This window comes from Oncorhynchus mykiss, chromosome 9 (genome assembly GCF_057628025.1).
Source record: "Oncorhynchus mykiss isolate SJ-2025 chromosome 9, ASM5762802v1, whole genome shotgun sequence".
Taxonomy (NCBI): domain Eukaryota; kingdom Metazoa; phylum Chordata; class Actinopteri; order Salmoniformes; family Salmonidae; genus Oncorhynchus; species Oncorhynchus mykiss.
The window spans coordinates 26,620,211-26,692,299 of NC_143030.1; the positions used below are offsets into that span (position 1 = coordinate 26,620,211).

The 72,089-nt window shown below is 42.5% G+C and overlaps 2 long non-coding RNA genes across 2 annotated transcripts; one reads left to right on the forward strand and one right to left on the reverse strand.

Moving 5' to 3' along the window:
* Positions 1 to 6,397: 6,397 nt before the first annotated feature.
* On the reverse strand, positions 6,398 to 7,934 carry LOC110533006 (uncharacterized). The gene is made up of 3 exons (XR_002474914.3): positions 7,601 to 7,934; positions 6,931 to 6,977; positions 6,398 to 6,796 (listed from the first exon to the last, which is right to left on the reverse strand). It is a non-coding gene; the product is annotated as an uncharacterized LOC110533006 (long non-coding RNA).
* A 23,074-nt stretch (positions 7,935 to 31,008) lies between these two features.
* On the forward strand, positions 31,009 to 36,131 carry LOC149980863 (uncharacterized). The gene is made up of 3 exons (XR_016483169.1): positions 31,009 to 31,124; positions 33,800 to 33,882; positions 36,021 to 36,131. It is a non-coding gene; the product is annotated as an uncharacterized LOC149980863 (long non-coding RNA).
* Positions 36,132 to 72,089: the final 35,958 nt, after the last annotated feature.

The following is a 72,089-nucleotide window of genomic DNA, read 5'->3' on the forward strand; positions in this document are numbered from 1 at the left end:
ATAAGGTATTTCTGTTTATTATTATTTTTAAATTTGCAAAAATTAATAAAAACCTGTTTCACTTTGTCAATATGGGGTATTGTGTGTAGATTGATGAGGGTAAATGTTAATTTAATCCATTTTAGAATCAGGCTGTAACGTAACAAAATGTGGAAAAAGTCAAGGGGTCTGAATACTTCTGAATGCAGTGTAAATGAAGGATAAAGGGGGGGGGGGACTAGGGGACGGTAAAAGAAAAAGAAGGACGTGGGGAAGAGTTTGCTCGGACAAATTGCGGTATTGTCTTGCTCCACAGGGTAGAGTTGGACAACACAGCACTTCATTTCCGAGCTGATTGCCGTGCTGCCCGGTGGCACTGTGACTGCCAGACAGACGCTGAAAGAAAAGCCCCTCTCCTTGTTATTTTTTTCCCGCATGGCGAATAAATCACCGGCAAAATCAGATGATCATCAGGAGAGATTTATGGGAATGATACAACGAAATGCGACTACCGCAAGAAAAACCACAAACGCTGAGGTTTGTTCAATCTGGGATCCTTGAGTAAACAAATCAGGCAGGCTTTCTGAGGGCATTTGTCTCAATTCAGGCCCGGAATGAGGAAGTGTGTTAATCAACACAATAGAGGAAAAGTGGAGGCACGTTTCAAAGGTCCTCCTCTATTGTGACCAAACAGAACAACACAAGCTCCCTTTCTTACTTCATCCAGTGAGCTTCAGGCGAGATGAGAGCTGAACTGACTGATCGTGTCTCTGGACTATATAGTATTTGATGGAGCGACCCCGACATCGAGGGGGAGGTGTGGCGGATATATTACATGATACTAGGAGACATAATGAATGTTCAGTGCCAGAATGACTTTGAAACAGGTTGTAAAAAAACGAATACCATTTTTACAGTCAAACGCAAATGTGGTCGTCCTGTACGGGACATCAAAATATTCATTTGCACAGGTAGACTTTGCACAGGCATCTCTCCCTTGGCACCCCATCCTCTCTGCTATCAGGGTGTCTCAAAGGGGGGATGAGTAATGCATTTCTATTATTGTACCATGCATGGTGTCACATTGGCGGCTTTATCAGGAAGTTGTTGTAGGGCGAGGGGATGTTATTCCGTGGGCCGGGCCGGCATTAATCTCTGTCACTTGTCCTCTCTGATTAATACTCCTTTCCAATGAGGCAGCCATGGCCCCCGCTTCAATTGTTACTTTGTGATAGTGCTTGTGTTTGCCGTAGTCGACAACCCGCACGCTTGACATTGAAGCCTTGCTAATCCAAATCAATGCAAGAAAATAAACACAGAAGAAGAACATTTTCCGTAACGAGAAACAAGAGCGACAAGATAATGGCGGGTCTTGGGGTTTTCTTTTTTGGCCTTTTTTGTCGAGGGGGGCGGGGTCCACCCTGTACGTTCCAAGTCCATTACGAGTAGAGCGGCAGGCGCAGCAACGACTTTGATCAAGAGCAATTCGTCTTTCACCAGGAGCAAGAAGAGGCACAGAGACCCAGGTTTGCCTGAGAGACAGTAGAAGTGGAATTCTAAAACATATAGAGAGAGACGTTTAAGGAGCCAAATGGGAAAGATCTATCATAACGAGCTTCTGAATAATGAATGCAGGGGCTTAGCCCAGGGGTATCTGATCAGAGGCTGCGTATTGCCCACGTCTTTAGCGTTCGGCGGTAGCGCTCGACTATGCCACTCTTTCCAATCAGCTCGGGCACGATCATTACTTTAACTAAGACCATCAAGATGGCCACCCCCGCTTTGGGTCCATAGTGTTTGATTACAGATGATTTATTACCAAACTGTCATTCACTAACTGGGTCCTGTTCTCTTTCTCTTTCTCCGTGTCACTCCTGCTGTGCCGAGGGATCCTCATGTCGTTATAAAGAGCTCATTTATATTAAAATGAGTATTACCTCTTAATTCTCTACATACATTTTAGACACAGCGTGCAGCACCACCGGGGCTTTCCAATCCCACCTGGCGTCCGCACGGCCTCTGGAATACATCAGATGCTTTATGGCGACGTGAGTTCATGAGCATTTCGTCTTGCTGTGATTCCCCATGAAGGCTAAAGAACAACGCGGCCCTGGAAACATACATTAAGAGTGGGCATTTCCACGTTTGCCATAATGGAAGTTTAATATACACGAAATAAAACAGACCCACAGCTATTTATGTAGAACCCAACCTGTCAATCATTCTGTTCAAGGGCGTCTATAATGTTCACTGGAGGCTAAAAAGGAAGCGATAGAAATCCACTTTGTAAAAACAGTGATATAAATATGGATGTAAAAACAGCAAATTAATGAAGGAAATTATTACTGTTTCCCCCACGTGCACTTCATTATCTTGCACATCTGTTGTGCCAATTGAGGTATGACTAACACACATAACTACCTCACCCCGATCTTCAAAGAGACCACTTACAATACAACCCCAATCCTGGCGGACCTCATTTCATTCCAAACCAACATAGATTCTCAGAAAGAGCTCAGTGATATCCATCATGTAGGAAACACACAAACACACCACAAGACACGAAAGACATGCAAATGAGGACAAGGTCCAGACAAAAGACATGTGGAGCCAGAGGGAACAGGGACCGAGGGAGGATCATTGGACCACTGAAGACCTGGAAGAGCTCTCCTCAATCAAGGAAGAGGAAATAATAATGGGGGTATTTAATACAGCCAGAAGATGAAAAATAATAACATATTGATTAGAGCAACGTAGCGCTTTCAAAGAGCGTAATGGCCTGATTCATGGTATTGATCACTCAGCTGGCTCAGGGGCTGATTGGAGGTTGGGAGGGACCCCGAGTGAGCTCTTTCTACATCTCTTCAGTACACAATTTATTTGGCCGGTGTGCCAGGATCTCTCAACACTGGGTCCAAGGGTCCAGGTTGGCAGCTCTAAACGTACTGTCTTGAACCTTTGATGGGGAATTAATATGTATCATGTTTCAGGTAAGACCCAAATGCAGACTGTGTTGAAGTAACAGTGTTTATTACAGCAACAGGGGCAGGCAAACGACAGGTAAAGGCAGGCAAGGGTTGATAATCCAGAGTAATGGCAAAGGCACAGGATGGCAGGCAGGGTCAGGGTCAGGGGCAGGCAGAATGGTCAGGCACGCGGGCTCAGAGTCAGGACAGGCAAAGGTCAAAACCAGGAAAGCGAGAAAAAGAGAGACTGTGAAAAAGCAAGAGCTGAGACAAAACGCTGGTTGACTTGACAAACAAGACGAACTGGCAACAGACAAACAGAGAACACAGGTATAAGTACCATAGGAACAATGGGGAAGATGGGCGACATCTGGAGGAGGGTGGAGTCAATCACAAGTGAAACAGATCAGGGCATGACAATATGACTACTTTCATTTCAGGTTGAGGATGTAATGGATCTCGTCCTCCTCTTCTGAGGAGGAGTAGCGAGAAGGATTGGAAGACCAATTTGCAGCGTGGTAAGTGTTCATGATGTAATATTTAATGAATCAAAACTGAACACTGAAATACAAAAAACAATAAAGTGAACGAGCGAAAACCGAAACAGTCTTGTCTGGCGACATACACAAAGACAGAAAATAAACACCCACGAAACACAGGTGGAAAAAGGCTACCTAAGTATGATTCTCAATCAGAGACAACTAACGACACCTGCCTCTGATTGAGAACCATACTAGGCCGAACACAGAAACCAACATAGAAAAACAAACATAGACTGCCCACCCCAACTCACGCCCTGAACATACTAAAATAAAGACAAAACAAAGGAACTAAGGTCAGAACGTGACAGAGGAGCCTTTTACATTTCCCGAAATAGTTTGTGTGGGGTATAGTCTGCATTATATATTTTAAAAAATAAAATAAATTGGGTTATATGCTTTCCCTTTTGGCATTGCAGTTTTTCACCTATCCAGTGTTTGTGTCTGTTGATGAGGTATCCAGTGTTTGTGTTGTTGAGGTTTCCAGTGTTTGTCTGTTGTTCAGGTATCCAGTGTTTATGTGTTGTTGAGGTATCCAGTGTTTATGTGTTGTTGAGATATCCAATGTTTATGTTGTTGAGGTATCCAGTGTTTGTGTCTGTTGTTGAGGTATCCAGTGTTTGTGTTGTTGAGGTATCCAGTGTTTATGTGTGTTGTTGAGTTATCCAGTGTTTGTGTTGTTGAGGTATCCAGTGTTTGTGTTGTTGAGTTATCCAGTGTTTATGTGTGTGTTGTTGAGGTATCCAGTGTTTGTGTTGTTGAAATATCCAGTGTTTGTGTGTGTTGTTGAGGTATCCAGTGTTTATGTGTGTGTTGTTGTGGTATCCAGTGTTTATGTGTGTGTTGTTGTGGTATCCAGTGTTTATGTGTGTGTTGTTGTGGTATCCAGTGTTTATGTGTGTGTTGTTGTGGTATCCAGTGTTTATGTGTGTGTTGTTGTGGTATCCAGTGTTTATGTGTGTGTTGTTGAGGTATCCAGTGTTTGTGTTGTTGAGGTATCCAGTGTTTGCGTGTGTTGTTGTGGTATCCAGTGTTTATGTGTGGGTTGTTGTGGTATCCAGTGTTTATATATGTGTTGTTGTGGTATCCAGTGTTTATGTGTGTGTTGTTGAGGTATCCAGTATTTATATATGTGTTGTTGAGGTATCTGGTATTTATATATGTGTTGTTGTGGTATCCAGTGTTTATGTGTGTGTTGTTGTGTTGTTGAGGGATCCAGTGTTTGTGTCCATTGTTGAGGTATCCAGTGTTTGTGTCTGTTGAGGTATCCAGTGTTTATGTGTGTTGTTGTGGTATCCAGTATTTATGTGTGTTGTTGTGGTATCCAGTGTTTATGTGTGTTGTTGTGGTATCCAGTGTTTATATGTGTTGTTGAGGTATCTGGTATTTATATATGTGTGTGTTGAGGTATCCAGTGTTTGTGTTGTTGAGGTATCCAGTGTTTGCGTGTGTTATTGTGGTATCCAGTGTTTATGTGTGTTGTTATGGTATCCAGTGTTTATATATGTGTTGTTGTGGTATCCAGTGATTATGTGTGTGTTGTTGAGGTATCCAGTATTTATATATGTGTTGTTGAGGTATCTGGTATTTATATATGTGTTGTTGTGGTATCCAGTGTTTATGTGTGTTGTTGTGGTATCCAGTGTGTATATGTGTTGTTGAGGTATCCAGTATTTATATATGTGTTGTTGAGGTATCTGGTATTTATATATGTGTTGTTGTGTTGTTGAGGGATCCAGTATTTGTGTCCATTGTTGAGGTATCCAGTGTGTGTGTGTGCCTGCTGTATCTCTTAGCCTCTCAAACACAGCGGTTCCCTCCCTAAAGGGGTTAACACACGTTGATTGGCCTGGACTCTTTATTTTGGCTCAAAGACAAGCTGCTTTACAATATGCATGGGATAATTGGGATTAGTAACAGTTTTATATGTAAAGTATATTCATTAAATGCATATTCATTTAGAGAATTGTTGGCAGGCTGGTAGGTGATTTCTCCATACACATATGTTCCGCTGTAAACATTTACGGTGAATGGCTTTGACTGTGAAAAAGACTTGAAACTGGCCAAAGTTGACTTTTTCAGTGTATAAACGCCAACGTCTGACCTGGGCCGTTTAGAAAACTCTTCAAATGATCTTATTCCCAGCTCAAAGAAACAGGAAAATCGATGCCTCAATTTATAGCACTTCAACACCACTCTAAATGTCCCTCAATATAACACAATTAAAGGGAGACAAGCTGATTCAACTGAATGATGCCTTTTACGACAGTCGTTTGTTGTGAATTTTATGTATTTGCTTTGTGAATTGTTGTGGTTTCTGAGAATGTACAATTGCTTCACACAGCTGCATTCTTCTACTCTCATACTCCAAAACCCATAACATTACATTTAAGTCATGTGTGACCCACCATCTCTTTTCAGTCTTATGTTCAACATTTAATGATTTTTTTATTTTTTACATTGGATAAAAGTACAGATGCTTCAAAATTGTATATCATACACTGCAATTGGAGGAAACATGGGTAAGTAATGCTGCTTTAAAAATTGATAAACTTCAAATCCCATTTAGGAGAAAAGGACATTCAAACATTTTGCTGTGATTTTCACACATCCTCTACATTAATACTTGGGAAACATATATTTAGAAAAGGAATACTTTTCTATAGGAATACTAATACCAAGTTACCCCATTAGGCAAACCATGTACAGTATTACATTGCCTATTGTTGTATAATAAAAATTACCTTTTACATTGAACAGCTACAGTGCTGTTCTTTGTTTACGCCCATTTAGCATCGTTCACACACTAACGGCTTAGACCTAGCCGTCTCTTTAAAAAAATCACATTGGAACACATGTGACCATGGCAATGTGCTAAAGCAGTGAGGTAGTGCTTAAAAAACAAAGACAATATTTCAACAATACTTTATTAACTTCAAGTGCTAAAGGTAGTAGCCTGCAATTACAAAAAACTTAAAAACACACAAACACAAAGGCTTAGGTAAAAACAATATATTGACCTAGGCCTATATCACAAGATCCTTAGAATAACTTTGGTTCAGGTCATGTTATGATATGAACAAAGGAATCTAGCCTGAGAGCATATATTCTATTCTGCCCTTTGGATCAGGACATATAATGTCCATGGCCTTTTCATTGCAAAAGTCCTGATCTTCTCAAAAATATGTTTGCCGGGTTGTGTCCAGTCCAGGGGATGCATTCACATGTCTGGGAGGAAGGACGTCAACGTTGCACAGCAGCTGTAACCTGGTTCCATCTGAGTGAAAGCTCCATGGCCACAACACCACCAGGCTCCAGACAACCAAAGTTGTATAGGAGGAAAACAGAGAAAAAAATAGACAAGACATGAATACCTTGCATACCAGCAATAACATTCATTGACCCCCAAATGCAACCTATAAACTTAAAGTACAAAAACAAAATACCTGATGTGTTGCATCTCCTTTTGCTGGTGGCGGAGAGCAGGTTTATGCTGAAAGACCACAAAAATGTGTTAAGAGATGAATGAATTAATGTCCTATAGCTTGTTATTGCTTGTCGACTGCTACAGCTGTACTTACACGCCCTGTAACTGCTTCCAGCCCAACAAAGCAGACACAAGATAACTAGCTAGATTTAGCAAACATTCATAATTACCAACTGGTAAATGGTAATGATCAAGTTAGCAAGCTAGTTGAACATTGCAAAAAAAAAATTACATCTATAATCCAATAGTTAGCTAGCTATTTAGCGATCATTTCATCGTGGCTAGCTAACTCGCCAATTTACAATGTGTCCCTATAACGTAACATGCGGTTTGATAAGCTTGTTAATCGATTAGTTTTTGTACCACAATGGCTATTTTCTGTAGCTAGCTAGTTAAAAACGGGCAAATATGAAAAATAGTATCATCATGTTAGCACATCACCATTCAACATTAACAGAAGAATGCAATTGGCCAGCTCAGCTAGCAGGGTTAGCTGGGTTAACAATGGATAAAGCAAGCTATAACGGTGCCTGTATGCAACTGTCTAGCTAGCTAGCTATATAGCTAACAATGAAAACAACTTTGATACAGTTGAGACGTTGGCATTTTAACAGTAGACTCTTTCTTACCAGTGTATGGATTATGATGATTCACGGCAGACTGAAACACTTTCAAAATAATCCTTCCCACTCTGCTTCAACCAGTCCAGACTGCTTTGGGCCGTTCGCGAACGAGTCTTGTAGGTGAACGTTAGGAGCCGGCTCGCATTTCAGAAAAGCCGAATCTATTTATAAAATTTGAAACGAAAATTAAGATATAAATATTCAAAATATTTAAATGAACATAATTAACTAATTAAAATAAGAAAAAAAAAATAGGCCTAAATGCTCAAGTGCAAATACATTCGTTCTGACTGTCTGCTCAGACAAACAGCCTCACCTGTTGTTCCTGTCAATCAGACACGCAGTGTCAACCAATGAACCAAAGATGCGTGAGGGAGGGCCGAGCCAACTCACTCACAGTCACACACTTAGCAGCGGAGGAGAAAGGAAGGACAGCTGTGAAAACAACAGCTGGAAAATGAGTCGGAAGCACAGGAGCATTTGGATGCATTTTAATAATGTAGACAATGTTAGAGCAGTGTAGTGTAGAATTTGCCAAAACAAATTCTCATATAAAGCCGGCTCTACGCACAACTTACACCGGCATATGCGAACTGTGCACCCAACTGTGAAGCTAGCTGTAGCGGAGCTTGAGAAACTAACGGGCCTGTTAGTGATAGTGGTGGAGCCAGCACCTCCACACGTGGAGATGTATCCACTCAGTCAAGTAGGTCTACTCCGTGACCCACAGCAACACAGTCTTCTATGTACCAGTTTATGCCAAAGTCCATGTCTGTAGTAAAACAAGGCCAAATTGATATTCCATAGGCTAAAACTATTGCCACCGATTTCCAACCATTTTAGATTGTGGAGGACAGAGGTTTTAGAAATTATAGCAAAAGTCTAAATCCAATGTACACAATTCCAAGCAGGAAACCCCTTTCAAAATCACTTATTCCACAACTGTATGAGAGCACACAGGCTTCAGTGGGGGAAAGAGTCCAAAAAGCGACTGCAGTTTGCCTTACCACTGACTGCTGGACATTAAGGGTAACCACTTCTTACATGTCGGTTACATGTCACTTCATTGAAAATTTTTCGATGTCTAGCTGTCTTCTGGACTGCTTTGAGTTCAGCGACAGACACACCTCAGAGAACTTGGCAGAGGAACTGTTGAGAGTGGCCAGAGAATGGCAAGTAGATGGAAAAGTGGTCTGTTGTGTTAGCAACAATGCAGCTAACATAACCAAAGCCATGATTATTTTTTTAAATGGACCCATCATTCATGTCTTGCCCACACAATCAACCTGATTGTAAGAGATGCTCTGAAGGTGATGAAGCCCACTGTAGACGAAGTGAAAGCAGCTGTGGACTACTACAATGCCAGATGGGGATGCCTGAGTTGAGGCCCAAACAAGACTGCACTACAAGGTGGAATTAAAAATGTTATATGTTGAAACGGTTTCTTGAGTCAAAGGATGCCATCATATCTACCCTGGCCATTTTCAATGCACCTGTTGATGCTCTGACCCTAGAGGAATGGGAGGTGGTGGAGGAGGTGTGGAGAGAGGTACAGTAAGCAGTTATTACTACATCATTATTTAATCCAGTATTATATATGTATATGAGCAGTAGATGAGAATGTAGTATCAGTAGACAAAACATGAACCTGAACTAATGGCTGTGTAACTAATGGCTACTGTTCTCTCTTTTCAGCTATATGACAGCCTCAAAAATGATGCTCCTGTGTAAGGGTCTGCAGCTAATCACAGCCAGCCGCCAGAGAGAAGCAAATGTAACCACAGGACATGTGACAGAGTTGTCGGACACCCTATGTCCATCAATAGACAGAAAGTTCCACAGAATGGAATATAATCACGTGCTATCAGAAACCACTGCACTTGAACCCAGGTTTAAGAAGTTAGCCTTCAATGATGCCAGAACGATTGATGAGGCTCTTCAAAGAATAACCTCAGCAGCAGGGAGGAACAGCCCCAGCAGTCAGCTGGCTCAGGCACCAGGGCAACAGGAAGAAGAGGGATCAGGTGGAGCAGAAGCACCAGCAGTAGTGCCACAAATGTCTGCTGTTTGGATGCTGTTTGACGAGAGAGCAACTGGGGATGCAGCACGAAGGAATCCCTCAGCAGATGCCATAATGGAGGTCCGATACTATTTGGAGGAGCCCCTCCTCCAAAGATCTGCATATCCTCTGAGCTGGTGGAAGAACACGGCCTATGTCTACCCACGGCTTACTGAAGTCATGACAGGGAGACTCTGCATAGTGGCCACATCCGTTCCCTCTGAGAGGGTATTCTCGAAAACGGGATAAATAATTACTGAGAGAAGAAACCAGCCCCTCGAAAATGAGGCAGCTTGCATTTCTGAATGCAAATGTCTCATAAAAGCAAAATATGGCCAGCATTGCTGTGTGCTGCTGGTTATAACATGGCAATAAAGAAGAGAGAGAAAAGAGGGACCAGTTTAATGTTTTAAGTGGGATGCTGCAGTTTTGCAAATTGTTATTTATTTTTCTTTGATATGGTGCAATATGCTATTATGCTGTTCAGATTGTATTTATTTTGAATGGTTATATTTGTATGCACTTTGTACATTAAAAAGTTATACTTTAAAAGCAAATGTTTAATAGCATTCTTTTTCATAACAAACCAAAGCATATCCTCTGAGCTGGTGGAAGAACAAGGCCTATGTCTACCCACGGCTTACTAAAGTCATGACAGGGAGACTCTGCATAGTGGCCACATCCGTTCCCTCTGAGAGGGTATTCTCGAAAACAGGATAAATAATTACTGAGAGAAGAAACCAGCCCCTCGAAAGTGAGGCAGCTTGCATTTCTGAATGCAAATGTCTCATAAAAGCAAAATATGGTCAGCATTGCTGTGTGCTGCTGGTTATAACATGGCAATAAAGAAGAGAGAGAAAAGAGGGACCAGTTTAATGTTTTAAGTGGGATGCTGCAGTTTTGCAAATTGTTATTTATTTTTCTTTGATATGGTGCAATATGCTATTATGCTGTTTAGATTGTATTTATTTTGAATGGTTATATTTATATACACTTTGTACATTAAAAAGTTATACTTTAATAGCATTCTTTTTCATAACAAACCAAAGCATTTCTAAATACATTGTGGTTAAGGTAGAGTATGATTTCATTGAATAATTTAATTAGAATTGTTTTAACACCAATCATAGTCAAACTATCGCAAACTGTTTGACTTGAAAAAAATACAAAACATATATTTTTTAAAGAGCCATTTGTGAGCCAAAAGAGCCAGCCCTTTTCGGTGAGCTGAGCCGAACGAGCCGGCACACTGAAAAGAGCCGGAATGCCCATCACTACCAGACGGCTTTAGCCACAGAAGACAGAGCTGTGTCGATACCAGCAGCTGTATTCAGGACAACAATGTTACTGAAAACTTTAGCAATTTTTTTTTTTTTTTTTACCCCTTCTCTCCCCAGAATGGCCGTCATTACTTGTGATTAATGTATTAGTGAGAATGGTTGCTGATAGCTACTTTATTGAGGAAAAATGTACCGGCGATGACTGTGATTTGCGGATAAAATGAATGCACTAACTGTAAATTGTTCTGGATTAGAACGTCTGCTAAATGTGTCCCGTTACAGAAAACTGGGCATATGACGCACGTCACTAGATCACAGGAGGCATTTTTTCATCAAAATGCGAGCAATTAAAAAAAACAGCGATACCGGTGTCAACTGGATTATGGATAGGCGTGAAATTGTCACAATCCATGTCAGGGGTGCTCAGTTAACAACTAGGCCAGGGTTTTGCCATCGACTGTTAGGGGGCCGATGGAACGTGACACGGGGAGAAATAACGTCAGGAACTGTGGCAAGGCCGGATTAGATTAGCACACTGGAAACAGGTGGTCTTTTATTGGGTGTGTGATACCGTCAGGGCTCCTCTAAAACGGGTTGAGACACACACGCACACGCACACAGAGAAACTCAGTGAGCAGGGAGAGGCACAAAGCTTTGGTGTTTGACACCAAAGGAAAACTCTGAATCAGTTGTCATGTTGAATGAATGTAACACATGCAGTCTGATGTTGCGGTCAATGATGGTGAAAAGCACAGAAGATGGGGGGGGGGGGGGGGGATAATGTAGTATTGGCTAACACTGAGGCATTTGTTGAGTGAGAAAGCCAGGAGGCTATACAGCTGTCTTTCAGGCAGAAACCACAACTGAAGTTTAGTCTGAACAAGAGAGGGAAGTGGGATGCTGGGGCAGTTTGCCAAACAAGCTACTGTATGCACCCAACTGTACAGTCGAAGTCGAAGTTTACATACACCTTAGCCAAATCAATTTAAACTCAGTTTTTCACAATTCCTGACAATTAATCCAAGTAAAAATTATCTGTCTTAGGTCAGCTAGGATCAGCACTTTATTTTAAGAATGTGAAATAAATAGTAATAATAATAGAGAGTAGAGAGAATGATTTATTTCAGCTTTTATTTCTTTCATCACATTCCCAGTGGGTCAGAAGTTTACATACACTCAATTCGTATTTGGTAGCATTGTTTTTAAACTGTTTAACTTGGGTCAAATGTTTTGGGTAGCCTTCCACAAGCTTCACACATTAAGTTGGGTGAATGTTGGCCAATTCTTCCTGACAGAGCTGGTGAAACTGAGTCAGGTTTGTAGGCCTCCTTGCTCGCACATACCTTTTCAGTTCTTCCCACAAATGTTGTATAAGATTGAGGTCAGGGCTTTGTGATGGCCACTCCAATACCTTGACTTTGTTGTCCTTAAGCCATTTTGCCACAACTTTGGAAGTATGCTTGGGGTCATTGTCCATTTGGAAGACCCATTTGTGACCAAGCTTTAACTTCGTGACTGATGTCTTGAGATGTTGCTTCAATATATCCACATAATTTTCCTGCCTCATGATGCCATCTATTTTGTGAAGAGCACCAGTCCTTCCTGCAGCAAAGCACCCCCACAACATGATGCCGCCACCCCCATGCTTCACGGTTGGGATGGTGTTCTTCGTCTTGCAAGCTTCCCCCTTTTTCCTTCAAACATAACGATGGTCATTAAGGCCCAACAGTTCTATTTTTGTTTCATCAGGCCAGAGGACATTTCTCCCAAAAGTACGATCTTTGCCCCCATGTGCAGTTGCAAACCGTAGTCTGTCTTTTTTATGGCGGTTTTGGAGCAGTGGCTTCTTCCTTGATGAACGGCCTTTCAGGTTATGTCAATATAGGACTCGTTTTACTGTGGATATAGATACTTTTGTACCTGTTTCCTCCAGCATCTTCACAAAGTCCTTTGCTGTTGTTCTGGTATTGATTTGCTCTTTTCGCACCAAAGTACGTTCATCTCTAGGGGACAGAACATGTGTCCTTCCTGAGTGGTATGACGGCTGCGTGGTCCCATGGTGTTTATACTTGCGTACTATTGTTTGTACAGGTGAACGTGGTACCTTCAGGCATTTGGAATTTCTCCCAAGGATGAACCAGACTTGTGGAGGTCTACAATTTTTATCTGAGGTCTTGGCTAATTTCTTTAGATTTTCCCATGATGTCAAGCAAAGAGGCACTGAATTTGAAGGTAGGCCTTGAAATACATCCACACGTGCACCACAAATTGACTCAAATGATGTCAATTAGCCTAGCAGAAGCCATGACACCATTTTCTGGAATTTTCCAAGCGGTTTAAAGGCACAGTCAACTTAGTGTATGTAAACCTCTGATTCACTGGAGTTGTGATACAGTGAATTATAAGTGAAATAATCTGTCTTTAAACAATTGTTGGAAAAATGACTTGTGTCATGCACAAAGTAGATGTCCTAACCGACTTGCCAAAACTATAGTTTGTTAACAAGACATTTGTGGAATGGTTGAAAAACTAGTTTTAATGAGTCCAACCTAAATGTATGTAAACTTCTGACTTCAACTGTATATTTAGTGTCATTTATGGGAATATATTTGCCATGAATAATATATGTGGCATACATTATATACTGGTAAGGTTCCACATACAGCATCATATTTCCATATGGATTGAGAGACATAAAAATGAATGGAAATATTCAGCACAGACTGATACTGGGTAATGTACTGCCGTTTTTATGATTTTTATGAAATCAAAGAGAATCTGCCATGCCTGGCTACCACTAAAATGCAGGGATCCAAATACCACCTCTGTGATCCAAACAAAGGCACTGACATATGGAGCAATTTGTGAGCTAGGCAGCTGCACCCGAAACAGATTGGGCCCGGGTTTCCACCAAAACGGATCATTTCAGAGACGGACAAAATCTGTAAATCCAAACCTGGAAATCCAAACAAACCTCTCGGACTAGAAGCATGTGGAAAATCATTTATTTTCACGTTACCAAGGTTGGTGAAAATCGAGACCAGATTGACTTTCACATGTTGTTTGGTAGGGATCCAACCTGGCAACAGAACCAGACGTAATTTTGTATGTGTAGTGCTGTCATGAAAAAGCCACCTGTAAGCAGCCAAAATCTGGATACAATCATGATACAAGTCTACAAATACAGTGCCAGTCAAAAGTTTGGACAGACCTACTCATTCAAAGCCACCCTTTGCCTTGATGACAGCTTTGCACTCTCTTGGCATTCTCTCAACCAGCTTCATGAGGTTGTCACCTGAATGCATTTCAATTAACAGGTGTGCCTTGTTAAAAGTACATTTTTGGAATTTCTTTCCTTCTTAATGCATTTGAGCCAATCAGATATGTTGTGGCAAGGTAGGGGTGGAATACAGAAGAAATTCCTCTTTGGTAAAAGACCAAGTCCATATTACGGCAAGAACAGCTCAAAAAAGGTCAGTCAATGCAGACCCCTCACAAGTCCTCAACTGGCAGCTTCATTAAATAGTACCCGCAAAATACCAGTCTTAACGTCAAAAGTGAATAGGGGACTCCGGGAAGCTGGCCTTCTAGGCAGAGTTCCTCTGTCCAGTGCCTGTGGTCTTTTGCCCATCTTAATATTTTTTTTTATTGGCCAGTCTGAGATATGGCTTTTTCTTTGCAACTCTGCCTTGAAGGTCAGCATCCCGGTGTTGCCTCTTCACTTTTGACGTTAAGACTGGTATTTTGCGGGTACTATTTAATGAAGCTACCAGTTGAGGACTTGTGAGGGGTCTGTTTCTCAAACTAGACACTCTAATGTACTTGTCCTCTTGCTCAGTTGTGCACCGGGGCCTCCCACTCCTCTTTCTATTCTGGATAGAGCCAGTTTGCGCTGTTCCGTGAAGGTAGTAGTACACAGTGTTCTACGAGATCTTCAGTGTCTTGGCAATTATTCGCATGGAATAGCCTTCACTTCTCAGAACAAGAATAGACTGATGAGTTTCAGAAGAAAGTTCTTTGTTTCTGGCCATTTTGAGCCTGTAATCGAACCTACAAATGCTGATGCTCCAGATACTCAACTAGTCTAAAGAAGGCCACTTTTATTGCTTCTTTAATCAGAACAACATTTTTCAGCTGTGCAAACATAATTGCAAAAGGGTTTTCTAATGATCAATTAGCCTTTTAAAATTATTAACTTGAATTAGGTAACACAACGTGCCATTGGAAAACAGGAGTGATGGTTGCTGATAGTGGGCCTCTGTACACCTATGAAGATATTCCATAAAAAAATCTGCCATTTCCAGCTATTTACAACATGAACAACGTCTACACTTTATTTCTAATTAATCTGATGTCATTTTAAATGAACAAAAAAATGTTTTTTCTTTCAAAACCAGGACATTTCTAAGTGACTCCAAACTTTTGAACGGTAGTGTAGGTAGGGGTAAAAGTGACTAGGCAATCAGGATAGGTAATAAACAGACTAGCAGCAGCGTATGTGAAGAGTGTGAAAGTGTGTCTGTGTGTGGTGTCAATATTCATGTGTGTGTGTGTTTTGTGTGAGTGAGCGTATATGTAGTGTGTGTGTGTGTGTGTGGAGTGTCAGTGTAGAATGTGGAAAGAGTCCAGTGAGTATGCATAGAGCCGGGAGCAAAAGAGTCCGTGCAAATAAAAAAGGGGGTCACCGCAAATAGTCTGGGGTAGCCATTTGATTAACTGTTCAGCAGTCTTATGGCTTGGGGGTAGAAGCTTCTCAGAAGCCTTTTGATCTCAGACTTGGCGCTCCGGAACTGCTTGATGGCGGTAACAGAGAGAACAGTCTATGACTTGGGTGGCTGGAGTCTTTGACAACTTTTATCAAACTGTAAGGAAAGTTGATAGTTAAAAAGGCCAGCAGATGTCTTTCAGGGTGCAGAGAATGGGACTTGGCTCATTTAAAGTTGGAGCCAGGTACATTGCTGTGCCTTTATTAGCAGGTTCTCATTGGAGGTGTCTAACAGCACTTGCCTTTGACAAAACCCATCCAACAGATGTAGCAACTTTAATAATGGAACACTAGTCAATTAATGTTTACATACAGCTTTACTCATCTCATATGTAAACTCAGCCAAGAAATAACCGTCCTCTCACTGTCAACTGCATTTATTTTCATTAAACTTAAAATGTGTAAATATTTGTACAAACATAACAAGATTCAACAACTGACATAAATTGAACAAGTTCCACAGACATGTAACTAATAGAAATAGAATAATGTGTCCCAAAAACAAAGGGGGGGTAAAATCAAAAGTGACAGTCAGTATCTGGTGTGGCCACCAGCTGCATTAAGTACTGCAGTGCATCTCCTCCTCATGGACTGCACCAGATTTGCCAGTTCTTGCTGTGAGATGTTACCCCACTCTTCCACCAAGGCACCTGCAAGTTCCTGAACATTTCTGGGGGGAGTGGCCCTAGCCCTCACCCTCCGATCCAACAGGTCCCAGACGTGCTCAATGGGACTGAGATCTGGGGCTATTTGCTGGCCATGGCAGAACACTGACAGAGTACAGGCCTCGGTGTAACGCTCATTCCTTCGACGATAAACCGCGACTCGTCAGTGAAGAGCACTTATTGCCAATCCTGTCTGGTCCAGCGACGGTGGGTTTGTGCCCATAGGCGACGTTGTTGCCGGTGATGTCTGGTGAGGACCTGCCTTACAATGTCTGGTGAGGACCTGCCCTACAAGCCCTCAGTCCAGCCCCTCTCAGTCTATTGAGGACAGTCTGAGCAATGATGGAGGGATTGTGCGTTCCTGCTGTAACTCGGGCAGTTGTTGTTGCCATCCTGTACCTGTCCCGCAGGTGTGATGTTCAGATGTACTGATCCTGTGCAGGTGTTGTTACACGTGGTCTGCCACTTCGAAAACGATCAGCTCACCGTCCTGTCTCCCTGTAGCGCTGTCTTGGGCGTCTCACAGTGCGGAAATTGCAATTTATTGCCCTGGCCACATCTGCAGTCCTCATGCCTCCTTGCAGCATGCCTAAGGCACATTCACGCAGATGAGCAGGGACCCTGGGCATCTTTCTTTGTGTTTTTCAGAGTGAGTAGAAAGGCCTTTTTAGTGTCCTAAGTTTTCATAACTGTGACCTTAATTGCCTACCGTCTGTAAGCTGTTAGTGTCTTAACGTCCGTTCCACAGGTGCATGTTCAATAATTGTTTATGGTTCATTGAACAAGCATGGGAAACATTAAAACCCTTTACAATGAAGATCTGTGAAGTTCTATCTTTAAAAGACAGGGTCCTGAAAAGGGCTGTTTCCTTTTTTGCTGAGTTTATATACTGTATTCGATTCTACTGTATTTTAGTCAATGCCACTCCGACATTGCTAGTCCTAATATTTATATAATTTCATAATTCCATTATTTTACTTTTAGATTTGTTTATTGTTGTGAATTGTTAAATATTACTGCACTGCTGGAGCTACTATACTGTAGGAACATAAGCATTTTGCTACACCTGCAATAACATCTGCTAAATATGTGTATGTGACCAAAAACATTTGGTTTGATTCTGTAGCAGTACTCTTTTTAAATGAGAAACTGAAGGTGTGCTAAGGTTTGAATTACGCTGATTTGAGCCTGGGTGGAGTTTTTCAGAGGCGGTCCTCAGGAACAGAGAGAACATTTCGCCTCAGAAAGAAATTGTATAAGACTTGAAAAAAAAGAAAAGAAAAAAAGCTCAACAGAAAAGATCTGAAGTGATCAAACTAAGATTGGCCTCTCTGATTGACTTCTGAAACAATTGAATATGTGTGATTAATTGTTTACACCTCTCAGAGGAAAAATTATGGCAGACATATGTACGGTGAATTTTTCACAACTGGGTTTGAAAAGGGAACAGCCCTCATTAAAGATTCCAAGAAAGCACAAACTCATATTCAGACATAATACAGGTTTGACTTCACAACTAATTGCAGCAATTTACAGCAAATGGGCTCCTCTATAATATGTTTAGGGGGGTAGATAAAATGAGTCCTTGGCCACTGATCTGGAGACAGATTTGTTTTTTAGCTCGCAATGATTAAAGTCTGAATAGGGAACGGAAGATCAGACGTTAGACCTGCACTGTTTCGATCTGCCCACATGTTATAAATTAGCAGTTAAACGACTCAAGCATTTTTGTGGTCCCTGGCCAATTCAAGGGCAGAGGTAAACCACTCACAAAGTGTCTCTCCCCCTCTCTATCTCTCCCCCCTTCCATACAGTATATGGACGGGATGGATAGTGCTACTGTATGCCATGCAGGTCCTGGGCCTGCATGTGGTCTGTGGATTGTACCCCTTGGTGTCAGTAGGATCACTTAGAGAATCCAAAAAGGACATTTATCACAGCGGGAAGATGAATAGATCCGCTCTACTACACCCACAGCAGGATTGATCGCGCTAAATGCATAAGTGGTAATAAATTACTCTTTAAAAGCTACTTTTCCATCGACTCTTCCCCCCACGCACAGCGATACATCACAGGCCCATGGAAGCAACATGCTGCCAAGGAGTCTGTTGGACACTAAAGAGGCTTGTTATGTTGGCATTTTGCGCAGTGCCATCCAATCAAGCATTAACTTGCACATTCCTAAACATCTATATACATCCTTTATCGAGTCCTCACGACAAAGTGGGTCAAGAACATCCAGAAGGTGTTCTAAGAAGTCCACTCTCTTCCCTTGTACCTGAGGTATGAGGTACCCAGTGTGCTCTAAAGTGTACTTGCATGCACTGCGGCTAGTCGCTGACGCAATCCCCATTTTAAAAGGGGGGGCTTGCCTTCGCCACCAGTGGTGCCGAGTCGCTGTGTTGTCCTCGTTTATTTTACAAACAGGCTCATTACATAACGGCCCTCCGGTTGGCCCTGTAGTTTAAATGTTACAACGCACGAGAGGTGTAGAACAAGGGGCCGGGCTAGCTGATACCAGGGCCCCTGTGGTAGCGCAAACTAAAGGTTAAAGGAACGGACTTAGTATGTCTTAATGACATTATAATGAATGGGGAAATATGGAACATCATTTATTAAACAGAGTCAAGTGTGTCAGGGAAGTGGCGAGGACTCGCAAACACATTCATCATCTCCCCGTCACTCCTCTTCATGGGACAGGGGAGAAAAACGACGTCAGAGAGGAGTAATGACGAGGGGGCTGGTAACGTAGAGGTCTTCAACGGTCCTTTCATGTGTCCAAACCGCCACTGGGAATGTGGGGCTTGTCTCCCGGATCAAAGTTGGGCTTTTACTGCTTCCAGTCATTCTCCAAAAAGGATAAAAAGCGGTAGAGCTCTGCCTCTTACTTGTAATTAAATAGACCTGGTATCACGCAACTCTGGGGTAACAAGTCACTCTTGAAAGGCACTTGTCAATCACAAAAATGCACTGTATGTGGTTGGGACTTAGGTCCTAAGAAGATTATGCTCCACACTCTCTGCAGTCTCTACTAACTCCCAAACATGTTGGCAGTTTCTACCGAGACTCTCTATGTAAGCACTTGACCCTGCCCTGATCCCGTTAGTTATAACAGTTACTCTGTTGAGTTCCCGGGGCTAACAACTCCCCTCACCATCTGTGAACTTCAAACGGGCCTAGCTCATCGTTCACACACATCTCAAAGCTTAGGCGTAACTCCTGCAGTAAACCGACCCGAGCACTTCAGGAGCTTCAATCGTAATCAACACACCCACATTCTACCGCTATGTAAAATTTTTTTTTTTTAAATCCCATTTCATCAGGAGATGTACTTTCTCGAAGGCATCTTCTTTAATGATGCTAAAACGTACAATCACAGACGTAGTCTGCATTAGCATTTCAGGGGGTTAGAGGTCGCACTTTCTCAAACATAAATTTGTTTTAAATGAGGAATAAGCAAATTGATACATTTGCTAATTCGTTCCCTTTGTTTGCACAACCACTTCTCAGGCATCCAGACTGAATACATCAATATCCACGTTCTGATACAGTACAGCTTATCATCATACTTATTTGCTATTTGCTGTTGCTCATATCGGTTATCTCCTGAGATGAAAACACAGGCCAATCTCACCATCAAGAGAGTGACCGTCGACCAACTGTCAGGCTCAAGCTCGCTAAAATCTTGGTGGCCATATGTTGTTGTGGCAATACCACGAGCTACACACACACACACAACGCCCCGCAGCCTTTTTTTCTCCCTCTTTCCTTCTAATCTCCCAGTTCTGGTCGTCTGTCAATATTTCAGTATCTGACTTCAGGGGTCAGCAGAGTCAGAGGTCGAATTCACATAAGCCTGGCACAAGCACAACAAAGGCTTAACTTCCTCTGAAAAGTCAATGAGTCACGGGTGGCCCATGTTCTCAGATATCACGCTGGTTTCTCTAACACAAAGACACACACAGACTTGTAAAGGTTATGTAGCGCCGGTGTAAACAAAAGACCAACTGGGATGTTATGGCTTTGTCCATAACTTGTCGTGGTTGGGATGTACAGTCTTCTGGACATTTTTATATCTCTATTTAAAATGGACAAATCATCCACCACTAACTCAGCTTTTCTGAATTATGATATGTAGAATGTATCATTATATTTACTAAAAGGATATATAGCCTATGATCCGATCCGAGGAGACAATTTCAAAAGATATTCATAGGTTGCACCTCCGTCACTCGGTCGGGTCATGCCATTGTAATGGATGTTCTCTAAGCCGCCCTCTACCGGCAATAATGATGCCCTAAAGTGGTGATAAGTCCAGTCATTCTGGACGGAGGCTAACGATGGTTTAGTCTAAACTACACTATAGCGCCTAGACATACGATGCATTGCTAAAGTAGTCAAACGATTAGTAGAAAACAACTTTGCCAGCATTATCATGTCGTCAAATGTACTTTAGACAGATGCCACTGTTGTCATTAGCTAACAAAGTTCGTCAAAAATAGCTAGCAATGCTTACGTTAGCTGCCCTCAATCTTAGCTAACTAGCTCACGTAATACTGCATCTATCTGGCAACATCAAAAAGATGACAAAAGGTTTTCCTTATAATTTTTTTGATCCTTTTGAATGTTATTGTATTTCCAAACCATTGCAATGCACTTTTGATTAAATCTTCATCAGCGCTCATTGACGATGCATTGAGTAGAACGGTCAACTTGGGCATCAGTCCAAAGCGAACGTCAAAAACAATATTGTGACGAAACATGCAACCCGTGAATACCAAGACGTGTGATATGTTAGGCGCCTGTCACCCCCCACTTTATAGCAATGGATTTCAATTGGAGCATTTTGACAACTCATATCTGAGGCTCCACTCTGGTTGAGACTCAAAAACATGACTTGGCTGGCACCGCTCAAACACCTGTGCCTGAAACCAGAGATAAAAGTATAGGAGTGCGATTGTTTTTTTCCTCTTCATGCGGACTTCAAAGATGAGCCAGGAACAGGTGCAACACTGACATCCATGTTACTTTCTTCCAGCTAGAAAAAAAAAAAGGCGAGGGAAAATTGAAATGAGAGCGAGCAGAACTCCGGAGCAGTCTCGTGTCACTTTGCAGAGGCTAAAATGTTGTGCAGTTATTGAAGACTAAAAGGCACGCCCGCTGGCACAGCGAGAATTAGAGGGGGACATACAGACACCCTCTTCAAAGGCAATTAGTCTTCATATTGTGGTGTGTCCGTTCAGCGAGCTTCCTCATGGGACCGCACATGTGGACATGGCTAATAGGCTGTGTTAATGAGCCAATCGTTCATTATCAATCTTATGGGAGGCCCAGTGTGTGAGCGCCTGCATCCTGTTGACACGTTTAGAGGAACCGTTTTTACGCGTCTTTTGACCACGTGTGTGTGTGTGTGTGTGTGTGTGTGTGTGTGTGTGTGTGTGTGTGTGTGTGTGTGTGTGTGTGTGTGTGTGTGTGTGTGTGTGTGTGTGTGTGTGTGCGTGTGTGTGCGTGTGCGTCTGTGTGTGTGTGCATAACTGCCGAGCGACTGTCTGAGCTGGGGAAAGAGCAGCTTGATTCCCTCTGTCCTTGTGGAGGCAGCTAAATTAGCCATGTGTGTGCACACACACACACATATACACACACACACACACACACAGAAATGCAGCTCCAATCCAGGCCTTTTCTATAGGAGGGAATGCCCTCTTTGTCCCTCACCACCTGGTCAAAATACTAACAGCTGACTTAATGCTGACCTCTGCAACGGCAATAAATCCCTACACCCGCCACGAACCCCCTCACCTCCAACCAGCAACCACCCCACGCCTGCTGCCATCTATAGAGGATTCATGGCAGATTTGCCAACAGTTTTATTTAGTTGGCGATCGGTGTGCCTGTTTTTATGCTGGTGCTGCCACCTCGAGTTCTTGACTCAGCCCTAAAAGCAGAAACTGGAGGTCGGAACCTCAATGGATACCAAAGCAATCCATGAACGACAACCTCCTTCACCGACCGCCTCACTTTTTAACGGGAAAGGCAGGGCATGTAAATAAATCTCAGCTCATGAAATGCGTGACCTTACATAAATAAGTCTTCGAGGGATATGTCTGGTCAGGGAACAATAGCGTTTCTTATAACCCTCTCTCTCTCTATCGCTCTGCCGCATGGCAATGACATTGCATGCTGCTCTCGAGGACAAGAAAACCTGTTGACACTTCACGTTGTTGTTCGTTTGCTTTTTTCCCTTCCACCGTATCTTTGCTTTACCTTACGCACTCTGATATGGCCACAGCCATTTCCATGGCCAACCAAAGTAACATGAGCTTATAAAAGCCCTAAACATTCCCTCTCTCCCCATTCATTCTTTTTTTTCCCCTTCTCCTCTCTCTGTCTGTCTTTGTGGCCGTCTCCATTTTAGCAGTACTACAGCATTATGCTTTGACCTTAGAGCTCTTCATTAAGGGCATCAGGCCTCTGGCGCCACTTGATTTCCTCCCATGCTTAATTAAAGAGTGAAGAAAGTCCTCTCTCTCATCCTTTCTCGTGACCAAGGAGAGCTCGGGTACAGGCGCCACAGCCCCCTGGTATAAACTGTGTCCACTACCTCCGGACCCCTCGCTCCTAGGTCTGACCTCTCCTGTTGACAGCGCCCACAGAGGTATCACCGGTTTCTACAGTATGTTTTCTGGAAAAAACGTCTGCCTGTCAAAACTATATGATGGCGAGGCCTTGTTAAATGGTTACCATTTTACGTTACTGCGTGCAGTTTGGAGATAACTGAATTTAAAATATTGTTAGCTTAACATAATTGCTGTAAGTCTCCAGGTACAGTAGCCAGCTCCTCTCAAAAGCAGGGGAAAAGACCTAACTACTCCAAAAGCTGGGTGGTTGGTCCTTTACAGTCTTACAAAGCTATTCAAAGTAATCAATATTTTATAAATTCGTTAATGAACTTCCCCATTCTGTCCCATTGTCGCAGCTGGCCACTATGTTGACTTGAGAGGTCGCACAACAACCTATCCTTGTGCCCACCTCGGATGAATGAAATGTGTCCTTCTCAGAAAATAGTTCCAAAAACAGCTGCATTTAAAACAACTATAATCAAAATATTTAAGTGTAATAGTATATACAGTACTTTTAAACAATATATATTGAGTACAAAGTGCTAACCACCCAGCTTTGGATTAGTTAGAAGGTCTATTTCCCTGCTTTTTAGAGGAGCTGGCTACTGCGCAGTCCATGGAGACTTCTAGCAATTGTGCTAAGCTAATGATATACCAATTTAAATGAGCTCCAAACTGCACAGAGACACATAAAAATGGTATCCATGAGTTTATCTGACTCCGGGTAAGTAGAAAAAGCGACATCTCAAAATCTTGAAGTATCCCTTTAAAGCCTGTTTATAATACAGCTCCATCAGAAGCCGAGCAGAGAGAGAAACACAGGGCTGCACTTGTGTCATAGCCGCGGGGGGTTGCATACGTCCAAGGCAATTACAGCTGCCGTGACACGTTCAAAAAGGTCCCCCCGGGATTGACAAAGGCGACAAATTGACATATAATTTGTGCTGGAGATGTGGGGAAAAGGCATGCAACTTCGTCTCGGTACGATTCCTATTCGTATTATGAGCGTTGGTAGACTGATGACTTGGAGTAAATTCCCATGTGGTGGGGACGAAAGTAATGACTATATCGTGTGCTCTTGTAACTTACATGACAAACATAACCAGTGCTTTGCTGCCTGTTATAAATGTCTCCATGAGCCCCGGAGCGATTCAGGGAGGAAAACGTATGCTTCATTTCATGCTGTGTTTCCACCTCCCCCCCTCTTACACACACACGCAATATATATATATATAAACCCTCTATTCAGTCTTGAATGATAAAGACATCCATTCAGATGTGCGGCACTAGAATAGCCCCCAGCTCAGAGTGCAGTAACTACACGGCCATAAAGGTTCCACAAGTGATTTGGGCTCTAAGAGAGTTCTCAGTGACAGGACTTATTGTGAGGCCAATTTGTATTCTCGTGGGGGAGTTGTGTTGCAGAGTATTAGATCCCCTGGGAAACAAGGGCGATCACTGCAGCTTGTTGAGAGTTGGTGACCTTTGAACCCCACAGGGGAAGTCACTTCAGGCTCCAGACGAGGGATGGAAGTGCCAGGAATTCCCAAAGCATATTTTTCTGCTTGTGGGCCAGAAGGAAAATGCACAGAGAAGAAAGACTTCCAACGTAACTAAGAATGTGGCGAATGATAAAAAAGTGAGATTTGGTATCCTGTTGTTGTTGTTGATTTCGATAGGTACAGTATTAGTCTCTAGTCAAAGTCAAAACATTGTAATTTGTTTGAGAAATAGGAATAATTATGCTAATGATGATAAGTGCCTTTATCCGCTTCTTCTACTTAACAGGAAGGTAAATGTCTGTGGGTAACCCAGGTCTAAGCTGAGCGGTAAGGGGGTACCTCTAAAGGGACAGGGGCTGGAATCAGCTTTCTATTTCACAACAAAGCCTCCTTCACTCATGCCGCCAAACTTACCCTAGTAAAACTGACTATCCTACCGATCCTCGACTTCGGCGATGTCATCTTCAAAATAGCTTCCAATACTCTACTCTGCAAACTGGATGCAGTCTATCACGGTGCCATCCGTTTTGTTACCAAATCACCTTATACCACCCACCACTGCGACCTGTATGCTCTAGTCGGCTGGCCCTCGCTACATATTCGTCGCCAGACCTACTGGCTCCAGGTCATCTATAAGTCTATGCTAGGTAAAGCTCCACCTTATCTCAGTTCACTGGTCACGATAACAACACCCACCTGTAGCACACGTTCCAGCAGGTATATCTCACTGATCATCCCCAAAGCCAACATCTCATTTGGCCACCTTTCCTTCCAGTTCTCTGCTGCCAGTGACTGGAACAAAATGCAAAAATCTCTGAAGTTGGAGACTTTTATTTCCCTCACCAACTTTAAACATCAACTATCAGAGCAGCTAACCAATCATTGCAGCTGTACATAGTCCATCTGTAAATAGCCCACCCAATCTACCTACCTCATCCCCATACTGTTTTTATGTACTTTTCTGCTCTTTTGCACACCAGTATGTCTACTTGCACATCATCATCTGCTCATTTATCACTCCAGTGTTAATCTGCTAAATTGTAATTATTATATGGCCTATTTATTGCCTACCTCCTCATGCCTTTTGCACACACTGTATATAGACTTTGTTTTTTTTCTACTTTGTCATTGACTTGTTTATTGTGTTATTGGCATGTTTATTGTTCATTCCATCTGTAACTCTGTGTTGTTGTCTGTGTCACACTGCTTCGCTTAATCTTGGCCAGGTCGCAGTTGTAAATGAGAACTTGTTCTCAACTAGCCTACCTGGTTAAATAAAGGTGATATATATATATATATATATATATATATATATATATATATATATATATATATATATATATATATACAGTGCCTTGCGAAAGTATTCGGCCCCCTTGAACTTTGCGACCTTTTGCCACATTTCAGGCTTCAAACATAAAGATATAAAACTGTATTTTATGAAGAATCAACAACAAGTGGGACACAATCATGAAGTGGAACGATATTTATTGGATATTTCAAACTTTTTTAACAAATCAAAAACTGAACAATTGGGCGTGCAAAATTATTCAGCCCCTTTACTTTCAGTGCAGCAAACTCTCTCCAGAAGTTCAGTGAGGATCTCTGAATGATCCAATGTTGACCTAAATGACTAATGATGATAAATACAATCCACCTGTGTGTAATCAAGTCTCCGTATAAATGCACCTGCACTGTGATAGTCTCAGAGGTCCGTTAAAAGCGCAGAGAGCATCATGAAGAACAAGGAACACACCAGGCAGGTCCGAGATACTGTTGTGAAGAAGTTTAAAGGATATGGCAGACATACGCCCCCTTTGGAGAGATTGGGTACCCCTAGTAAACTGGAAAAAAAATCTGTCAAAAATTGCTAATATATGCAAATAAAAATTATTATTGGATAGAAAACACTCTAAAGATTCTAAAACCGTTGGAATTATGTCTGTAAGTATAGCAGAACTCACAGGGCAGGCATTCTTCCAAACTAGTTTTTGTGGCCATGAAAGTTGGAGCAACTTTGACGTCATGGCCCCCACCCTTCCCAACCAGTTATGATTCTGGGGACACTTTCTATCTCTTCCGCTAGATGTCCTCTTTCATTAGAGCTTTGAATCGTTCAAATCCCGCGAGAATTGACCCTATGGGAGTGAAATTAGTGCGTGCCACGAGATAATAGGCTGTGCGTATGGGCGCGAATTGGTCCCAGCCATTCCTTTGTTCCAGCACTCAAGAGAAGGGCAGACGATGGCCGATTGAATTGAAGTTTGTTTTGCGTGTCTAAAACATCATAAAGCTTGCTTCTGCACTTAGTTTGACCTGTTTAGTCGACATATAATGTGTAATTTTGAAGTTTTGATGCGCAACTTTTCCGGACCAGAGGACGTTTTGGGTGCATTTCAGCTGATGTTATTAGCAGTAGCTAATACAAAGACGCAAGACTTGAAACCAAACGATGTATTGGGTAAGTATGAAGCCTTCCAGAACATTCTGAACGAAGACCATCGAAGGTAAGGGAATATTTATGCTTAAATCTGTGTTTCTGTTGACTCCAACATTACGTGGAAATGTAGCTTGGAACTGAGCGCTGTCTCAGCATATGGAATAGTGTGCGATTTCTGTAACGTTAAAAATAAATCTAACACAGCGGTTGCATAAAGAAGCAGTGTATCTTTCTAACTATATGTAGAACATGTATATTTAGTCAAAGTTTATGATGTCTATTTACGTTATCTTGCCGCGCTACATAGATTTCCTGCGGGCATTTTTGAGTAATTTCTGAAGGTGAACTCACTGTAAATGGACATTTATGGATATAAATGGCATATTATTGAAAAAAAAAATATGTACTGTGTAATATGTCATATTACTGTCATCTGATGAAGATTTTCAAAAGGTTAGTGAGCGATTTATTTTTTAATCCTGCGTTTGTTGATTGCATGTTTTGGCTATTGAAATGAGCTGTGTCTGGTGGTGGTTTTACATATATATGTGCTATGTTTTCGCCGTAAAACATTTTAGAAATCTGACTTGCTGGCTAGATGAACAAGGTGTTTATCTTTCATTTGAGCTATTGGACTTGTTAATGTGTGGAGGTTAAATATTTTTAAGAATATTTTTGCGTTCCATGCGCCACCGTTTCAGCTGAACGTGGGAGGGTTGATCCCCAATTGGGAACCAGTATCGTAGACAGGTTAAAGCCGGATTTGGATACAAAAAGATTTCCCAAGCTTTAAACATCCCAAGGAGCACTGTGCAAGCGATAATATTGAAATGGAAGGAGTATCAGACCACTGCAAATCTACCAAGACCTGGCCGTCCCTCTAAACTTTCAGCTCATACAAGGAGAAGACTGATCAGAGATGCAGCCAAGAGGCCCATGATCACTCTGGATGAACTGCAGAGATCTACAGCTGAGGTGGGAGACTCTGTCCATAGGACAACAATCAGTCGTATACTGCACAAATCTGGCCTTTATGGAAGAGTGGCAAGAAGAAAGCCATTTCTTAAAGATATCCATAAAAAGTGTTGTTTAAAGTTTGCCACAAGCCACCTGGGAGACACACCAAACATGTGGAAGAAGGTGCTCTGGTCAGATGAAACCAAAATTGAACTTTTTGGCAACAATGCAAAACATTATGTTTGGTGTAAAAGCAACACAGCTGAACACAACATCCCCACTGTCAAACATGGTGGTGGCAGCATCATGGTTTGGGCCTGCTTTTCTTCAGCAGGGACAGGGAAGATGGTTAAAATTGATGGGAAGATGGATGGAGCCAAATACAGGACCATTCTGGAAGAAAACCTGATGGAGTCTGCAAAAGACTTGAGACTGGGACGGAGATTTGTCTTCCAACAAGACAATGATCCAAAACATAAAGCAAAATCTACAATGGAATGGTTCAAAAATAAACATATCCAGGTGTTAGAATGGCCAAGTCAAAGTCCAGACCTGAATCCAATCGAGAATCTGTGGAAAGAACTGAAAACTGCTGTTCACAAATGCTCTCCATCCAACCTCACTGAGCTCGAGCTGTTTTGCAAGGAGGAATGGGAAAAACATTCAGTCTCTCGATGTGCAAAACTGACAGAGACATACCCCAAGCGACTTACAGCTGTAATCGCAGCAAAAGGTGGCGCTACAAAGTATTAACTTAAGGGGGCTGAATAATTTTGCACGCCCAATTTTTCCGTTTTTGATTTGTTAAAAAAGTTTGAAATATCCAATAAATGTCGTTCCACTTCATGATTGTGTCCCACTTGTTGTTGATTCTTCACAAAAAAATACAGTTTTATATCTTTATGTTTGAAGCCTGAAATGTGGCAAAAGGTCGCAAAGTTCAAGGGGGCCGAATACTTTCGCAAGGCACTGTATATATATTTTAAACGACTACCTCAACTCTTTACCCCACACATACAATTATCTGTAAGGTCCCTTAGTCAAACAGTGAATTTCAAACACAGATTCAAACACAAAGATCAGGGAGGTTTTCCAAAGCCTCGCAAAGAAGGGCAGCTATTGGTAGATGGGTAAAATAAGCAGACATTATATATCCCTTTGAGCATGGTGAAGTTATTAATTACTCTTTGGATGGTGTATCAATACACCCAGTCACTACAAAGATACAGGCATCCTTTCCTAACTCAGTTGCCAGAGAGGAAGGAAACCGCTCAGGGATTTCACCATGAGGCCGATGGTGACTTCAAAACAGGTGCAGAGTTTAATGGCTGTGATAGGAGAAAACTGAAGATGTATCAACAACATTTTAGTTACTCCACAATACTAACCTAATTGACAGAGTGAAAAGAAGGAAGCCTGTACAAAATAAAAACATTCCAAAACATGCATCCTGTTTGCGTCAAGGCACTAAAGGAATACTGCAAAAAATGTGGCAAAGCAATTTACTTTTTGTCCTGAACACAAAGTGTTATGTTTGGGGTATAGAAATAGCATAAAAATAGCTCACATAGAACTGAGTTTTGAACATCTTGAAGAACAATCTGGCCATAATGACCATGTACTCTTATAATCTCCACCTGGTACAGCCAGAAGAGGATTTGTCACCCCTAAAGAGCCTAGTTCCTATCTAGGTTTCTTCAAAGGGAGTTGTTCCTTGCCACCGTGCATCTACATCTGCATTGGTTTCTCTTTGGGGTTTTTGGCTGGGTTTAAATAGACAGATCTATAATTCACATTTCTATGTGAATTTGGTCAGATTGCCCAAAAAGTTACATATTACAACTTTAAGCATAGTGGTGACTGCATCATGTTATGGGTATGCTCGTAATCGTTAAGCACTGGGGAGTTTTTCAGGATAAAACAAAGGTAAAGTTGCTAAGCACATGCAAAATCCTAAAGGATAACCTGGTTCAGTTTACTTTTCTCCAGACGCTGGGAGATAAATTTACCTTTCAGCAGGACACTAACCTAACCCACACTGGAGTTGCTTACCAAGAAGACAGTGGATGTTCCTGAGTGGCCGAGTTACAGTCAAGGGGTATGAATACTTTTTGAAGGCACTGTACATTTTGTATGTGGGAGCAAGTCTTCTGAGCCTAAGGCATGCCACTTCTGGATTAGCTATTGGACATTAGTACAGTGTATGCACTCACGTAGAAGGCCATTGACTTCTCATTGTCATGCTCCTGGTGATTTAACATTAGGTTTGTACTTAGATTGGAAAAACATGGTCCTTCTTCACCTAAATATGCATGATGTATTGTATATAGGAAAGGGAGTTGCTCCAGTCAGAGGTGATGACCTCTCAAAGGGGAACCGTAATGTTGGGGTCATCCAAGCACAACATGTGAGACCTACATCTCTACTGACCTGCCTTATGGGTTGAAATAGCGCTGTGACCTCCGACGTATTGGGCTGGGGAATATATGTGGGCTTGGAATTGGAGTCATGCACTCTGAATCCAGCTGATCACATTGTAAGTCATGTAGTCATGTCATGCTTCTGACGCCGGGGCATCGCCGATGATTCACCAGAGCATACTTTGCAAACAATATAAGAACTTGTCCATTGTAGAAGCCTGTATTGCAGCTCTGAATTGCCAAGCCTTTTTAGAGAATCAGGACAGGCTACACCTTCAATTACTTGAAGTGTTTTTTTTTTACGTCAGCTAGTCAGTGTGAGAGCTGGGGTACAGACATAGCTGAGAGGTGCTTGCTTGTGGTTTCAAGTAAGGACATCCAGCTTGCTTGATATGTGTACCTCATAAATAAATCATTTTCTTTTTCTTCTTCCTCAAAGGAGCATGTTGAATTGTGATGGCTTTATAAATCACCATTCCCCTTTTTCTTCTCTCCTTCTGAAGACATTTTTTCCTTCTCTCTCTCTCTCTCTCTCTCTCTCTCTCTCTCTCTCCCTCCCTCTCCCTCTCCCTCTCTCTCTCCCTTTCTCTCTCTCCCTCTTTCTCTCTCTCTCTCTCTCTCTCTCTCTCTCTCTCACACAGATAGAGGCCTGCCAAATTAATTCAACACAGCTTTAACTGGATTTGGGAGCGTGCAGGAATAACCGATGCTCTACAGCTAAATCAACATCAGAAGCTAGCAGGTCCTCTGGGGAGCACATCGGCGCTTCAGTGTTTTCAGTCAAAGCAGGTGTTCGCCGGGGCCCCAACGGAGGCCTCTAATGTAACGGTGCCATCTTCATTTCTGCTCTAGTCTGATGTAGCGTGAAAATCCAATCCTCAATTTCAGCACTGACAAGTGAAAGGTTTCGGTTAAAAAATAGAAGGGGGGTGGAGAGGCCCAGGGAGAAAAACAGTATTAGCTGCAACGCTACATTAATCCTCTGCTAAAAACAGCTACAGGTAATGCATACTTAGCATCAAACGCTGGACAGTGATAACAGGAGGGATGAGAAAGGATAGATGTTGGGAAATGGCTGCCCTAATCAGAAAGGGCTAATTTCATGTGGGATTAGGGGATGTTAGGGCAGTTATGGGTAGCCTCAGATTGAGTGACAGACATCGTAGTTTCACACTACAAGTGTTGGAAAGACTATGCAAACTGAGTGGGCTAGCATATTGAAACCGCCTTGCCTGCTCACACCGCCACATGCATTCATATATTTTCCTCAGACCAGACTCAAAGAGGAGGACAGGAACTTCTTGATGCAATTAAAGCTTTTAAGTCCAGAAAAACTCCAGGGCTGGATGTCAGACCAGTTTAGGTATACCTAACCTCTTTTGATATACTCAGAGGACCGTTATTAAGCAGGTTTTAACCCCTCCTATGTAAATGGTAGATGATCAGATACTCAACGGGAAGGTCAGATTTTATTATTACTGAAACAGGATCCAAGTGGTAAATATAAAGATCCAGTCCATTTAAAAAAAAATTGGAGGCCTGTGATATAAAAAAAAAAAAGACATATATACCTGATTTGATTCATATTAATTAGCAATTAATACTTAACAAATAGTAGGACATTTCTGTTCTATTTAATTCTGTGTTTCTGTAAAGAGATGGTTTCCACTCTATCTTCCTGCAGTTAGTCTGCTAGATGAGTAGAATGGAGAGTGAAGATGTGTTCTTGTTTATGTCTGGAAGTAGCTAGCAGACTAGCTTGGGTGATTGACTGCTTTGTGAGGCAAGAAAGGTATTATGCATTATGAATCAGGGAGTTTGGATCAACCCTGCTCCTTAGCAGATTTTGAGGTTGAATAATCCTTGTGAGAATCAAGGACAAGGTAGCATATTAAGGACAAAGGTAACATATTCAAATTGGCAGTATATATGGGCGAGAGCACGAATTATGTTTACAAATAGTAAAACTTTGTTTCACGCCGCATTTAAACAATCGCTAAAGGGTGTAGATTTGAGGATTCTGTGTTGATACAATATGTAGTGAACTTGTTATTGGCGTTAAAAAGACGAAGAAACTCATATGCCAAACATCACCACATTGGTAAACTGTGTGGTAGAGCAGGGTCACAAGGCATTATATATAAGTACAGCCAGCGAAACAAGAGAACATTGTTTCGAGAACAATGCGACTCAGTAAAACCCTAGGGGTTTTACTCTCGTGAGACACTTTATAACATTCTATTCTAAAACAAATGTATAGAAAGGGAAAAGGGGTCGTGAGTAATTGTGGCCTCCTTGTGAACAGAAGTTATGTTTGTTTTGACTAGAGTTTTTTTAAATTGTTCACATGGTAACATGACATTAGATGGACAGACAGAGGTAGAGATTGTAGAGGGCTTTCTTGAGTTAAAGGAAACAGAGAAGTAGACTAGTGGAGGTAACAAAGGAAAGGAAGTCAAATGGAAAGTAAGAGTTTCGAATGTGAATTGTTTGGATTGATTAAGAATTGGCTGATGTATTTTCTACATTTGGCGCATTACAGGTTCATCTTAAATTAGTAGACGTTTAATGATTGTGAAGCAGAAAGGGAATATCCATTATCCATCCAGAGGTTGGTATTAAAAATCTAGAGGAATATTGTTAGGGTAGACTACTATTTTTCTAGTAAGGAGGGAATAATCATGGTTTGGTTTCTTTTCTTTTCTAAACCTTACGATAGGTGACAGTATGTGAATGGTAATATGTTATTAGTGAGTTTTTTAATAGCAATATTTTAGTAATACAAGGTACAAGGTTAAATTATGAGTAGAGGGATTGAGCGAAAGGCAGTGGGACATTTGAAGTAGAGGTATGAGAAACATTCTTTGATCATTTCTGATTATTGTTATTGGTGTTATAGTTTAGGCAACACCAGTGGATTTGAGCAGGAAGTTCATGTATTCTAAATCCTTATCTCTGTTTCCATTATGTGGAAAAGTGTCCTTCAATTAAAGTAGATTGAAATAAGTATTGAATATTAAGCTGATAAGATAGCACCAACTTTTTAAGGTTTTACATCTGTTAAACAACAGGTTTATATATTGACTAAATTAATGCAACAGGTTAAACTGATAAGATTACCGGAAAGGGGCTCTGGGTTTGTAATTTTTCTTTTAGACGATTCTCGCTTCCAGGACTGATGTAAGTCCACTACAGTATGTAGTATGTTATGGGGCGGCAGGGTAGCCTAGTGGTTAGAGCGTTGGACTAGTTACCGAAAGATTGCAAGTTCAAATCCACAAGGTACAAATCTGTCGTTCTGCCCCCGAACAGGCAGTTAACCCACTGTTCCTAGGCCATCATTAAAAATAAGAATTTGTTCTTAACTGACATGCCTAGTAAAATAAAGGGAGATGTAGGAGACCCCATCTCAAATCATTTTTTAATAGATGCCTGGGATCTTTTTGACTAAATCACTGATTCCTTAAGCTTAAAGAAATGTTTTGTTTCTCTTCTAGGAGAATGGGGATAGTCAATTTCTCTCTCTTTCCTGAGGCTATGGTCTTGAGAGAGCGGTTAGTGAAATGCTGCAGTTTTATAGGTATGAAGGTATCCGGATTTGGTGGTAAAGAGGAGCTACCAAATTAAATAAGACCTGGCCATTTTTGTTTGTTTTTGACACACACACACACACGCACCAGCACACACACACACACACACCAGCACACACACACACCAGCACGCACACACAACTTACTGGTTATGAATATGGGCTAGTGCCGGTGTATTTTAAAGGGGCACACACACGCACACATTTTTATTTTCTGAGTTTTTATTGAACACGTTCATTATTTTGATATTAAATGTACTGAAGAAACTTACTGTGAACCTGGAAATTGAAATGTATGAGATGTTTGACTGTTTTTACATAACCTAATATAGTAAGAAACACTTATTTGAAGGGTTTGAATGACCTCAGACCTCTTAAGGTAATTTGTAATACTGATAATTATGAAGAGGTTTATAGTTCATAGCCCTATTTGTGATTCGATACACGGGGGAAAGAAGGCTGCCCTTGAATAAGGGGAGCCTCTATAAAGTCTGTTTTTGCTTATGTTATGGGTACAAAAGTGTTTTATGAAATTATTAAGGGTCATAAACTGAATTTGATTTGCAGTATTGTTTTTACATGTGTAAAAATGGGGGAATTACCAGTCTTTTGAGATTTTTGGATTTGAAGTTTACACACCTTGAGTGATATGTGGGGACGTATCGAGTGATACAGTGGGGCAAAAAAGTATTTAGTCAGCCACCAATTGTGCAAGTTCTCCCAGAGAGGCCTGTAATTTTCATCATAGGTACACTTCAACTATGACAAACAAAATGAGAAAAACAAATCCAGAAAATCACATTTGGTCACCTATAAACAAGCAAGATTTCTGGCGCTCACAGACCTGTAACTTCTTCTTTATTAAGAGGCTCCTCTGTCCTCCACTCGTTACCTGTATTAATGGCACCTGTTTGAACTTGTTATCAGGATAAAAGACACCTGTCCACAACCTCAAACAGTCACACTCCAAACTCCACTATGGCCAAGACCAAAGAGCTGTCAAAGGACACCACAAACAAAATTGTAGACCTGCACCAGGCTAGGAAGACTGAATCTGCAATATGTAAGCAGCTTGGTTTAGGAAATGGAAGACATACAAGACCACTGATAATCTCCCTCGATCTGGGGCTCCACGCAAGATCTCACCCCGTGGGGTCAAAATGATCACAAGAACGTTGAGGAAAAATCCCAGAACCACACGGGGGGACCTAGTGAATGACCTGCAGAGAGCTGGGACCAAAGTAACAAAGCCTACCATCAGTAACACACTACGCCTCCAGGGACTCAAATCCTGCAATGCCAGACGTGTCCCCCTGCTTAAGCAAACTCAACTCGTCGTGTTTGGAGGACAAAGAATGCTGAGTTGCATCCAAAGAACACCATACCTACTGTGAAGCATGGGGGTGGAAACATCATGCTTTTGGGCTGTTTTTCTGCAAAGGGACAAGGACGACTGATCCGTGTAAAGGAAAGAATGAATGGGGCCATGTATCATGAGATTTTGAGTGAAAACCTCCTTTCATCAGCAAGGGCATTGAAGATGAAACGTGGCTGGGTCTTTCAGCATGACAATGATCCCAAACACACCGCCCGGGCAACAAAGGAGTATCTTCGTAAGAAGCATTTCAAGGTCCTGGAGTGGCCTAGCCAGTCTCCAGATCTCAACCCCATAGAAAATCTTTGGAGGGAGTTGAAAGTCCATGTTGCCCAGCAACAGCCCCAAAACATCACTGCTCTAGGGGAGATCTGCATGGAGGAATGGGCAAAAATACCAGCAACAGTGTGTGAAAACCTTGTGAAGACTTACAGAAAATGTTTGACCTCTGTCATTGCCAACAAAGGGTATATAACAAAGTATTGAGATAAACTTTTGTTATTGACCAAATACTTATTTTCCACCATAATTTGCAAATAAATAAATTAAAAATCCTACAATGTGATTTTTTTTCTCATTTTGTCTGTCATAGTTGAAGTGTACCTATGATGAAAATTACAGGCCTCTCTCATCTTTTTAAGTGGGAGAACTTGCACAATTCGTGGCTGACTAAATACTTTTTTGCCCCACTGTATATGAAGGAGTCTATTGTTGCGTTGTTTGTTCTGTTTTGTTTTGATACAAATCTAACCAGGTTGGGTCTGCTGGATGATCGGGATAATATCCTGATCCTATGACTCTGCGATGAGGTTGACAGTGTGATAAGGGGAGTATAACCTAATTTGAAACATTGTTTCAATGGAATGTGTTCTTTTTTGACATTTGTTTTAGAAATTTGTATTAAGAATATTGGTCCTAAGTAATAATTTGTCATTCATTTGTCAATCATTTGTAATTTGTCAGTTAATACTTGTCTGTATTTCCTGAATCAGAGATGCACTGAACTGAATTGTTGTTCTGATCTATCCTTTCTCGAGGTTATAGTGGAGATGGTATCTAAATGCATGGGAGGGAGAATTTGACTAAATGGGGTGGACCTCAAAACCCCCTCTAACCGGCTGAAGAAATGGCGTTCACTATGGCCTTGTCCTGCACCACTTCTATCGAGAGTTGTGGTGGGGTTCAGGTGAGACATTGAAATTGGGACATTATCATGGAACATCCACTTTGAATTGTGAAGCTATCTGAAGAAGAAAAATTAAGAAAGAAGATTGAGTGCCAGGAAAGGGTTGGACAACTGTGCAAGTAAATTATTTAGACTTGTCTGAAATTGTTATTTGGGGTATCAGGTTGATCGAGGAGGTTTACACACGGCTAAATTTATAGTAATTTAGGCTACGAATGCATTAAGATACTGATCTGTGATTATAACCCTGATGAGAGTTAATTGGGTTAATTATAAGGTGAATGAATTGTATGTTAATATAAATGTACATTCTTACAGTGTTGATGTCTGTTAAGTTGAGGGTTTTAATGTTGAGTGATAGAACAAATGTGAATCACTGAGGAATGTCATTCAACATTTTGGGTTTGATAATTAATTGGGTTTTGAATTATGATTTGGAAACTGAATGATTTGAGTAAGTTCTTAGTATGTTGAAAACTATATGAGTGGAGCCATTAGCATGCCTTGGTGAATGGAGAGGTGAACTCTGATCCTGAGAGTGAAACTGATCCGAATCTATTTCATTTATATCCATTGACAAATTGCAATTCTTTATGATAATGATAATACTCAGGAACTATAGGTTTGTGCTAATGGCACAAAGCCAATGGCGTTACCTTATACATATTGGGATCATGATGCTTGTCCTGGGTCATGTTCATTAGGCACTAAACGGAAGAAATGTGACTTAAACAGGGAGTCACTACCTGAATTTGTCCAAGAAGATACACAAATTTTAGTTTCTACAGATGGTTCTATGGGGATGGAAATTGGTTATTTCTACCATGCTGACCAATGGGGGTATGTTCAGTATCGACATGATGAATTGTTTTGTACTGATGGAAAATGTACTCCGATTTAGATTGCTGAGAATTTCTAAACAATATTTGAATGATTATATCATTCCAATTAAGAATATTTTATGTTAAGGTAAAAACTCAGTGAACCAACGGATGATCATTTACAATGGTAATATAGTAGTGCAGGGAAGTTTTTATGATTAAGTTAAAAGTTGTTTGATGCCTCATTCGGTTTTATCATCTGTGTAATGTCTTTCGAAACCATGTCATTTTACTTTAAATTGAGAGAATTCTCAAAATGGTAGAATGTGGTAGAAAAGTTACATATTTACCGGATTTGTTTAATATTAATAGTTAGCAATTAATACTTAACAAATAAAAGGTTATTTCTGTTCTGTTTTATTTATTTGTCTCTGTAAAGAGATGGTTTCCACTCTAGCTTCCTGCAGTTAGTCTGCTTCAGCTGACAATGACTTGGTGATAAAAACCTAAAAGCTGGCATTCCATAGACAAGATGTGGTGTGTGTGAACCGAGATAGACATATCCTGAAAAAGTTTAGAACAATGCCTCATTGTCTCATCTTCCCGGCATCTGGGAAACTAAGCCAGGTTGGAAGTAAAATAACATCCTGTGCAGATAACCAGGACATGAATCATGGGGACTTATTGGAAGGTTGGAACCAGGCTGACTAAGCATTTTTATGTCCTATATAACATCCGTTTTTCCATTATCAGTTAAGCACTCGGCAACACACTTCGGAGTGTGGGGTCAAAGGTTTCATTATTGCAATAATTAATCGATATTAAATAAAGATGATTGTTTGAAGAAATGACCAAGTCTCTCTCAGTACTGAATTTCCACGACAGGTCCCTTACACTTCAGTGTTGTGATGTAAAGATTCTAGCAAAATGTATAGCGCATAGAATTAAAAAGGTATTGTCGGACATTATTCATTCGAATCAGACAGTTTTTTTTACATGGACGATACATTGGAGACAATATAAGGCAAGTACTGAAAACACTATGAAACATCTGGGAAACCAGGCCTCCTATTCATAGCTGACTTTGAAAAGGCTGTTGATAAAGTACGACTGGAGTTTATATATAAATGCCTGGAATATTTCAATTTTGGAGAATCTCTTATAAAATGGGTTAAAATCATGTATAGTAACCCTAGGTTTAAAATAGTAAATAATGGCTAATTCTCAGAAAGTTTAAACTGTCAAGAGGAGTACAACAAGGCTGTCCACTATCGGCATATCTATCGAGCCATCGAAATGTGAGCTATTAAAATCAGATCCAACAATAATATCACAGGATTAGTAATCCAGGGTTTAAAAGCAAAGGTGTCATTGTACGCTGATGATTCATGTGTTCTTTTAAATCCACACTTTGGATCCCTCTACAGCCTCATTGATGATCTAGAATACTTTTTCTAACCTCTCTGGGTTACAACCAAATTATGATAAGCATTAAACCTCTCACTAAAGGCTTCACTCATACAACATTTTTACTTAAATCCAAACTGGTAATCTAGCAAATTAGTAAGAAAGTCTCACCCTATGTTCAAGAATGGCCTTTTCCCCTTTATTCATATTACAACCTCTAACTTTCAGTTATTTGAAAGGGAAATCATCTCCCAAATATTGCTCTTTTTAAAACAAGCCATAGAAAGTTGGTTGCAATTTCAGTTTAATCCACCAGAAAAGACATAAACTATACAACAAATATTGTGGTTAAACTCAAATATACTAACTGATAAAAAAAACTACAAAAAAAAGGATAATCTTCGTAAATTCTATCTTAAATAGGACTCCTGGCGTTATGTCCACATGCAGCTAACAAAAACATATGGAAATGTCTGCTCTACCCAAAATTACAATCAACTAATTGCAGCATTACAGCAAAAATGGAAGAGGAAAGAGGAAGGGGGAGAAAGTTAGGAATTTGTCTGTCAGCCCTGAATTAAAGACAATTATTGGTTAAAGAAAGGTGACTACCTCATGAAGCTGGTTGAGAGAATGCCAAGAGAGTGCAAAGCTGTCATCAAGGCAAAGGCTGGCTACTATGAAGAATCTCAAATTTGTTTAACACTTTTTTTGGTTACTACATGATTCCATATATGTTATTTCATAGTTTTGATGTCTTCACTATTATTCTACAATGTAGAATAGTAAAATAAAGAAAAACCTTTGAATGGGTAGGTGTCCAAACTTCTGAATGGTACTGTATATACAGTGGGGCAAAAAAGTATTTAGTCAGCCACCAATTGTGCAAGTTCTCCCACTTAAAAAGATGAGAGAGGCCTATAATTTTCATCATAGGTACACTTCAACTATGACAGACAAAATTAGATAAAAAAAATTCAGAAAATCACATTGTAGGATTTGTAATGAATTTATTTGCAAATTATGGTGGAAAATAAGTATTTGGTCAATAACAAAAGTTTATCTCAATACTTATATACCCTTTGTTGGCAATGACAGAGGTCAAAAAAATTCTGTAAGTCTTCAGAAGGTTTTCACACACTGTTGCTGGTATTTTGGCCCATTCCTCCATGCAGATCTCCTCTAGAGCAGTGATGTTTTGGGGCTGTTGCTGGGCAACACAGACTTCCAACTTCCTCCAAAGATTTTCTATGGGGTTGAGATCTGGAGACTGGCTAGGCCACTCCAGGACCTTGAAATGCTTCTTACGAAGCCACTCCTTCGTTGCCCGGGCGGTGTGTTTGGGATCATTGTCATGCTGAAAGACCCAGCCACGTTTCATCTTCAATGCCCTTGCTGATGGAAGGAGGTTTTCACTCAAAATCTCACGATACATGGCCCCATTCATTCTTTCCTTTACACGGATCAGTCGTCCTGGTCCCTTTGCAGAAAAACAGCCCCAAAGCATGATGTTTCCACCCCCATGCTTCACAGTAGGTATGGTGTTCTTTGGATGCAACTCAGCATTCTTTGTCCTCCAAACACGACAAGTTGAGTTTTTACCAAAAAGTTATATTTTGGTTTCATCTGACCATATGACATTCTCCCAATCTTCTTCTGGATCATCCAAATGCTCTCTAGCAAACTTCAGACGGGCCTGGACATGTACTGGCTTAAGCAGGGGGACACGTCTGGCACTGCAGGATTTGAGTCCCTGGCGGCGTAGTGTGTTACTGATGGTAGGCTTTGTTACTTTGGTCCCAGCTCTCTGCAGGTCATTCACTAGGTCCCCCCATGTGGTTCTGGGATTTTTGCTCACCGTTCTTGTGATCATTTTGACCCCACGGGGTGAGATCTTGCGTGGAGCCTTAGATCGAGGGAGATTATCAGTGGTCTTGTATGTCCTTCCATTTCCTAATAATTGCTCCCACAGTTGATTTCTTCAAACCAAGCTGCTTAACTATTGCAGATTCAGTCTTCCCAGCCTGGTGCAGGTCTACAATTTTGTTTCTGGTGTCCTTTGACAGCTCTTTGGTCTTGGCCATAGTGGAGTTTGGAATGTGACTGTTTGAGGTTGTGGACATGTGTCTTTTATACTGATAACAAGTTCAAACAGATGCCAATAATACAGGTAACGAGTGGAGGACAGAGGAGCCTCTTAATAAAGAAGAAGTTACAGGTCTGTGAGAGCCAGAAATATTGCTTGTTTGTAGGTAACCAAATACTTATTTTCCACCATAATTTGCAAAAAGAATTCTGGATTTGTTTTTCTCATTTTGTACCTATGATGAAAATTACAGGCCTCTCTCATATTTTTAAGTGGGAGAACTTGCACAATTGGTGGCTGACTAAATACTTTTTTGCCCCACTATTTGCATAAAAATATATGGGGGATTGGAAGTGATGCAGACAATTACATTGATGGAAGCTACAATCTATCTGCAATATTAAAGCTGATCTACCCCCTTAAAAAAAAGAATCAAAGATGCTGTACACAGAGCCACACACAGGCAGCAGGGTCTGCAAAATCAATTACCATGTTCAAGCGCCAGGCTCGGCTACTTTCAAAACAATGCAAATGCGACGAGCAGTGTTCATGTGGCGAGTCGTGCCTCCACAGAAGCACTTGTTTGACATGCATTGTTTCTTCATTACAGTCAAACAATGCAAGGTATGCAAAACTGAACAATGTTCCCCAACATATCCCTCAAAATATACATTCTTGGCGGACACGGTGTTAGAAATTTGGTTAGTCTTGTTTGTGTACCTTCGATTTTGATCTGAGCGTTGTCCACATCCATTTTCACTAAATCAACTCTGTTTTACGAAAAAATATGAAAAGATTAGGCTAATAGGTTGCACAAAAGGGTTGCGGAACACCAACAAAAATCATCTTGAAACTTTAGAGTGCAACATTTCCTTTTCCTTCTTTCAAAAGGAAGAAACACTCAACTTGGACTTGTCAACTTGTCTTTCAAAACTTGCTCTGTGCGGCCAATTAAAAAAACACAGCCCTGGATATCAGGGGATTAGTTTACACTATTTTCCCTTCCTCTTTAAATCTCTCTTTCTCTCTCTGTGGCGTCTCTCTATATCTCTTGCTCTCTTTCTGAGGAGAAGGCTTCCTATCTGTAGACAAGATCCACTGGGCCACTACATCCCATTTGAAGAGTCAGAATGCCCCCTGACCCCAGCTGTCCCTCATCAGAGGACTCCAGATGGACATGTGGGGCTAGAGGCATCTGGGGGGGGGGGGGGTCTAAAACTTCATGTTCCACTCTTCACCTTATTAAGGGAACAGGAAATGTCTCCAAGTCGACTAGAACATTGGCTAATCTCGGGCTTGTCTTGAAAGATGGTTATGGTGGAAATTACACGCAGTGGGAATTGAGGCAAAGTGGAGGATGATGGATATTTTGGTTCTGTTTCTCTATGTTATATTGAGTCTAACTACCAGTATGTAGTACAGAAGAACTGGCTCATCGGTTCATTAGGTGACATTAAAGAACTGAGAACATAAACTTTTGCCCACGTAATGTCAATTCTGTGTTCGTAGGTGCATATAGGAGCAATAAGCCTTTGTATGGTGGATGAATGGGCCTGTTTGAAATGGCCTCGTACACAGCCCACTGTAAAAACAGCACTTGCTAAGTAAAATCGTCAATAACAAGCAAGGTTTCCTACTTCGTCCTTCGTCAAGGCATTCAATCCAGAAGCAGTAAATCATGGATTACAGATGGAGGGGAAATGATATGGGTGAGGTAGTCTAACAACCGACGGTGGTGTCTATGGGAGACTGGAGATTCACAGATAAAAGCAATGAGACCAATGCCAATGCTAGCTAACCTTAGCTTTGATCAAAGTTACAAGGTTAACGGCTATCAATGGGATAACGGGACCTTGTGGAGCCATGGCATGAGGCCTTGGGAGTGTAATTCTATGTTTGAAAAATCAAAAATGTCATAATGGTCAATCATATCATCAAGTTAGTCACGCTGTGTAGAAACCGTCGATAGCAGAAAAGGTTGATAACAACACTGAGCTCAACCTCAACATGAATACTTCCTTTCTAGGCCACTGAAGCAGTCCACATTAACTAGACCCACGGCAACAATCCTCCCCCCAAAGAAACAGTTGGCATCACAACTTTATAAAAAAAACACCTGCTTCAAAACAGGGTGTTTTCCTTTACTATTCCCTGTCCACTCTGTACCCTTTGTTCAAAAAACAGAGTGGGCTTAGAAGATAAAACATCTAATCCACCATATTCACTGACTAAAATGAAAAAATAAATAAAAATGATCCACCATGTTCACAGAATAAAATGATTTATTTGTATAAAAATAACAACAGAGCCTTTAAATGTGGCCGCCTAAGTCACAGTTTACCGGCGTTAAATAAAGACTGGTAAGTCAGAATGACAAAGGGAGGAGAAAGCAGATTAATGGGGACAAAATTGATTTCTTAAGCTTCTCTCCTTTCACAGGAGCAGCCGAACAGGATTTATGCAGGCCCCTGAGACACACATCTGCTAAGAGCCTGCCCTCTTCAGGAGAGGAGCGAGCCCTCCAACCGGGCTGAGCGCCTTCCCGAGCCAATGCCATCCACCAACTAGACCAGTGTGTGCGTAGGTAAGACATGGTGTGTGTTCATGTGCGCACACATGAGAGAGAGAAAGAAGGAACATGTGCATATGAGTAGGAATACGTGTGTGTGTGTGTCCAGTGTGTGTCCATGTGCACGTGCATGCGCCTCTGCACGTGTGTGTGTGTGTGTGTGTGTGTGTGTGTGTGTGTGTGTGTGTGTGTGTGTGTGTGTGTGTGTGAGCTAGGTACCAGCTGTCCGGTGCTGCCCTCAGGAAGCATGTCTAAATGGGATGAGTTGCTCCTCGTGGGTTTCCAGCCCGCTACACCATGGCCCTGTTCCAAGGAAGGGGAAGGCACAGTCAAGGAGAACCACAGCCTTCTGCCTGCCTGGCTTCAGCCTGAAAGACCTCAGACACAGCCAACCAGAGCACCAGCACCCAACAATAATATCTCCCTCCAAAACAACTGTGAAAAAAGACTATTGATACAGTTAAGTCCAACAAAGCTAGTTGATATCAACTAGGTCATACTTCTTCAGAGCAGATAAGAACAAGGCTATGCAGCTCTACATCACAGAAGGAGAAACAAAGCAGGTTTACATCAAATATATCAATCAATGTTCTTTTGAAGCACACATAAACAAAGCATTTTTTTTGCTGTTGTAGATATCCAACTGCTCATTTACGTTAGCTACGTATAGTTAGTACTTTCCTTCAAGGCTCAGAGTCTACCTTTGGATTGAACACAAGAGGATGTAACATTTTGAGCGATGCAGTCAGATATGTCAGCATGAAGCTGTTCTAATGTATTTCTATCTGAATGTCCTGAAACAACAATGGTGTAAGAGAAACCTTCAGCTGTGGCATATGAGCAACCCCAGGTTGCCCTTCCCTCTCTAGTTTAACAATTGGCTTACGAATATCGCCCCATGATAGCTCCTATTAGAAAGCTTTAAAAAGCTACCAGTGACACAAATTACAGTAAATGCAGGGTTTTTTATGCATAGAAAAGTCTTGGGTGGGCTGCCTAAGTGTTTTTTCGGGTGGCCTATGTCCAAACAATAAAAAATAAGATACAAATAGAACTAGCAATCACCAAAATAGGCACAATCAGGGAGAATCTCTCTTATTTTTTGGGGGGGGGTACAGTATTTTTGTCATGGCACGGGGCCCATTTATTTTGTTAGACTGTTTGAGTCACTCAGATACAGCAGCATAAGTCATAGCAAAATGTGTAGAACTGCAGAAAATTTGCTTTAAAACTGCAAATGCCCCCACCACCTAAGTCCCATTTTGATCCAGAAAAAACCCTGGAATAGTAATATTTAGCCGATGCAGCATGGTAGCAGAAGCTGGCCTGGGAAGCTGAGTCATGGAGAGATGGGGAGAATTGAGAGAGGTCAGAAGAAGAAGGGAGGGAGGGAGGAGAGGGATGGAGATGGTGGAACTATGGTGTGGCCTGACCTTGTATTACATCCTATCCCACCTGTTCTCGCTCTCTCTCACACGCACACGACTTCCTGCCGACCCCTCACTCACAACCCCTAAAGCCTTCCTTCGATAATGAGCCAATGGGAGAAAAGAAAGGAGGGAGAGAGCGAGGGAAAAGAGGAGACACACACAGGAGGCTGTTTACTTGCATTGTTAATTTCATTAGCCCCCCGGCAACCACTTCAATATTTAACATTCTCCATTTAGCTCGCTCTTTTTTTTTCTTCCCTCGATCCACCCAAGTTTGCCACACAAAGTCCCACAATTAAACAGCGTGGCCAGCCGTCCTCTATCAGCACTCTCCAGTCTTACCACTTAAAACAGTTGCTGCTCGGTTCCCAGTCTACGGAAGATAGGCTTGCGACCCTTTTAAAACGACCATCAATTGGGCAATGAGACTTTGGGCCCTGTGGTGGTTGAGTAACACAACCGTGTGGTGTTACCACTTAATCCATTGATTGTGTCAATGGCAAACATGAACAATTAACTGGTCCGTTGATGACTCAATAATGAATAGCTGGTTAGCCTGTGGTATAGGTCAATTGGTGTTTTCATAATTATCCATTACATGGCTCCGTTGACTTGGTTTCTTTGAGACCAGAGATATGGGTTTGTTTACTGCATGGACTAAATGCACTGAATGTGTTAAAGTAACTGTACAGTGAAAATCGCATTTTTAAAAGCCCAAATGTTGATGTTGTTGACTAGTCCTATACTTATCGTTGTGGCCAAAGCATACACTGAGTGTACAAAACATTAGGCAAAACTGGTCATTGATGACAGATGACAAAGGAGGCTAACACGTATAGTGCAGAACAAGAGACAAGCTACAGTTAGTCAACTGACAGTACAGTACAACTTTGGTGCCCAAAGACCCATAAAAGAATGGACAACTCGTCGTACCTTGACACAAAATGGGGTACGGCAATTAACGAACTTACAGAGTTCCCCTTCTTCCAGCAAGAAAACAGAAACTGCGGTTCCAGTGGGCTAAGGAATGAAAGCATTGTACCCTGGAGAATTGGAAAAGCATTGCCAGGTCTGATGAATCCTGGTTTCTGCTGTTTCACGGTGATGGGAGGACTAGGGTGTGGAGAAAACCAGAAGTGCATGCAACCATCATGCCGCCTGTCAACATTGCAGGCTGGTGGTGTTGGGTGTGTTTTCATGGCACACGTTGGGCCCCTTGATAAAGGGGAGCAACATTTGAATGCCACAGGATATCTGAACAGCATTGCCAATCAGGTGCATCCCTTCATGGCAGCAGTGTATCTATCTGCTAGGATTGCCCAGGAATGGTTCCATGAACATGAAAGAATTCAGCTTACTGCAGTGGCCTGCCCAGTCACCAGATCTCAATCCAATTGAGTAGCTGTCGGATGAGCTGGAAGGAGCTATTCAGAGTAGAGATTCACTAGCAGCCAACTTGACAACTCTAGGATGCATTGGAGTCAACATGAGCCAGCATCCCTGTGGAAACCTTGTAGAGTCCATGCCCTGATGAATTGAGGCTGTTCTGAGGGCAAAAGGGGATGCAACTCAATATTAGGAAGGCGTTCCTAATGTTTTGTACAGTCAGTGTATATTAAAGAAAAACCCTTCAGTAAATCTCCATCTCAAACTTATTTTTGAAACAAACTATACTGAACAACAACAAAAAACGCAACATGCAACAATTTCACCAATTGTACTTTAATAAATTGAAATAAATGAATTAGGCCATAATCTATGGATTTCACATGACTGGGCAGGTGCCCCTGCCCAACTAGGGAGCCAGGCCCAGCCAATCAGAATGAGTTTTTCCCCACAAAGAAGTTTTATTACAGACAAAAAAACACCTCAGTTCCATCAGCTGTCCAGGTGGTTGGTCTCAGACAATCCCACAAGTGAATAAGCCGGATGTGGAGGTCCTGGACTGGCGTGGTTATACGTGGTCTGCGGTTGTGAGGCCGGTTGGACGTACTGCCAAATTCTCTAAAACAACATTGGATGCGGCTTATGGTAGAGAAATGAACATTCAATTATCGGGCAACTCTGGTGGACATTCCTGCAGTCAGCATGTTAATTGCACGCTCCCTTAAAACTTGAGACATTTATGGAAATTTGTTGTGTGACAAAACTGCTCAATTTAGTGACTTGTTATTGTCTCCAGCACAAAGTGCACCTGTGTAATAATCATGCTGTTTAATCAGCTTTTGATATGCCACACCTGTCAGGTGGATGGATTATCTTGGCAAAGCTACAATTTTCACTAACAAGGATGTAAACAAATATGTGCACAACATTTGAGAGACATAAGCTTTTGGTGCATATGGAACATTTCTGGGATATTTTATTTCAGCTTTTACTTCTTTTTATTTCACCTTTATTTAGCCAGGTAGGCTAGTTGAGAACAAGTTCTCATTTGCAACTGGGACCTGGCCAAGATAAAGCATAGCAATTCGACACATACAACAACACATGGAATACACAAAACATACAGTCAATACTACAGCTGGCTAGCCCGGCTGATTTGTAGGGGTCCAGATTTTGCAGCTCTTTCAGAACATCAGCTATCTGGATTTGGGCGAAGGAGATATGGTGGGGGCTTTGGCGGGTTGCTGTGGAGGGTGCCGGGCAGTTGACCGGGGTAGCCAGGTGGAAAGCATGGCCAGCCTTAGAGAAATGCTTATTGAAATTCTCAATTATGGTGGATTTATCGGTGATAACAGTGTTTCCTAGCCTCAGAGCAGTGGGCAGCTGGGAGGAGGTGCTCTTATTCTCCATGGACTTTACAGTGTCCCAGAACTTTTTGAGGTTGTACTACAGGATGCAAATTTCTGTTTGAAAAAGCTAGCCTTAGCTTTCCTAACTGCCTGTGTATATTTGTTCCAAACTTCCCTGAAAAGTTGCATATCACAGGGGCTATTCGATGCTAATGCAGAACGCCACAGGATGTTTTTGTGCTGGTTAAGGGCAGACAGGTCTGGAGTTAACCAAGGACTATATCTATTCCTAGTTCTACATTTCTTGAATGGGGCATGCTTATTTAAGATGGTGAGGAAGGCACTTTTAAAGAATAACCAGGCATCCTCTACTGACGGGATGAGCTCAATGTCATTCCAGGATACCCCGGCCAGGTCGATTAAAAAGGCGAGCAGAAGTGTTTTAGGGAGCGTTTGACAGTGATGAGGGGTGGTCGTTTGGTCGCAGACCCATTACGGATGAAGGCAATGAGGCAGTGATCGCTGAGATCTTGATTGAAAACAGCAGAGGTGTATTTGGAGGGCGAGTTGGTTAGGATGATATCTATGAGGGAGCCCGTGTTTACGGATTTGGGGTTTACCTGGTAGGTTCATTGATAATTTGTGTGAGAATGAGGGCATCAAGCTTAGATTGTAGGATGGCCGGGGTGTTAAGCATGTCCCAGTTTAGGTCACCTAGTAGCACGAGCTTAGAAGATAGATGGGGGGCAATCAATTCACATATGGTGTCGAGGGCACAGCTGGGGGCAGAGGGTGGTCTATAACAAGTGGCAACAGTGAGAGACTTGTCTCTGGAAAGTAAAATTTTTAGAAGTAGAAGCTCGAATTGCTTGGGTACAGACCTGGATAGTAAGACAGAATTCTGTAGGCTATCTTTGCAGTAGATTGCAACACCACCCCCTTTGGCAGTTCTATCTTTGCGGAAAATGTTTTAGTTAGGGATGGAGATTTCAGGGTTTTTGGTGGTTTTCCTAAGCCAGGATTCAGACACAGCTAAGACATCCGGGTTGCAGAGTGTGCTAAAGCAGTGAGTAAACCAAACTTAGGGAGTAGGCTTCTAATGTTAACATGCATGAAACCAAGGCTTTTACGGTTACAGAAGTCAACAAATGAGAGCACCTGTGGAGTGGGAGTGAAGCTAGGCACTGCAGGACCTGGATTAACCTCTACATCACCAGAGGAATAGAGGAGAAGTAGGATAAGGGTATGCTTGAAATTTGCTTTGATAGTGACATCATCCTCTTTGGTTCGAGACAGGCCCGTATGTGATTGGTCCAGCAGCTTTATCCTTTTTTCCAAAATACTTTTCTTCCAAAATCCTTCTTGAGACTAGGGGAGATGCTGCCTCAGGAGTGCACACACACTGCACACAAGCATGCCAAGCAATATACAGCTGGTGTTGGTACAAAAAGGACAATGCCTATGCAACAACTATCTCAAAAGTAACTTCTATTTAAATGTTGGTTTGTAAGAGTTGGCCTGCTGGCATGCTAACGTTAGCTATCGTGGCTAAGTTAGCTAGCTGACTAGCCAATAATAAAGCAAGTCAAAGCAGATCCTCCACACAACAACCATCTTGCCACCGCCTTCTATTTTCAATCCTGTGGTTTGTAGCTAAAAGTTTTATGTCAAGGGGTTACCTAGTTAGCGGTTGTTGACTGATAAGTAGCAGCAGTAGCTAAATAGCTAGCTTCATGACTAGCTAGCTCGTTAGGTAGCTAACAACAAACATATCAGGAATATAGTGAAAAAGCAAAAGGACAGAAACTACACATACTGCTGTTATAGTAAAATTCCCTAATAGATCCATTGTGCTGTTCCAAATACATCCATATTATTTGACTTGGTGCAGCCGGGCTCGGGTAGTCTGCCCCAGTTCCCCCAGTGTCTCATTGGCTGAGCTGTCAAAACATTTTTTTGACCAGTATACACCCAAACAACTCTGTTGTTTCCTAACAGGCACAGAGAAAAGCTGTTTTTTTAACATCCTTAATTATAATTTTTTGGAAGGACGTTTAATTCATATTTGAATTAATTAGTCTTAGGTAATATTTCATTAAAACAATCAGTAACACTGGACAGATACCTTAACTTGCCAAGCTCTTAGCATCTGCTAAATGACCACATTATTATTAGTAACAGTACCAGTGTCCCATGGTAATGGTACTAACCAATTAGGCACTGTATTAGTCACTGTATTAAACCTAGCCAGTTAAGTCAATGCTAAATGCCTAGAGAGCACCATCCTGAAGAAGGAGACTAGAGCATTCTAGCAGCACAGTGACAGCGATACTGGGGTTGAGACAGAGGTATAATCATGATCTCACTACCCACGCTTCCCAGTGAGCCTGCCTCCTGAGCCGTGTCCCAAGATATCCATACACTGACACCCTACTGTATATACAGTGCCGTGAAATCAAGCTCCGGCTCAAAAATCAGCTTTGCATAATGCGTACATTTCCTGTTGGCAGAGCGATAGCATGACTGCCTCCAATGCTCCTCCCGCAATGGAACAGAACCATATGACCACTGTGACAAATGCCCTTCGTCTCCCCCCCTGGAACCCTACCCCCTCAGAGGCTTCCATTGTGGAGTTTTAGCCAGGTATCCCAATTTGTAAATGATTCCTTTAAGCTAGTATGATTGTAGTAGGAGCGCCACATCCTAGGCTTCTGATTTATTGAAACCTTTGCGTGTAAAAAACTTCAGAGGACCGACATTGCCGGGCACTTGACGAAGCGAAGAACCACAAAAACATTGCAACAATAGTACCTGAGACCTTTTCATTTACCATTCAAAGCAAATCGGACTGCGGCAGGCAGGAAATACATTCAGACTTGTAAGTAAATACGTGTAATTGAAGCAGTGGACTGTTGAAAATGCATCAAGAGCAGGCCTCTTTCTATTATGAGGATATTTATATTCCCTCCCAAACAAAAAGGCCAAGGGAGAAGAAGGCGGGAGAGGGGGGGAGTCTGTTTGTTTGCAGCTCTCTACTGTGTGTGTGTGTGTGTATGTGTGTGTGTCTGTGTGCCCATGCATGCCTTTGGGTGTAATTGCTGCCTGTTATCATTATGCGAGCAAGGGGCCACGGAGGAAGGCACAGCGCACAATGAAGGGCAAACCTGGGGATATTGTGCATGACATTGGGTGTCTGTGGGTAAGTAATGATCACAGCGGTGTGTGACACCCCAGCCTTGGCGGAAGTGACGGTGGTCACGGTTGTTCCCTGCGCTACATCGCCTGTCCTCCTCCGCAACCTCTTCATTAAAGAAGGAGTATTTTCCCTTCACTCGTACAGGCTACAGGCGTCTTTAGCGATGCTACGGGCGCTAATAATTCTGTGAGCCCACCATATTTAAACTCCTAATTTATGGAATGAACACACAACGCCTGGTTGTTTAACACTTCATGAAATAATCATTTGTTTCAATGCTGAGGAAGGCAAAACAGAGAGATTTGTTCTTTTTTTTTACTGAGGTTACCTGTTTTTGCTTGCGTGTTTGGTCAGGTTCAAACCCAGGCCACATCACTTCTAGTAAGAAGCGTAATAACCTTTCATTTAATAACCTTTCCTTTAGGAAATAGCGGCAGATAATGAACAATTGTCCATTGACACCATGAGACAATTTACACTGAGCGTGCCACAAACACAGCCAGATGTGTGGGCACATTGGAGAGAGAGGATTTAAGAAGGGAGGGTCAGGTGGAGGGGAGAGAGAAACTATATGCTCCATATCCTCCCTCTTGAGAAAGACGACACATTGGGACCATGGAGGAAACAGACAGAAGGAGGGTTGTGGTTTTGTTTGCGGCATCTCCGCAGTCAGTGAGCGTTTTTCCCCCTGTGTGCAGTGTTACTTTGTAAACACGGCAGGCACCGCAGGTAACGTGTCCATAAATGTCACTCAAGAGGTGGCGTAATTTCATTTTGTTTTGGGAATAAATAAAGCCCTCATCCCTCAAACTGATTACGTGCCCTCAGAATCTTTTTCGGCTTGACTCCCGCTTTGATGAAACGGCACAGGGCTTAATGACACCGTTGATTCATAGCCTGTGGGGATCAGAGGGGAGAGGGGAAGGCTCAATCTCTGAGAGAGAAAGAAAGTCAGTTGTCGAGTCCCTCTCAGTCGGCTGAAGAAAACGGACAGAAAAACAGCAATACTCGTCTCTTGGTCATGAATAAGTCATATCAACCACCCCTGATTTATGAGAGAATATATGAAAAGCTAATTACCATATTTTCCATTAATGGGGAGAGGGAGAAGTTATTTTTTTGAAAGTTCATTTTCAACTGCAGTAAATTCTGTAATTATGGGCCTGTTCTTGTTATTCTTGTTTGGCACGACAGTAACGGGGCTCTACAATGGCCAATGTTCTGTGGATTTATAAGCGCCGGGAGAACTCTGGTTACGGACTGATAAAGGGAGCGTTGCAGAGCTAGGTGAGCGCTCTTGTCTAAAACACTCATTTTAACAGTAACAGTAATAGTATTTATGTGGACTCAAAAACAGACATTGTGCCAGTTATTAGAAAAGTTGAGACAACTCCCAAAAACTTGTCTCCAGTCCTCTGGGTTTGTAATGCCAGACTCTCAGTTAAAACCTTCTCAAGAGCAAGGGAACGATGCATTGAGTTATAATCCATGACGCTGATGGTCCTCATCAACTGGTCCTATGAACCAACAAGACAACGCTAAGTATTGGTGGATCGCGATGAACATGTTCTTCTACTTGTCTCTCATCCATGGGATCTAACCATTCCAACATCAAGCCTTCTGCCACATTGAGATCATGCTGCCATATCTAACCACACATGAACTTAGCATGACTTCCCATTCAGGAGCACAGAAGCGGGGCATGGAGGGATCCAGGAAAATCAGGCTTTAGTCCACCAACACCCACATCGATCGACATCAAGCTCTGGCAGGAAGCAGTGGGCGTTTGGAGCCGGGTTCTCTTTGATCATACGGTGGTCATGTACCATCTCCCAGAGAAGTCTGGGAACAGTAGTAAACAGGGAAACCTCTGAGAGAGGAGCAACACTCTCCATTCCTTCACATGGTGCTCTGCCAACTACAGGGAATCCAAATTCTGCCAAAATATGTCATGTCGCTGGAAGCTTGGATTCGATCCAAGGCGAGATTGAAAACTGAAATTATGATTTTTTTTCTCTCTCTCTCTCTTTTCCAAGCAAATACGGCTAATCCACACACTTTTCTGCCTTGTTTGTTTGTGCTCTTAATTAAAATCCTCACACTCTCCTTCAGGCGGTTGCCGATACTTGATGCGCCGGATTACCGGCGGCACAGTCAGACATAATTTATTTTTAATAAAACATCAGAGGATTAAGTCGATGGAGTTTGCAGAGATGTATCTCTGAAGAGGCGCTGCCTGCGTCTTGTAAATGCTGAGCACAAACAAGGCAAGAAATGCTTTGGCATCTTTAATAGGCATTTAATTGCCCTTAATATAGAAGAAATGATGATAATGACGGGGATTGCTAACACAAATGCAACTACAGTAAATAGAAGGAAATGCATAATTCTAATAGACGGCTTTACCTACATGCTTGCATTTGTTTTGCACTAATTTAGGGTGAAATTGTGGGATACAACGTTGAGAGAGGTGGTATTAATTAGTGGTCTTAATGAGGAGTTTTATGGGTTGCCACACTAGAGAGCGCATAAAACGACAGCGTCATCACTAATTCAACATGGCAGGCCTGCAGAACACCATCTGCTGCTGAAGAAACTGTTAATAAAGTCACAATTATCTTTTTGTGAGCACTTTATTGAGAATAAAAATGCGCAAATTAATTAGCCGAGTGTAGAGTCCACGGGTAAAGGGAGGGGAGAAAGAAAGGCCAAATCACCAAAGACAGGCACAAGAGCCATTTGATTCGCCGAACAACATGCCGCCATCAAAACAACTTGCCGTGCTAATGATAATTTGGGGTTTCATTGCAGATGATTTGAGACAAAGGCTTTGTTTAGTTTTTTAATTGTGCCTCACAACCACTTACATGCATTCCATAATGAGGATACACAGTTAGCGTAGCCTCCCTCTCTCATCACAACAAACAAAAAAGCAGCCCTGCAAAGGATTTTGCACGGGCTCATAATTGCATGGTATGACAACAGCTGGCTATCAAGCACCAGCAGGAGAAAACTAGCCTCTGTAAAAGTTGAGCAGAGAAGCCTATTCAGGATCAATATTGCCGGGCCAGGAAACCACTAGTTGTAAACGGTGTTTACATTGTTGTTTAGTTTCTCATGGAGAATGCTTCCCTCATTAGCTTCCACCACGCATTCTCGCTGCCGTTCCGAGTCTTCTGTCTCCTGCTCTGAAAAACATCATGAACGGCCAAAGTGTGGCCAGATAATTCAGTTAATCCCCTTTGCTTAAGACCTTGAGGAGTTTAATTCATGATGATTGTTCTGACACTCCTGGCTGACAATCAATACATACCATTTTCAGCGCTTTTGCCAGACTCAAAACACCCCTCTTTCTCTCGCTTCTCTGTACGGACACAAGCCAACACAATATCCTTCACACACAGTGTGCAGGCTCAAAACACCCCTCTTTCTCTCGCTTCTCTGTACGGACACAAGCCAACACAATATCCTTCACACACAGTGTGCGTGCAGGCAGGCAGGCAGGCAGGCAGGCAGGCAGGCAGGCAGGCAGGCAGGAAGGCAGGCACAGGCAGGCAGGCAGGCAGGCAGGCAGGCAGACAGACAGACAGACAGACAGACAGACAGACAGACAGACAGACAGACAGACAGACAGACAGACAGACAGACAGACAGACAGACAGACAGACAGACACGTTTATGTCATCTTTCACACATTTTACTGATAGACACTAAACACAGCATCAACACACAGCACACACACACATTTTCTCTTACAATAAGCAGACAACACATACACATGCCAACTAAAAGCCATAACAATATTACTCAGACTCGATGCCAGTCTTAATCCTAGCCAGTTTATTTTCCAGCTATAAGGTCATGTTCATTGTACCTTGGAGTCTGTGTATTTTTCCTCAGGACATGTTTTCAGAGGGGATTGACTGTAGCAGAGGAGGGAGGGAGGAGGTTGGGGATATTCATTTCTCTATCCGTCTCTGAGACTCTTATCTGTGACCCCTAGCAGGGGAGTCATCTCTTACCCTGTCATCCACACACACCTGACCTCTTCATTCCAACCAACGGAGAGAAGATATGAACAAATATCTCAGAAAATAACAGCCAGAAAAGTCATTCCTTCACCATCCCCCATCCCCCAACTGCCTCTTTTGAGGGGAAAATAAAGCAAGGTAGATTCATTCTTGACTGGCCATGGTTTAACCTGGAAGAGTAGGAAGTGTGAATGGAAAAAGTGATGACATTGAGGTTAGGAGATTAGCCACTCCTGAGCCGTTAAAGAGGTTGAGAGGAGATGTAGAGAGGAAAAAGAGGAACACCACTTTAAATAATGGTGAGAAACAGAAGTGTGAGGTAATTGTACTCATTAGCTTGATTTATTAACCATAAATTCTCCGCTGTTAAGGTACCCCTTGGAAAGAAAAAGGATAAAGAATCTCCTTTTAAATGTTTAATTACCTGGTCCCTCGCCATGATTCATATATTGACGCGGATACGCCGGGGCGATTACTCCTGAGTCTCTCTCCTGTTATTTAATGAAACGTGTAATGCCCACATATGCATAACCAGATTTGTGGTAAACAACTCCTCGAATGAAACATGCTAGTTGCTCTAAGAGTGCAGGGCTCTATGTGGCATTTGGAAAATTACCTCATACATTTTATTTGCGACATGCTTTACGCGCCAAGCGGTAATTGACAATGGTGTAATGAAATCGCAGGTAGAACCGTTTGACTGTGTTTATTGGACAAAGTCAATAACACCAAATGTAATGCCCTGCTGAGTGGAGTTTAGGAATACAATTATGATCAATTTGAGTAGCTGAGGGCAGCCATTTTGTAGGAGTCTCACACAGAGCGAATGGGCGTCGCATGCGAGGCGAGCTCATAAAACAACTTTGACTTACGAGATCTAGTACTTCAAACAAATGCATGCTGGGTAATAGGCTCATCTCCCAGCATCTGTAAACCTATTCAAGCCACTGGTTCAAACAAATTGACTTCCTCCCTGTTCTGGAGGGTCTTTTTACTCCTATGTTCAACTCCTACTTTGCAGTGAACTGTAAAGACTCCAAAGTGGTTAGTATCAGAGCAAAATCTTCAGAAAAGCAATAACTCAATGGTCAGTACACTCCAGACACTCCTCCCTCTCCCTCTCTTTCCTACTCTCCCTCAGTATTCAGTCCCTCATCCACCCCTCTGCCTTAGTGATTCATGTCCTTTTGCAGGTGAGCGTGTTCACATCAGCATTCCTTTCCTTTTCCGAGACGGAGATCTGATTCCTCGAGTGTATCGCTTGGTTTCTACACTTCATGGCTCAGGTACTACCTCTCACTGAATGGCCTATACGCTACGCTACACTGCAGTGCCCCCTTTCTCCCCCTCCCGAAAGCTGCATTAAAACGAACATTCACAGAGAAAGAGGCAAGACCGACTGGTATAGAGTAAAATGTAGTGAAACTAGATCAAGTTGCTCTTATACCTACATCGTTATACTGTAATTAGTTTAGTCACATGTTGTAGCTGGTACTAAAGTAATTAAAGTTGAACTATACAGATATTAGAGCAACTTAATGTAATGTCTTACTGAAGGGGTCCTCAGTCTCATGTCTTCCTTCCTAGTATTCCTATGATTCAACACAATCCCAGGAAATGCTTTCATTAGCGTTGAGAATCTCCACAAACTGGAAAAAATTCAGGCAAAAAAAAGGGACCACATTTGAAATATCCCCGGGGCCTGAATGTGTAATGAAACTATGGTTCTGATAAAAAACCAACCTTTGTTGAAATAATAATCAACACAAAACGGATTGCATTACCACCTGCTGGGTCTTTTGAAGTCAGCCATGATATCTTCTACCATTCTAACCTAGATTATTCTATTTAATCAAAAAATATGTTTTGTTTAAATTTAGTTGATTTATGATCCCAAAACATATGTAGTTTAATTCAGTTTACCACTTTGCATTTTTAAAAGAGCAACGACAATCTTTGCAAAATAATCAGTATGATAGGCAGGAACCTGGAGAGCCCAATATGGCCATATCTGATGATAGACTTAAGTGGGAGAACAACACTGTGTATTCTATCAGGTTTGTTGGACAAAATAATCAGGATGAACACTTGTACGACGGCAGACCGAGACGGCACCGCCATGTTTTTCTCATTATCTTATCAGTTGGCATCGGCTGACGACAGCATCCAACTGTCGTAACCTCCAGACTTGTGGCCGCTTGGCTTCCAATCGTCACAATGAACCCTGTGACCTCATCGCCGTAGTTACGCTTTGTTTGTTTATTGGACGTTTAAACCTTCCCTGGAAATATTTAGCTACAGTAGGGTTGGGTTATCGTTGGAGGATATCAGGTGTGGAAATCTCAGTATAGTGTATAGGAAACAGTAAGAAAAGCTGACCCACTGAAATATGTAGTCAAGTATATGAGGGTTGGCGGGAAAATGTTATGAGAAAGTGCTTCTTGAATTACTAGAGTAAGACATCCTAAAAATATGAGTCAATTTTCAACACATTTCTTAATAAATCTAAATGGAGTAGTGTATCGATTAATATACCTCACATATTGATATAGTTAGTTGCATTGAAAAGTTTGTGGTCATCCGCACATCCTTAAAAACATAGGTGCTGGGCTAATAAAGAATACTAGTACAGAACAAGAAGGCCCACACACTGTTAAAGATCACAATTCACCGTTTTATTGACTATGTTTCCATCCAAAATGGATCTTTCGTCAGGTCAAAAACCTGGTAGTTAGTTGTATTAACATTGCTTTCATTTGAAACTTCATGAAAAAAATTACATTTATTCGTTAAGTACTGAGTATCATTATACAATGATTTGTGACCGGAAGTGACTGCCAAAGTATTTAGTAATCATTATCAATCACTAAGCAATCAGCTGCTGGTGAATAAATCACGACACATCACTTTTTTTTTTAAATTTATTTTTATTTCACCTTTATTTAACCAGGTAGGCCAGTTGAGAACAAGTTCTCATTTACACCTGCGACCTGGCCAAGATAAAGCAAAGCAGTGCGACAAAAACAACAACACAGAGTTACACATAAACAAATGTACAGTCAATAACACAATAGGAAAAACATTTTTAAAAACACGCCACTAGCTACCGCTCTCAGCTATCAACATGGCTGAAGAATAACATTGCATGAGGTGAATAAGATTGCATTGACATTAGCAGATATTGGTGGTTTCGCTCGGTCAATAACCTTAGCCTGTAGGGGTGAACCACGGAGACCTTTCCTCACACATTTAATTAGGCAGCAGCTCAGCTAACTCAACACGGGCATTTCGCCGACTGCCACGGTCCAACCACTGGAGACCACCGGCCAAAGGCCAGAGGGTGGGCAGACGCCTAAACTTTGTATATTGATTAGAGATGATCCCTGTGGATCCCACTGGATTTCATGGTGGATCTAGCTTTGACTGGAAAGCCCTCCCTCACTGCAACCCACTGGATACCTATGAGCACATGAATCCCGATCCAGGAGGACATGGCATTTAGGTGCATGGAGAGCAGTGGCCGGTTCAAAGCGTCACCGCAACAGTCGAAGACCCCGGAATAGATCCATACTGATCAGGGGAATGATTTTTACCCGAGTCTCCCGGTCCTTAATGTCACCAGTTAATTAACGGGTAATATTACAGTCTGCCCTGCAACAAATGACTGGACATCCAACAGACAGCCGAAGGAGAAGTCTAATTTGGTCCCCATGTGCTTATCTCCTTCCACCCTACCCCTCGTCCCTCCTCACCTCCCTCCATTCAAGTGGAGAGTCACTCTGACCCTTCTACTCATGGACCCTTGTCAGGCCTCCCACCCCTTCTCCACTTTCCTTTAGGATTCCTAAACACCTGCTGCCCCCGTGAGGTCTGAGCTGGGCCCGAATTAACATACACAAACACACAGACACAGACACAGACACAGACACACACACAGACACACACACAGACACACACACACACACACACACACACACACACACACACACACACACACACACACACACACACACACACACACACACACACACACACACACACACACACACACACACAGGACATGTTTTCTCAGTAGTCCATCCCTCACCAGACTATAAGGATGAAATACCATAAAGGAGATCACATTTACAAATGTCAGTCAATCAAATGTTATTTGTGACGTGCGCCGAATACAACGGGTGCAGACTTTACCGTGAAATGCTTTGGAGCCCTTCCCAACGATGCAGAGTGAAAAAATAGGAATAAAATACACAATAATGGAAATATATACATGGGGTACCAGTACCAGTGGCTGCAGTCTTTGGCAATTTTTTGGGCTTTCCTCTGACATCGCCTGGTATAGAGGTACTGGGTGGCAGGGAGCTCAGCTCCCTCCGGTGATGTACTGGGCTGTCCGCACCACCCTCTGTAGTGCTTTGCGGTCGAGGGTGGTGCGTTTGCCATGCCAAGCGGTTATGCAGCCAGTCAAGATGCTCTCAATAGTGCAGCTGTACGGCACAGTGGTCTAAGGCACTGCATCTCAGTGCGAGAGGCGTCACTACAGTCCCTGGTTTGAATCCAGACTGTATCACATCCGGCAGTTATTGGGGAGTCCCATAGGGCGGCGCACAATTGGCCCAGCGTCATCCGGGATTGGCCGGGATAGGCCGTCATTGTAAAGATCTGAGACAGCCTGGATCACAGAGGGCCTCCGCATTGCACATTGAGAGAGACATTGGGACTAAGGTGCCCACTATGGAAAATGACATCCATCTCATGTCTCAACCGCAGTTTTCAGCTTGTTTTTTCACTCGGATGTCTTAGTCACTGACAAATGCATTTAACGGGGGAAAGAAAAAAGGTTTTGCCCTTGGTCTCAGGCAATAGACAAGGCGATGCGAGGCTTCACACGAGTCGACGGAACTTCAACACGCAGGTTACGTGCGATAAGTGGAATGAGCATATGCCACAGGGAAGATAATGATTAAAAAATATATTTTTGATATCCCTTACACAAAGAGAGACAGGCACAGAGGCATGGCGGCCAACTAAGATTGACGGTGCCAGACGTACAGACTACTAGAGGAAGGAAGACATACAGACGCAGAGGAAGGCAAGTGCAGCTCTTAACCAGCCAACAGGCATGAGGATAGGCATGGGATAGACAGAGGTTATCTGTTCATCAAACACAGCACTTGTAGACTAACTAACACGCTTTGGATGCTAGGCACAAAACCATGGTCATGGTCAACAAGACCACTACAGTAGTTCAAGGTGGTGATAACGGAGAATGTGTTTGATCAAGAGCGTCCTCAAAATCGTCCGGCACACTTCCTTAAATAATCCCTTAGTGATCCCATGAGGCTTTTTCGACAGTCCCAGCAGGGACACTTGCTGAGCGTTTGGGATCTGACAACGTCACACTGCATCATCATTGTGGTTCGCCTTGAGTCAAAGAAAGCCACGGAGGCCAGGGAAGAAAGGCCAGCGTGGGTCTGGAGGGAGGGATGGAGGGATAGAGGGAGGGATGCATAATTTATCAAAGTACAGTGCGCCTCCCTTCCTCTCCTCCCAGAGTGCCCTCCGACTTACACCCTACACCCCCCCCCCCCCCCCCCCCCCGTCACCTGAGCGAGCTGTCCATTCACGAGCAGCGGTGTCAATACCGCAATTTGTTTTTCTATTGCCTCCCTTATCAAGGTTAAACGGAATAAATCAATCATCCTAGTTGGGGCAAAAGGAGAAAAAAAATACCCTTCCTGTCAGAAACAAAGGGTTATAAATAATACGTCGACAGAAACCGAACACTCGCTATGCGAATTTCTCCAAAAGGCAATTAACTCGGGAGGGGAGAGGAAGAAACCTGAAACAAATGCCTTCTGAAAGCCCTTCTGCCAAGTCTTCACGTGGGGACACAGAAGCTCATTCTTGGTAGAACAGTGTTGATAAATTACATGCCGTTTGCCCTTGGTCGCTTTATTTCAATACTTAATGTTGATGCATTGCCACCGCGGCACATTTTCATTCATTTTCTCGGTGTGGGGAATTTAACCCAAATAAAAGCTCCTTTGAGTTGCTTTTGTATTGCATTCGTGTCGTTGACACGCATCTCTGAACATAAAAATACCTCATAGAAAGGAACTTGAAATAAATACGCCAGGAAGAAAAGCACAATGTCGATACATGAAGGCTGTCGTGCCAAACTGAACAGGAGTGGGCCAAAGGTTGGGTTCAGAGTTACTGTGTCACTACTAAATACTACATAAAGACTTCGCTATCTGATTGACTTTCAGCATGTGATTGGTGCAATCATTTGCGGGTAACGCATACGTTGAAGAGGGTATGTGCGTGGGTGGGGTTATTGGCATAACAGCCAATGCCAAGGTCACTGGGACATGGGTGACACAACATGAGTCTGTGGCCTTGCAAATGAAACATGGGAGGAGTCTATTTCGGGCCAGCTGTGGGTAAAGATAGGTATGAGTGAATGGGTTTGGCACCATATGACTGAGTCCGTGCCCGCATAGGCCGCATGTGACCTTCTCCAATCCCTCCTTTGACAGCAGCAGCGTCGGGAGCCTTGACTCATAGCAAATAAAACGCCAGGTTGTGGCTTAATGTGGGGCAAGAGGCCCACCCTCTGTTACTCTCCTCTGGTTTCACCGTTGTCTCATGGGAGGGGAGAGATTGATTGGGGCGTTGATATTTACTGCGCCCGGCTGGCCCAGGTGCTGTGGAACACAAGCGCGCCACCCTTTGTTTTTATACGCAGTTTATGGCACAGCTGTTTTCGCCGGGCCTGACACTGCAGCCATAATCACCGGCTGAGTGTGTGAGACACTCAAATAATCATCAAGGGCTCCCGAAACGACGACGGCAGTGTAAAAAAAAATAGAGGGCCACAAATCAACCTGGAGTTTTTATGGACGCCCTGGTCCAGGTAGGCCCTAAGGTCAAAGGTCAAAGAAAATTACTTTGAGGAGAATACGTTTCTGGGTTTCTCACCCTGCGGCTCTTTGAAATTTTGTGGCTCGTGACTGCCATCCGGTCATTAAAAATATTCCCCTCCTCTCCTTCTCTCCCCCTCTCTCCTATCCCTACACTTTCCCCTCCCGGCCTGCCTCCCCCACGTCCTCCAGAAGCATTAGCGGGTTGCGGGCGGGCGGCCGGTCCGGCGGAGTGCCACTGTAATCATTGTAATGCATCTCTGTTCTTTTAATTAAGGGATAATGTCCAATTTCATGACGTTTATGAGGTTATAACATCCATTAGCCTGCAACAGATGCTGTGGCTGAATAGCTAACTAGCCTCGAGCCGAGCCACGCTGAGTCCTCCTCCTGGTCAGAGACAGACGCCGTCTCTCGCTCTCTCTCTCTCTCTCTCTTCCTCCTTTTCCCTTTTCCTCTCTCACTGCCTTGGAGCAGAAATTGGAAAGAGATTTAAAGAGTATAGCTATTGAACTTTAAACAGCTTATAGCCATGGAACATCAAACTGGCATTAAAATTTGTGATTGCAATTAAACAGAAGTTATTCGCAACGAGAATGTCAAAAGCAGTTCTAATCATTTTTATTGTGGGGCTTAATCATCGAGTCACACTTTTCCCCCTGTCCGAGCCAAATACTTTCCAGGTGCATAATTTCAACCTTTCGCTCCTCTCTTCACGCTTATGCCAACAGCGAGAGAACCTTTCCAAAATGCTCTTCATTTTTTGGGCCCGCCGCCAACCCCCCTTTCATGACTGACCTCAATTTTCTTACAAGCACCCTGGCGCCCATCTCAGCGAAAGGTGAAGGACACCACCTCCCCAAAACACCAAAGGATGTATCAATCATTATCTACAATTGCAGCTTTATATCCTAGACCACAATGTTTCCACCAAAGCCATTAGCCTACATATGGTCTCGGATTTTGGATAGACTGAAAGTGACAAAGGTGAACTGAGACTTCTGTCTATTGAGTACAATCACATCCATCTCAACTGTCAAAACATCCAACCACCACCCGATGGCGTGGCTGTGGGCATCACTGGAGATAGGCGTAGCGTGTTATTATGGAAAATGTCCTTGAGGGAGAATGAAGTGGCCCAGCTACAGTTGTCGAAGTTACATTAGCCCTCGTTTCTCATGGGATGACTGGGGTGTCAGCGTGGTGACAGGTGATCCTTGTCTGCCCGTCCCCTGTTGATGGGTTTGCTCTACTGTCGCCCTGTTCTGTTGGAGTCGGGCTGAGCCTGGTGAGGCCGCGGCTGGGGGATAGTGGACAAGGCCCGGCTGTCCCCAGGGAAGGGTGAGGGCTGCTGGGCAGCTGTCCGGTAATTAGTCCCCTCCCTAGTGCCTGCCCCCTGGCATCTGCGAGAGCAGCGGATAACAACGCCGTGGAACCTGTCCAGCACTCAGGGACGCACATCAGTGAGATTCACTCCACTTTGTTTAACGACACACGAGCACACACAAATACACATAAACAGAAACACACACTTCTACCAAACATAAGAGCATACATGCAAACATGTGCTCAGACGGTGGACTTGTGCATTCAAATACAGTATGTGCATTTACAGATATTGTAATAAAAGTGAATATATACGTGTACAGAATACAGACAGACACTCCAGTATCCATAAAGGTACTTTATACACACTAAAGAAAATGTTTAGATTTTTAAGAAGTATTATCTTCCAAAAATTATAACAGTTGGGAGTATTATTAATTATTAAATTATGAATTGCTTTCACAATGACAATTGTTATAATAATAATAGGCCTTTCACTTGTTACTCCTTGTCCACTATCCCCCAGCCGTGGCCTCACCAGGCTCAGCCTGACTCCAACAGAACAGGTTCCCCATTCCTTGACTTTTAGCCCTGTTACTTGTTTCCTGTCTCTGAGAGCTCCCAATGGCATTGAGTGCACTGACCATCGACTCCAGACACAATAGCTGACCTTAAGAACATCAGCTCCCCTTTCCCCGAATGTCCATTCCTCATAGAGGCCCTAAAAGGCCCTCTCAGACTGAGAGGAGAGTCAGGCTCCCTCAGTGCATCCGTTCAGATATATGTTCACTAAAACGCTGTCTACAAAAAGCACTCTACTTTTACATGCCTTTGGTTTTCTCAAAGCAGTTAGTGTTCACTGAGTACCCTATTACTCCTACCTTGTCATGGGACAAACAAAACAGTGCCCTTAAGATATTCGGGACAGGGCTTTGCTCCTTCCCTCTACCGTCCTCCTTTACCTATTTTCTCCATCCTTTCATTCCCTTTCCACTTCACTATTCTGGTGTCCCTGAATCTCCATACATCTCTCACTCTTCCTGTCTCCATCCATCTCTCACTCTTCCTGTCTCCATCCATCTCTCACTCTTCCTGTCTCCATCCATCTCTCACTCTTCCTGTCTCCATCCATCTCTCACTCTTCCTGTCTCCATCCATCTCTCACTCTTCCTGTCGCCATCCATCTCTCACTCTTCCTGTCTCCATCCATCTCTCACTCTTCCTGTCTCCATCCATCTGTCACTCTTCCTGTCTCTTCCAAGTCGTTCTCCCCGCCAGTGTTCCTTTTCTTCCCTAACTCTCCACGTAGCAAACCCTGTCTCGCACCTTCCTTCCTTCCTTGGCCTTCCTTCTCTCCTTCTCCCTCTGGCCCAACGGTGTCAGTGACAGTGTCAGTTCCTTTTTCTAACCCCTTTTCTTCTTTCTACCACCGTGTCGTCTCCCGTCAAGCATTTGAGGGCCTCAGTCTCACTCGGAGGGAGAGTCTAAGTGTCCTTGGGTTGAAGGGGGCTCCTGAGGAGCTAATGGCAAGGCGGTATGACTAATGGGGAAAAACCGTGACAAAACAAGACAAATGGTTTGGACCAACTTCATTACCTAAGTGACAGCTTGACGGCGCTCCGCCGTATAATATGGTATTTTTCATCTGTGACTCATTTGGAAACAAAATGACAGCACAGGCGTAGGACTAACTTTCTATGCGATATGAAAATGGGCAGATATTAAATCTGCCGGAACACAAAAGCAGGCGAAGGGAGTTTGAGCCTTTTCTTATTATCGTTGCCGTATGTCATATCTTTAAAAAGAAAAGAAAGCGAATGTGGAGTGAATTTGTAAGAGGAAGATGTTCTGATGCAATGCTGCCGGTTTTAAGGTTTCAAACATCAAACTATCATGCGGCACTGTAACTACTGGCAAAACCTCAACGGAAACATTCATTTCATGTCTTGTGCTTCGCTTCTATGGACTGGAAGATACTAGGGGAAAGTTTTTTGGCAAGTTGAAACAAAGATATAAGCTATCAAATTGAAGACACTGAGGCACATTCGTTAGTTTTGAGTCTGTGCAGATTTAAATTAGAACTGTCAAATTGCCTGGATCTGTGAAAAATAAAAATAAATACCATACGTCAAACATAGGCCTTCAATACCAAACACTATTTTCACAAAACACTGTTTTTTTCTCCCGGACATGATCTGAAAAAGTCTAAATAAAACGTAGTCTTCTCAATATCTGAGAAGTTAATTTTTCATGAAAGGAGGGGTTATCATGCTTCTGTAATCTCCAGTACTGAGCCTGGTTGCTGCCTGTCTTGTGTTGTAGCATACATTATTCAACGATTGCTTGGGAGTTCTTGAAGGAATACCACGGCACGCCTCTCTGTTTCATTGAATTACACAAATTCAGCTCCAACATGGCAAAGAAAGCCCTAAATAATTAATGATCCGTCCAATGTCAGAGGACAAAACTCAAAGTGATCACACTTGTTTTCTGCAAACTTGCCCGCCGGTCGCCAGACAAAATGGGGGCAGGAGAAACTAAATCCAGCATGTTGGTTAATATTTTTGGCCTAATTTTGTCTCGGGAGATGTTTTGGGATACGCTGACCGAGCGTGCTGGAGTTTGAGTTGTGTGGTTGATGATCGTGAAGTGCTTTGATTGGCAGTTGGCAGTGGATTCGTAGAGTCGGTGAATGGAGGTCAACTCAGGAATACATTTACGGATCAATTTCAACCTCTATCAAGTTCAACATGAAGGTGCAAATTCATCCAGCAGCCCTTTACTCTCCAAACAGAATCTACAGTACTACTCTACTGTACTAACTACAGTCATATTCAGTATTTCAAAATGAATTTTGGACCCTCACTAATGTACATCTATATTGTACCACGTCCACTTACACAGGACGGATGCAAATGAAATGCATCACTATTCCAGTCCTATAGTATGTATTTGGCTTCAAAGACCAGTGCGTCTCTCTGGCTCATTTCTGTGTAAAATGCTGCAAGGCCTCTCGTTTGTTCCACGCTGTGTTAAAGCCAAGGAGTCATTGCTTCCTCCGAGAGGGAAGAATCCATCAAAATCTCCCGGGAATAGCCAGGTAGAGCAGCTGTCTCCCAGCGAGGGGAGAGGAAAAGTGTCGGAGTTTGCAGATTGAGTGTTATTGTTGAGGTTTCTCTTCTTGCTCTTTTTTCCCCCCTCTCTCTCTCTCTCTCTCCGTCTTATCTTCGCCTGTATCTGCTATTTCTGTCTGCAGACCCATTTGTATTATTATGGAGAATGGTGCTTGGGCCATGACACAGCTACAATACCAGTTCACTTCTGTCTCAAATGGCTCCCTAAAACTTTCCTAGACGCCCACAGGAACTACCTCACCGGAATAGAAATCAATTACTCCTCCATAACTGGTTAAAGACGAAACTTCCAGAATTGATTTTGACACATTCTGCAATTTACTTATCTTTGGAAGAATTTTGACTTTTTAGTGGCACACAGAGCTTATTTTTTCCTCCCTTTCCAGTTGTGAACAGGCCTGGCCCCTAACGCCAGTAGACCGAAGGAGTCATTGCAAAGCAGTGCCTTAAGTATTTCAGAGGGAGTGCGTTGACAGTAAGAGATATTAGCCGACTTTCAAAGTGATTCTCCTGCCTCTCAGGTGCGGCTAACGATGCATTCCTTATGAAAGAGAGGAGAGGGAGGAGGAGAGCAGAGGCTGGCTGCAACAGAAGAGGTGTGAAATGAATTATTCTGAGGTCATCCACTGAGTCCCGCGGACCCGACCGCCAGGAGAAATCCAGCAGGTGTTCCGAGCGCGCCTGTCCATTCGGCAGAAAATGATTCCCCCTCTCTCCCTCTCTCTCTTTTTTCCTCCTTGTTCACAGCCGCACGCTGTGAGACAGCTCCAAAATGTATGAATTAAAGCTTGAACTTAGCAACGCGCTCCGCCAAAGTCCCACACACTCCCCCCCCACCACCTCTCCTCTCCTTTGCTCCAGCCGAGTGAAGTCTGGACTTTAGACTCTTCAGAGGACATGGACGGGTCACTGCCCATATGCCCATCTCAGTGGCCCCAGCCAGCCAAATTCTGGTGCAGTCTGGGAAAAAAACCCTTTTAAAAAAACAAACCTACAGTATACAGCCAGTGTGTGTAAACATATTTTCAGCCCTTTCGCACAAATGGAGCGCGGAGGGAGATGGTATCTGTGAAGTTTCTCGAGATACCCCATGATTCTATTATGATGATTTAGAAATGAGGTGGCAGGTAGCCTAGTAGTTGAAGCATTGGGCCAGTGACTGCAAGGTTGCAAGATCGAATCCCTGAGCTGACAAGGTAAAAATCTGTCGTTCTGCCCCTAAACAAGACAGTTAACCCACTGTTCCTAGGCCGTCATTGTAAATAAGAATTTGTTCTGACTTGCCTAGTTAAATAAAACATTCCTCTGAACATTTGATGCATTTGTTTGAAGGTCCCTCGTTCTGGGAGAGAAGTTGCTTCCCCTATGGAGAAATCAAGAATAAAAGGAGTTTTTATAAAAGAAACAGTTTGACAATTTATTACCTGGCAACCAAGTTTGATCAATTACTGCCATTTTGGGGAAAGAAGAATGTTTTTTTTTTACAACACAGGATACAAGTGAACATTGTAGGGGTGACCTCAGCAATAAATGTTCTGGTTCATAACAACCACCAGGTCACAATACCCCTATAAAACATGGGTACGCCGTAAAATAATATTGTGTATGGCGTGTAACGATACAACGACCGCCTTTTACTATCTCGCCGTTGGAGGCTCGTTACACTGCTCTGCATTGGTTCGCACATTTATGCCTTTGTTCTGCTTCAGAAAATTCTCCATTATTATTATCGTGACCTGTCCCACATTGGATAATTGCCACAGATGGGTTAGATTCCTGTTTCTGCATATTTCAGCCTGAGCCACTTCTTTCGCATGGATGGTCAGACCTTCATTTTCCATTATAATGGACGTAGATCTCTATACATTGTGCCAACGTGGATCGACTGTTATTGCTGTTGCCTCTGTCATAGTGTATGTGCGATATTATGTAAACAAAGGCCTTGTGGCCTGACTATGACACGTTTTACACATGCTGCTTATTCTCCTCCTGTCTCTCCTCCTTGCTCTGTCACTCACAAGTCTAAAGAGAGGGCGACCCATTCTCTTTTGCCTCCATCTTTTCACTCAAATTACATACAAAAAGCTGAGAGTGTAACACCTCCAAAAAAAAAATCAAAGCCCCTTTTCTTCTCAGCAATTAAGGGCCATTGTTTGATGGCGAGCTAAGCGGGACTAAAAACTAGTCAACATCTAGAATTTAACGGCAAAAATGACGAAAACAACAACACTGAAAAACTTGAATTGTCAACTTTTTGTCATTTATTTTCCCTACTTGGAAAACACAGACGTAATTGCGTTATGCTCGATGTCGGGCCTTGTATGAGGTGGTGGTGTATTTTAACAACCTTCCCCTGTTAAGGAGTGGAGTGTATTTCCGTCAGACTCCTACTGCGCCTGGGCGTCAGAGGAAACTGACAGGTTGAGAAGAGAGGAGACAGGAGTGGGAAAACTCACTGTACTCATCACTACTAACACTCAGTACACACTTTTACCTACACATAAACACACGACCGCATACAATACAACACATCTTCCCATTAACACAGCCTCCTCCCTGTGTAAAGAGTGGAAATAGCACCGCTACTAAAACCTATTTGACGCCATGCTCTCTCACACACACACACACACACACACACACACACACACACACACACACACACACACACACACACACACACACACACACACACACACACACACACACACACACAAAGACACATTTCATACTGAGGGAATACAAATTAACCTGAGGTGCCATCAGCAATCAAGACTCATTTCAATAACGTTCAACATTTCCTATTCGCACGCGTTCCCATTAGCGTAATCAAGCAACAACAAATGTTTTCCCGCATGATAATAGCGACGGTGTCCTCGGCGTGTGGATAAATGAAGGGAAAACGCACAAGTCCTGATTGAATTCGCTGGATCTCACAGGATGAAACGTTACCAACGTTCAGGGCAGCAAAATCCAGGCCCCTGATCCGATTTTGAGCAGAGGGATCCATACATTTGCATATTCAGCTAAACCCCGTCAAAGCCTCTAAATGAATCACAATTAGCTAAACCCTGTCTGTTAATGACACTTTTTTTTTCTCTAATGGCGTGACGCCATCTTTTTGGAGATGGTGGCTACATTAATATTCAGCAATTCCGCAGAGCACTGTCAACATAAAATTGGCGTAATTGTATTGGATGGGCTCCATGTACATTAAGATAATGCTGCATCATTGAAGAGGACTTCTTAGGTCAGCCCTCTGGAGACGGCTTTCATTCCCAACAGGCAAAGCTTGCATTTCAAAACAGTGAATCTGTGGAATCATCAAGATGTTCTTCTACTCATAGCAGCAGCAGCTAAACATCTCTTGCACCTTTGAGTCGACGTGCACACAGCACACACAAATAAACACATTAACCTCTCCGCATTAGCTTTGTTGCATAATCACCAACAGCTCAAGAGATCTTTTAGCCGATTGGGGAAAATTTCAAAACACCAGTGATTCTCACAGCACCCGGTTACGTTTCCAGGATTACAGCGCCCGTTTACATTGATGAGGTGGCAATTTGGTGGAGACCGATGCAGAAAAATAATAACCAGCCATAAAAGCAATATGTAAACGTAAATGAAACGCAAGTTATGAAGACAGAATGGGCCATTTGAGAGGCGATGACTGCGTTTCGTCAATGAGCGGCGTATGGTCCAATCAGGAAGCATTGATGTCAATTACGGTGGCGTCCATTAGCGTTGAGTGTTCGGCAAGGAGTCAATTTTTGCCAGGCAATTCAATTCCACATTAGGGAATGACCCTGGGAAGGTCTCTGGGTTCAGCTCTGCTTTTAGCTGCTGGCTAAATGCTCCTAATGCATGATACATTAAACACAGTGCTTTATAAAGCCAGCCTGGGCCTCTTACAGTGGCAGTGGAGTCTCATATGACACAGACTCAACGTTAGCTCTTGTTCGGCCCAGAGTGCACCACGTCATTACCGCTGGTGTGATTGTATTAGCGACATGTTATTGAGGTACATGATGTACGGCTGAGGTAAATTGGGCTAAATAAGGCCTTTGTTGTTTTTTTTGGTGTTCTCATGTGTAAGGGTAACATCGGGTGACATCCATAGAAAGGTCAGCTGAGTGTTTTCGGCTGTACGTCTCCCCTTAAAACATTGTTGTTGTTGTTGTCCATTGAAACATCAAAAAGTGAAGCCTTTTTGCCGTTTAAGGTTTCTATTTCTCGTCTCTTTTCTTTTTGAATCTGTAGTGATGCCAGATTGCTGACAATCATCTCTTCTGCCAAAGTGGCACAGCGGTCTAAGGCACTGCATCTCAGTGCAAGAGGCGTCGCTACAGTTCCTGGTTCGAATCAAGGCTGTATCACATCTGGCAGTGATTGGGAGACCAATAGGACGGCGCTCAATTGGCCCAGCGTCATCCGGGTTTGGCCTGGAGTGCTGTCATTGTAAATAAGGCTGTCATTGTAAATAAGAATTGTTCTTAACTGACTTTCCTAGTTAAATAAAATAAAAAAGTATTTCCCAGAGAGCCTCTGCTGTATTTCTCTATATATAAATACAGTGCCTTCGGAAAGAATTCAGAACCATTGACATTGTTACATTACAGCCTTATTCTAAAATTGATTAAATTGTTTTTTTCCTCATTAATCTGCACACAATACCCCATAATGACAAAAGAAAAAACTAATTTAGAAATATTTGCTAAAATAAAAATATAACATTTACATAAGTATACAGACCCTTTACTCAGTAACCTGTTGAAGCACCCTTGGGAGCGATCGAGTCTTCTTGGGTTTGACGCTACAAGCTTGGCACACCTGTATTTGGGGAGTTTCTCCCATTCTTCTCTGCAGATCCTCTCAAGCTCTGTCAGGTTAGATGGGGAGCGTTGCTGCAAAGCTATTTACAGGTCTCTCCAGAGATGTTCGAACGGGTTCAAGTCTGGGCTTTTTTAAGAAAAATAAGTGTTTCTTAAAACTGTGGCATATTGAGGGAAGCACATTAATTTGAAGCCAGCACCTAAAACGGCTCCACTGTCGACAAAGGGGCATTTATCAAACTCTCTCAGTACAAAGGAGCATTTATCTTCCCCTGTTGGAGCATTAGAAAAGTCAATGGTATTAATTTGGAAATTAAATTTGCCCTGCAAATTGAAGAGCGAGATGAGATAAAGGATGATTCCAGATTGTCGGGGGCCGGGCCCCTGTATACAATACCTTCGGAAAGTATTCAGACCCATTGTATTTTTCCACATTTTGTGATGTTACAGCCTTATTCTAAAATTTACTAAATATATTTTTTCCTCATAAATCTACACACAATACCCCATAATATATAAAAATAAAAATGAAATATAACAATTACATGAGTATTCAGACCCTTTACTCAGTACTTCGTAGAAGCACATTTGGCAGTGATTACACCCTAGAATCTTCTTGGGTATGACGCTACAAGCTTGGCACACCTGTATTTAGGAAGTTTCTCCCATTCTTCTCTGCAGATCCTCTCAAGCTCTGTCAGGTTGGATGGGGATCGTCGCTGCACAGCTATTTTCAGGTCACTCCAGAGCTGTTCGATCAGTTCAAGTCCGGGCTTTGGCTGGGCCACTCAAGGACATCCAGAGACTTGTCCTCCTGTGTTGTCTTAGCTTTGTGCATAGGGTCGTTGTCCTGTTGGAAGGATAACCTTTGCCACATTCTGAGGTCCTGAGTGCTCTGGAGAAGGTTTCCATCAAGGGTCGCTCTGTACTTTGCTCCGTTCATCTTTGCCTCGATCCTGACTAGTCTCCCAGTCCCTGCCGCTGAAAAACATCCCCACAGCATGATGGTGCCACCACCATGCTTCACCGTAGGGATTGTGCCAGGTTTCCTCCAGACGTGACGCTTGGCATTCAAGATAATCTTGTTTCTAATGGTCTGAGAGTCTTTAGGTGCCTTGTGACAAACTCCAAGTGGGCGGTCATG